We start from the raw sequence: 72,089 nt of genomic DNA, 5'->3' as shown, positions 1-72,089 counted from the left end.
AGTTCTGCTTCTTTTAGATGCATATAAATTTACAAATTAGGCAGTTACTGATATGAATATTGTACCTATATGACTTTCCATATCGGTTTTCACTTTGTCATTTACCATAAATTTGACGTTGAACTTTACCCAATGAACTCTTTGGAAGAGTAGGGGGTGTCCACTTACTGGAGGCACCGGTGCTTCATCCGGTAACTACTTTGTAAAATACAAATTTACTAATTGCGTTATATATGAACTTTCTGCCTTTTGTAAAGTAATTAACAAGGATTATGTTACATAGTTTTCATAATTCTGATTGTTTAGGAGTTAGGCGTTAGAACTTAGAGATAGAGTACTGGAAGAGTGGAAGACTGAAGTGGAAGGGTTTTTGATATTATATATATATATATATATATATATATATATATATATATATATATATATATATATATATATATATATATATATATATATACGGATTATCCGTTAAGAAAATTGAATAATCCGCCCCAAGCCGATAAGCCGTTAATGAAAAGATTTCAATCCGTTTCCCATCCGTTAAACCGTTAACCCGATACCAATAAGCTATTAAGCTTCGGTTTCGTTTCGATTTTCGGTTTCGGTTTCGGTTCGGTTTTGAACACCCCTACGTATTAGGACGAATCTAAAGGGAAGGTTATAGGTTCACGCAAACCTAATAATTTTTATTCGAATTTTCTATGTATATTTAAAAATTATTAAATATTTAATTGTAATTTAATTATTGTTTTAGTATAAACTTGAGATTGTTATAAAAATATGTAAAGTTCATTTCCTGATTTCGCCTATGACTCGATCGTACGAATATTGCAAGACACTGAAGATTCGTACAAGTTACTGCACGACAGTTGTGATAAATGAAAATAAATATGGGAGGGGCTAAAGCCGCTATACATAAATGCTCTTAATTTCCATTATTATTGAAGAGGCTGAAGCTTTTATAGCTTAGCTGCTTCTCTGTTTTACCTTTAATTTATTGTTTTAATCTTCCAAAAAGTATCTTTAATTTTCGATTTCCTTACTAATTTAATATGAATGGATGGTGACTTAGCCATTGTTTATATTTCTATTTAATAATTCTAATGGATAAAATAATGTTTAAGAGATTAGTTCTAATGTTGGGTGAAAATAACAAAAGCCAAATACTTTGTTGCTTTTGATTAAATGAAAGTTTTATATATCAGCTAACACAATGGGAATAGTAGAGGCATGACTCATGAGTGTCCTTCACAAAACAGAGTCACAGCCTGAGAAGGATGTTGCAACTTTTGAGAGAAAGTGACCTGTATTTTTTCTTCATTTGGAATATGTCTAGATTCAATAGATTGGAAGAACTCTAGCAGAGTCCGAAACCTAAATAATGAGTTTTGGGACTCAAAATACCTTTATACAATTAAACAAAAGTTACCTTTCTAACTAAAACACAGTATTATACTGCATTTTAGTATAACGGAAATTTAGCCGTTAAAGAAAAATACAGTATAATAATGCGTTTTAGGAAAGCGTGGTATTATACTGCGTTTTCCTTCTTCAATTTAAAATTCCCCTTTCTTCCCCACCCACGACAGAACAGCCCTTCCCCCATTAAAATACTCCAGCAGCAGCGGTCCCCCTCTCCCCCTGATTTTTTTAAAAAAAACTCGAGTGGACCCCACCCCTCACACAAAAAGTGAAGATTGTAGGTCCCGCATACAACCCAAGCCTTTGATTGTTGTGGTTTCCTTGTTTCAGGCTCAAAATTTTAAATTTCCGACATCTCTAAAAACATAAATCGAGATCCGATTTAGTTTTATGTCGAAACTCGTATAATTATGCATATTTGCTTTCTTGAATGTGTTTCCACGTTGATTTGTGTTTTATTTGCGAATAAATTTGTATGTTATTTTTATCCGGATTAAATTATTAGTGTTTAAAAAATAGTTAAAAGTTGAGAAATAATTTTTATTGTAAATAAAAAAGTTCATAAATTTCTTTTACTGTTTTATATGTAATTTCGTGAATGTTATGTTCATATGTTTGTTGTTTTTATTTAGTTTAGATTATTTATTTGCTTAAAGAATAGTGCCCTTTTAGCTTAGTAAAATATAGAGCATTTTTGAGTAGTAAAATATAGAGCCTTTTAGCGTAATAAAATATATAGAGCCTTTTAGAGTAGAATCTATGTAGTTTAAGGATATACTAACTACAAACTCTATCCAATTACACTTTACAAAAATTAATTATTTAGTTTATATAACAAACATACAAAAGTAACAAATTAATATATGCTGTCAAATTAAATATCGAGCGTGGAACTCATAGATATATATTCTGCGTAATTAAAAATTAATTATTTAATTTATAAAACTAAAAAAATTGTAAAAATATTAAAATTGACACACATAAGAATTCAGGATAGCTTGGTGCTACTGGCCTCAAATATCGAGCCTGGAACCCATAGATATATACTCTGTCCTATTAAATAATTAAATATTAATTATTATAACACAAATAAAATTGTAAAAATATTGAAATTGACACACATAAGAATTCAGGATAGCTTGGTGCTACTGGGCCCCAAATATCGAGCCTGGAACCCATAGATATATACTCTGTCCAGTTAAATAATTAAAGATTAATTATTATAACACAAACAAAATTGTAAAAATATTGAAATTGACATGCATAAGAATTCAGGATAGCTTGGTGCTACTGGGCCTCAAATATCGAGCCTGGAACCCATAGATATATACTCTGTCCAGTTAAATAATTAAATATTTAATTTATAAAACAAAAACAAAATTAATAAAAATATCGAAATTGACACACATAAGAATTCAGGATAGCTTGGTGCTACTGGGCCTCAAATATCGAGCTCGGAACCCATAGATATATACTCTGTCTAGTTAAATAATTAAATATTTAATTTATAAAACAAAAACACAATTAATATTGTTTAATTTACAGTAGACGACATGGACGTGCCGCCTGTGCATCCTGGACCTTTCTCGGATGAGATATTAGTGTTACAGGGCGATCATAGGTCCGGCTACGTATGGGATGGAGATCTAGTGGAGCAGACTCTCCATGCCAGGAGAGTGGACGACGTGTGGGACTTTATCAGGGAGAGAGGTTTTCATTCCCGCGTAGTCCAGCGCCTGCGTGAAACGGGCTTCTATAGGATTTTTGAGATTGGGCGACTGCAGCTCGACTGGTCTCCGATCACGGCGTTAATAGAGCGGTGGCGACCTGAGACGCACACTTTCCACCGGCCCATTGGCGAGGCCACCATCACGCTTCAGGATGTTCAGGTTTTATATGGGCTGCCTGTTGATGGACTGGCCGTTGCACTGCCACGGTATATGAGATCTATGACGCGTGCCCAGTATTTGGACTTGCTGCAGCAGTTCACTGGTTTCAGGCCACAGGGTGAGGAAGTTTTAGGGGGTAGTCGCATTTCTATGACAGCTATTAGACAGCATATGGAGGTATTGCACCACGACATCACCGGCGAGACAGAGGATCTACATATTCACCGGTACACGAGGTTGGCGCTACTCCTTCTTTTTGGGACTGCAGATGCAGCAGCATGACGACAATCCTGCAGTCGCTGAGTATGGCCGGCAGGTGGTAGAGCTGGCTCTTCGGACACTGTAGCGAGCCAGAGAGGATGAGAGGTTAGATCACACTGCAGAGTATGTGGCGCCAGAGCAACACCATCGAGGTAGGCCTGTCGCACGAGGCAGGGGTCGGGCACGAGCCAGGCCTGCCCCACGAGCCAGGGGTGTCCCACGAGGCAGGGGTACCTCACGGGATCGTGGGGGACGGCGAGGAGGTGGTCCCCAGCAAGGGGGCGTTGAGGCACCTGATGAGGATCTTGGAGATGATTAGCAAGGTTACATCCCTCAGCAAGACGAGCCGTCCAGCAGCATGCCGTCGTACAGCCTTCAGCTGGAGCTGCCAGCACCGCAGGTCACCCCGTCAGATCCATTGTTGATCACGGGTACATTCGACGGAGATGTAGAGCAGTTCTTTTCAGGCCCATCTACCGCAGCTGAGGATCGGCCGACCCGAGACGTGGATGGTGGGCGCAGGTTGAGTTTTGGCTCATCCCCGGCGGTTGTTGCGGATCTATCACAGGCGCAGGTATGTTTGTATTACTATTAAATTTTAATTTGTTTTTTTTTCCTTAATGATTTGTCATAAATTAATTCTTAATTTTCTAATTAAGGCTTCGTCCCAGCCCATCACGGAGCATACTTTATGCGATGTTGCGGACACCACGGATGCTTATATTCAGGAGCCCGACGAGACCATGGCAAGAAAATATTTTTGACTTAACACGTACATTACTAATATACATTTTCATATACTAAGCTTACTAATTGTTTTTTTAGGTTGCTGATGGACCGACGGCCCCTTCTACCGATCCTGCCATCTCTACTGACGATCATGGTGCAGCGCATCCTTACATAAAGAGGCGACTTGATGAGGATGATCCTGATAGTGTACCCGGGCGCCAAGGGATGCGCCTCAGGCCAGCGGCTGCATTGAAGCACACAAGCTGTGGGACACATTGATTTTTGTTTTTGTTTGCATTTTATGTAAATATTACATTATGTAAATAATGGCAAGAATTTTATTTTAACACAATTTGAACAACAATTTTATTTTAACACTATAACACAAACACAAACATAGCAAACCTAACATAACATAAATTCAGTACAACTAATGAAAACACATGACACGGGAAACATAAAGATATACTACTACGCTCAACACGTACATGTCATTGTTTAGTCACGACCGCCTAGTATTCTTTGCTCCCAACCACTTAAATTTGTCTTCCAACTATTTTCTTCTTCTTCCACCTCCTTGAGTTTCTCCTTCAACTCCGCAACTTCTCGTTTGGATGTCGCTCTCATTCCTACTACTTCAAACACAAACTATGAAGATGCTGCAACTTTTCTTTGTAGTATTCCTGCTAACAGGGTTCATCAATCCATACCTCAAAATTGCAAACAGGTTCGTCGGGAACCCTATAAAACTTGTTCATACAAGCCCAGTAGCGGCGTCCAGCTTCTTCCCAACAGTCGAAATTCATGCATTTTTTGTCGCACTCGCACCTAGGGACATAAAGGGGTTCAGACATATGTTAAAGCGTAAAGAAAAACCTTGATTTTATGGAAATATTTTCTATTGGTTATTGTTTAGCAGAAAATAAGTAGAATGCACCCGTTATTTATAGGCAAGACAACACACAAAACGCAGTATAATACCGCGCTTTACATATTAAATTTTTCTGAAAGGAAACAGCTTTTGCGCAATCGGTTCAGCTTTTTCAGACCGACAAGACAACACACAAATGCAGTATAATACCGCGCTTTACATATTCAATATTTCTGAAACGAAACAGTTTTTGCGCAGTCGGTTCAGCTTTGTCAGAACGACAAGACAACACACAAAATGCAGTATAATACCGCGCTTTACAAATTCAATTTTTCTGAAACGAAACAGCTTTTGCATAGTCGGTTCAACTTTTTCAGACCGACAAGACAACACACAAAATGCAGTATAATACCGCGCTTTACATATTCAATTTTTCTGAAATAAAAAAACAATGTCTTGATTTTTTCTTTGTTATCTTTTATTTTCATGTTTGTTGATTTAGTTATGATTGTTGTGCTTTTATCTCTTCGAATATTATGTTATGAAATTTCAATCTTCAGATTGGTCTTCTTTACTAACACCAATAAGTTGAATGTTGGACTACCATATCATCATCCCAATTCAAAAGTTCATATTAAAAAATAAGATGTAACAAGATTGTGGAATAATAAGAGTTTCATCATCTTCGATGTTAAACTCAGAATAATAAGCAAACCCCTGCGGAGTCACAGAATACGAAAATCTACCGGTTACTTTAAGGTTCACCGAACGTTTCCTCACACTCATTTTCTTACATAACAACGATACCAATTTGTCGTACTCCATTGTAAGCGGCAATTTAACATTACATAGTGGATGTGAACTATACATCACAGAGTTATTCTCCATTACAACATCACCGCCCCAATATAATGAAACCCTTATTTTTGGCTCTTCAGGCATTATAAAAAAAATGCTTGATAACAAGAAGAAAACTATGAACGAAAGTTTGAAGGAAAGTTTTGAATGGATTTTCATAAAATCTTAACACCTTTAAATAAGGCAAGTCTTAGCCCGGGGTGCAGATTTTTTTATGTAAAACGCAGTATAATACTGCGCTTTATGCATTTGAATTATTGTTATGTCAATTAACCGCAGAATAATTATTGGTGGGCCCAACAAAGAAGCAAATGCAGTATAATACTACGTTTAGCTAATATTACCTTAACGGCTAAATTTTCGTTAAACTAAAATACAGTATAATACTGCGATTTAGTTAGAAATGTAACTTTTTTTTTTAACTGTAAAACGTATTTTGAGTCCCAAAAACCATTACTTTGGTTTCAGACTCACCAATAGCAAGTTCTAATCCATCCATACTATATTAAAAGCACGAAGGTCCTTAGCGAAATGTCGTTCGCCTTTTTTACCCTTTAAAAACAGATTTCATATTGGACAAAATTGTCATTTAATTATCATTACTATAAAATAGGAGTTTAATCAACCAAAATTATGGCAATTAAATATTTTCCTATTTAAATTGTGTAGGAATTCATAATTTAGGAGTTTAAAATCAACTAAAATTATTGCCATTAAATATTTTCCTATTTGAATTGTGTAGGAATTCCTAATATTTAGAAGTTTCAAAAACGATTATATTTTTTTTTATATAAATTCTTCCTTATTTAAACTATATAACACAGCTATATTTTTCTAATATTAAAACTTTGACATCATATAAGCTTTTACTTATTAAAAATGGTGGATTTACAAAACTACAAAACTTTGAATAGCGGAAGTCCGTATGCAATTTTCTATTAGAATACAATTCCTTCAATACATTATTTATTAGGATACATTTAGTTGGGGCCAAGGAAATATTTGTTTAAATTTTTGGTTAATTTTGGATGCTATTTTTTTTGTTACCTTTGTGGTAAATATGTGAATAATATTAAATAACATTAATGTTTCAACAAGCATAAAGATCCAAAAATAAAATAGTCATTGATTCCTTACTATTTCAGAATATATTTTATTAAAAAAATTAAATTTTGTAATGCATTTGATAAAAGTGTGATTACCTTTAACATTTCAAATTTCTGACGAGCTATATATCTTACACTTTTATTTTATACTATCTTACACTTAGATTATATCAAGGTGAAAAATCTCCAGCTAAAAATCTATTTATCTACATTAACATATCTTATGCTTTTTATTTTATAATTCAAGAAAAAAATTTAATATAATATTAATGCATCTTACTTTTTAAAAAAAATATTTTGACAGTGTATACGCGCAACGCGCGTACACTAAAACTAGTATTATCTAAAAGTTTAGTGATATTTGTAGAGTAGGTTTATGGATGAATTTTATATTTACGTAGTTACATTAGATATAAAAAACATGCTCTCATGTGTGGATTTTATCCATTTTTAATATAGTAAACATGTGAATATTTTCTTGCCGATAGATAACGCGACTTGATTCATGACCTATGTATACTCTAATTCGCACCATATGCTTATTGTAATCTCAACAATATACATTAGATTTTCAATTCCATGAGCAAACACAATTTCTCTTTCATCAAGTTATAAATGAGTTTAATCAAAGAGCTCTCTTCCAACAAAACAAAACAAAAAAGACCTTCTCAAGACACAAGAAATCTTAATGGTGAGAAAAAAGTACAAACTAAAAATAGAAGGAAATGAATAAAACAACAAGCAAAATTTTTATAATGGAAATCAATTACCCTCCCCTTTGGGATTCTTTTCCTACATTAACTAGCAATTTAGACTCCTCTAATTCTTTTCCATTTGGTTTCTTTACAAACTTTACCACAACCCCATTACTACTATTGTTCTTGTTCATTAACCTTGTACTACTTTGTATCATGCCCATAGATCTTGACTTACTCAACCTTACTGTAGACATCTTCACAGCCAATCCTCCTTTCCTCCTAGTGTTGGCCAGATCTAACGGTTCAGATTCAATCTCATCAAGAGAACCAATAGATTTCGACCTAATAGCGGGTTGGATTTCTTGCTTTCTATTTCCACCAATCACAACACTTCTTAATTCTACGCTCGTCACATTGGATACTTTCCTGTTTCTTCTACTTCCTACTCTCGAGATCTTGACAATTTCCATACTATCATCCAGGGGCTCGTAATTAACCAGGCGCGTCGACTCTCTCACGCGCCCTACGCGCCGCCCTATGTTATTCCATATCGGCGAGCTCATCCGTTTATGCACCATTTTCAACCACTCCACAACTTCCGCCATCGCTGGCCGTTTTCCCGCCGTCTTTCTAACACAACGCGCCGCCACCACCGCCAGCTGCCGTAAAACACCATCGTCCTCCGGCGAACCGATTCTCGGGTCACAAATCTCTGCATATTCGCCGGATTTGATCAGAGGCACCGCCCAATCCACCACTGACGGCGGACTATAGTTGACATCAATTGCATTCCGACCACTGATAATCTCCAGCACCAAAATCCCAAAGCTAAAAACATCGGACTTTGTACTGAGATCGCCCGGTGCAAGATAAGCAGGATCCAAATATCCTAACGTTCCCGCCGGCGGCGTACTTTTTACTATAACGTCTTCCACATGTCCTCTCAAAGACAAACCAAAATCACCAAGACGAGCACTGAAATTCCCATCGATTAAAATATTCGACGATTTTATATCTCTGTGAATAACCGGCGGGTTCGAACAATGCAAAAAATGAACTCCCTTTGCAATTTGCAGAGCAAAACGGACTCTTCGGGCCCAATTAGGAGGTTTAGAAGAAGAATGAAGTAATTCATATAAAGACCCATGAGGCATAAACTCAACAACGATTAGTTTATTCTGGTTGTTGTCCACTGCGTAACCTAGTAAGTTAACGAGCCTAGGGTGGTGAACTCGGGAAAGAATTTCGATCTCATTTTCAGCTGGGGAATTAGCAGAACTGTTACGCGATTCAGTTTGTTTGGTTTTTTTAACGGCTACGGTATTGAGTTTATTTTGATGAAGATGAGCTTTGTAGACATATCCATGGCTGCCTTTGCCGAGAAGATTGTCTTGAGAGAATGCATTGGTAGCCGAGTGAAGATCAGGGTAAGAAAATTCTCTGATTTTGAATGGTTTTTTATGTGTGCGATTCTTTTTTGTTAAGTTCGGCCAGTTGTAAGAATCGCAGGTGGCAATTGCAGATTCTGCATTGCATGAAAAATAACCCATAAGTTAATTAGAAAAGTGTTGTAATGTCGGATCTGAAAATGAAGAAATATTGGCGAGGAGAGAAAAGGAGAATAGTGTAGTGGAAAAAGAGACAAGGCAGAGGCCATAACTGAGGGAAGAAGGGAAGAGTGAGTGGGTGAAAGTTTGAGGTGGTCGTAAAGACATAAAAAGCGGTGGTAAAAGGACGGATCTTTCTCTTTCTTTTATTTTTACAGCTTTAATGAGAGTGGAAACTTGTGAAATGTGTAACCCCATACAGATTACAAATTTAAATAAACTGAAAATAAAAACAGAGGCAGAATATCGAATTGCTGAATACGTCCTTCAAGCATGTTCTTTGTAACAATTCATCAATTATGTATTCATGCAATAGTATACAATTAGATCAGTTAAAAATAATTTTACATAACTATATTACTAGTAATATTAAGTGATAACTTAAAGTTCCATTGATGTTCTAAAAAATTGTCAAACTGTCACTTAAGTCTTTTGTTATACTGGATACAAACTTCGTTCAATTATCTTTTGACTATGTTAATGTCAAAAATATCTTTTGACAATGTGCCTACAACTTGTTTTACTTTCCGTCTTTGGAAAATGCTCTCCTCATTTCACACTCACACTTTGATCTCCATATTCATGTTTGGACGATTTAAATTATAGATATATATTTCTTACCGTGTGTCACGATTCGGATTTCTCACCCTCAGGGGTCGTGATGCCGCCTACTAGTAAAAGCTAGGCAAGCCGACCAATCGAATTATTTACCTTGTTTCCATTTTAATCTGTTAACAATTAAGAACTAGCATTTAATAAACAACAGAATTTAATAAGCGGAAGACTGAAATGAAATGTTTAAATAATACTACCAATACCAATCCATAACAAATCTACCCAAGACTGGTGTCAAAACTTCACAGACTGCTAGGAGTACTACAAATAAAGGTCTGAAAAAGTAATACAACACTGTCTCTGGGAATACATGAAAGAAACAGGATAAAAAGATAGAAGGAGAAGCCAGGGCCTGCGGACTCCTGCAGGACTACCTCGGGTCGCCTGATGAACAAGAAGCAGCAATCTCACTGCGGTCCGAAAGCTATAGCACCAGGATCTGCACAAAAGAATGCAAAGTGTAACATCAGCACAACCGACCCCATGTGTTGGTAAGTGCCTAGCCTAACCACGGCGAAGTAGTGACGAGGCTAGGACCAGACTACCAAATAAACCTGTGCAGTTAAAACATATACAACGAAAAATAAAAGCAGATATTCACAGTTAAAGGTGGGGAGGGGAAGGCATGCTACGGGGAGTATCAGATAACAACAAAATACCAAACAGGAACGTAAAGATACCATAATTTAGTTGCCAACAATAATGAGGAAAACAAACACAGTATTCACTTTCATTTCTTTCTCGTTGCAGGCGTGCAACCCGCTCCATTTCATATATTATCGTTGCAGGCGTGCAACCCGCTCCCATTTCATATATTACCGTTGCAGGCGTGCAACCCGCTCCCATTTCATATATTACCGTTGCAGGCGTGCAACCCGCTCCCATTTTATATTTCAACACCTTTCATATTTCAACACCAATCATAAAAGAATCCCGACAAGGGAACAATAAGACAACAACAACATCCGGCAAGGGAACAATAATATAACAACAACATCCTAGCAAGGGAACAATAATATAACAACAACATCCCGGTAAGGGAACAATAATAATACAACAACATCCCGGCAAGGGAACAGTAATATAACAACAACATCCCGGCAAGGGAACAATAATATAACAACAACATCCTGGCAAGAGAACAGTAATAGAACAACAACATATTAAGCATGAATAAACCACGACGGAGTCACAACAATTTCAATACAAGACTCACGGGCATGCTTGACACCGACGTATAGATACTCGTCATCATGCCTATATATCGTACTCCACAATTAACACATAGCAAACAAGATACAACTCCTACTCCCTCAAGCTAAGGTTAGACCAAACGCTTACCTCGATGCCATGAACACAATTCAAGCCTCAACTATCGCTTTACCTCTTGATTCCACCACCAATTCGCTTGTATCTAGCCACAAGTTACTTAACTATATCAATAAATGCTAAATGAATCAATTCTAATGCATGAAAATAGGTTTTCTAAAGTTTTTCCCAAAAAGTCAAAAATCGACCCCGGGCTCACATGGTCAAAAACCGGAGGTTCGAACCAAAACCCGATTACTCATTCACCCACGAACCCAAATATATAATTTATTTTGAAATCGAACCTCAAATCGAGGTCCAAATCCCCAAAATTTGAAAAACCTAGTTTCTACCCAAAACACCCAATTTCCCCCATGAAAACCTTTAGTTTTGAGTTGAAATCATGAGAAAAGATGCTAAAGATTAATAAAAACAAGTTAGAAATGACTTACAATCGATTTGGAAGAGTACTTGTCTTTGAAGAATCGCCCAAGAGTGTTTTGGTTTTGAAAGGGTTTGAAAAATGGTTGAAATGCGTCTAAGTTATGATTTTGCAGGTTGCAGATGTCGCAATTGCAACAAGGGTTTGCAATTGCGAACCCTTCAGAAGGTTGTTAACTTCGCAAATGTGAAGATATTGTCGCATTTGCGACACAGTGCAAATTCTGGTCACCTTCGCATTTGCGAGGGAACCTTCGCAAATGCGATATCACATTTGCGATAAAGGAGTCGCATTTGCGAGGGAACCTTCGCAAATGCGATATCACATTTGCGATAAAGGAGTCGCATTTGCGACAAAGGCAGCCCAGACCATATTTCGCATTTGCGATGCATTGTTCGTATTTGCGAGCAATTGCGAAGCCTGCAGGCCTACAACATACCAGCAATTCCTAAGTCCAAATTTCACTTCGTGGCCTATCCAAAACTCACCCGAGCCCTCGGGGATCCAAACCAAACATGCACACTAACCTAAAAATATCATACGGACTTGCTCGTGCAATCAAATCATCAAAATAACATCAAAAACTATGAATGTAGCATCAAAATCAAAGAAAATCTCAAGAACTTTCAAATTTTACAACTAAGGTTCCGAATCACGTCATATGACCTCCGTTTCTTACCAAATTTTACAGGCTCGACTTAAATCATATATAAGACCTGTACAGGGCTCCGCAACCAAAATACGGGCCCTATACCATCAAATTCCAAACACATTTTATTTCCAAAAACTCACATATATTCCAGAAAATAATTTTCTTTAAAAATTCATTTCTCGGGCTTGGGACCTCGAAATTCGATTCCGGGCATACGCCCAAGTCCCATATTTTCCTAAGGACCCTCCGGGACTGTCAAATCACGGGTCAGGGTCTGTTTACCCAAAATATTGACCGAAGTCAACTTAAATTTATTTGAAAAGCAAAATTTATTATTTTTTCACAGATTTTCACATAATGGCTTTCCGGATACACGCCCGGACTGCGCACGCAAATCGAGGTAAGACAAATAGGAGGTTTTTAGGCCTCGGAACACAAAATTTATTTCTAAAATAAGTGATGACCTTTCCGGTCATCATACCGTGATTAATAGCTTTGGAGCTAGCTCTTCCATTGTGGGTTCAGCCTAGTGGCGGAGCCATATTATTTCAAGTGACACTCGTTCTCCGGAAAATTACACAGTTTAGATAGATAAAAATTATATTTTTATGTATATATAATATGTATTGCATTCCCTTGATTTATTCGTGTAATTACTTCTTTAAATTTTGACACCCCCGAATAGAAATTAAGGCTTCACTACAGGTTCGGTCGAACCTAGTACCTTTGGTTCAAATTCTGTATTTATCTTTAGAAATCTATTAAATATATACGAATTGTTATTTTAAAGTACAGTAACTTAAAAAAATTAAAATCACGAACGTATAAACTTTAAATTCTACCTCTATCTTCGATTGGAAGGAATTATTTTCACAAATATCACCTGCCACATATAAAAAGTATATATCTAGAAAGAAAAATAGGAGGTATGTAAACTACTTTCAGGGAGGCAATGCTGTAGCCAGGATTTATATATATAAGGAAACGGGGGAAAATAATTCTGCAGGATAAAAGAGAGAGTAAGGAATAAAATATTATTATTCAATCTGTATTGCTGTAATAATCAATAAATAACGTTAAATTTTCTGAAATAGAAACAGAAACGGAAAGTTAGTAGAACTAGTTTAACGAAATAAATTCTGGAAAACAGTATAGGAATAAATCAAGCCCACTGAATACACTGTGTGTCCTTAAGAAAATTATTCCCCTCAAGTACCCGAGGTGCTGGAATATATCCTCCCAAGTAGGGGTGTCAATAGTTCGGTTCGGCCGGTTATTTTATAAAATTTGTACCATACCAATTTGTCGGTTGTTCTATTATGTATAACCAAAATTAGACTTTTCGAAACAGTCCCATTCATGTCGGTTTCTCTTCGGTATCGGTACGGTTTGGTTAATTTTCGGTATTTTTTTAATATAATATAAAATTCACCAGTAGAAGTAGAATGCAATAACATACGTTCTTTTATAGGACTTAGCAAAAATCTCTAGATATTTTTACTGTTTAAAGGGTGATGAATTAAAAAAAGAAAATAGCTAGAGTATAGATCCATCAACTATTCTACAACAACGTAAAAGAAATCAAACAAAGGCAAAGAAAATATAAATCACACGAGTTGAAAGATATACCAAGCTGTGACTCGAGAATAAAGTCCATAGAAGATTAAATATTCAAAAAGATAAATCTAAATTATATGAAAGGAAACATATTCAATACATTGTAGTTTGCTACTCATAATCGCTAGAATACTTTGTGTCTTGCTAATAAAGATACTTGAAATAACTTAGCTAAGTAGAAGTAGCATAATAGGTTTTAGGAATTAGTATTTTGAGTTTAATTACTTGCTGGCTTGTAATAGTTTTCATAATTCCAAGGCCCAAAAAAGTTTAATGCATTATTATTTTTAAACTTACTAAATAAATATATTTTTCACATGCCAAATTTATTCGGTACGGTTCGGTATTTTTTTGATTTATTTTTATAAAATAAAAGCATACTCTAATTAACGGTGCGGTTATAGATTTGTATAAAAACCTACGGTTTCTTAAAAAGAAACCTAAAAATTGGTTCGGTGCGGTACGGTTCGGTCGGTTTAGTCAGTTTTCGAATATCCACTGACACCCCTACTCCCAGGATAGAATGATTAACTCACCAGTTATTGGTATCAAATACATCGGTGAACTTCGAACCACTCAATGATCGTAAAACACACTGGAAAATATTGTGCAGAAGAAGAAGAAGAAGAAGAAGAAGAAGAAGAAGAAGAAGAAGAAGAAGAAGAAGAAGAAGAAGAAGATCATTAGTAAGTAAAGATATTGGGATTCAAAGCATATTTATAGACCATTTGGCACTGTTTCTGAAAAGGTTTACAAACTTTCAGAAACAGCCATAGCTGTTGGAATAGGCGTGAAGAAACATTGCGGGAAAAATAGAAAATAGATTTTTTAAAATAATCAAGGAAATAAAACGATCGGACCGGGTCGCTTCGCGGGTCATGGGTTGCTCCGGATTGAATTTTCGTTAATTAATTAAATAAATAATTGAAAGAAATTTTGTCCAAAAAGATTAATCAATCAATTTTTGACCAAATCCAAATCCAACTCCAAATTCGAAGCCGAAGTCGAGCCAAGCGAGCGACGACGACGACGGCGCGGGGCTTGTCTTCTTCTTAACTCTTTATGAGCTAGAAGAAGAGCAATTGTATATATATATATACCCATCAAAAGTCTTTTCTTCCTCCAATATGGGACAATGTCTCTTTGCCAAGGAGGGAAACTCGAATATTTTATTTTTACTCCATTTTCCATTCACCCTCTTTAAGCTACATCAAGCTTAAAAGCCCAACAATCCCCCACATGAATGGGAATGTGTAATGTATCCATATTTATCAAAGGAACATATAATGTGATATTCAACCAAACTGAGGAATTACAACTGATTCATGGAACAAAAAAAATGAAAAATAAGAAAAGGGAGGTTCCAGACTGCTATTACAAAATAGCTAATGAAAAGAAAAGACCAAGTTCTAGCTTGCCTAACAACTACACACACTCCTGCTATTTATATCTCCTCCATTTCCTTCAGCACCCTAATATTTTGATGGATTTTCTCAACCCGGATCCCACATCACATATTGGTATTTCCTCATTAACAACTGGCCCAAATACCAGCTCAATAATATAATTGGTAAAGGACCTATTCATAACAGAATGGCTATAAAATAAAAGGAATGCACGGACGCGTGTGTGTTTTACATGCAAGAATTAATTGCATCTAGATAAGTAGGTTTCCCTTTGAACTTTCCGTAGTGAACTTATATCGGATATACTCGGTCAATCGATAGATTTGATATCTTTGAACCGTCAAGATTTGTTGTATACCTAGACAACATAAGTCATACAGTCAATCCTTAATCATCTATGGTTCTCACGGTTGTGTTCGTTTCAGCCATGAACACCGCCTGGTTTCATGAGTGCTTAGAGAATGGGCCTTTACTTTCATTCCCTTTGAAGCAGCTTACACTTCACACTCACTTAGGTGATTTCTAAACGTGTAATCCTATAGACACACTATCTGGTCATATCCTGCCAGACTTAGCAAATCATTAAAAAACTTTAAGCTTTATTAACTCATCAAAAAAGCCTTAATGCTTTAACTCGATTTATGAACATAGTCTTCATCACGAGAATGTGTTGAGTTATTTGAAAATGTTGAACTGTCATTCATAACTTTGTTTGATCTCTTTGAACCTAGCTCGTGGGATCTCCAGTCTGCTAGGTAGAGTTACCACCATGATGACTTGTCCTAGACCTTAATCCCATTCCCTTTGATGAAATTTCAACTGCCTCTAGATAGGCCTTTTGTAAGTGGATCCGACATGTTATCTCTTGACTTTACGTAGTCAATCGTGATAGCACCACTAGAGAGTAGTTGTCTAATGGTATTGTGTCTCCGTCGTATATGACAATATTTTTCATTATACATAACGCTCCCTGCCCTGCCTATTGTCGCTTGACTATCACAATGTATATAAATAGGTGCCAAAGGATTAGGCCAAAATGGAATATCTTCCAAGAAATTCTGGAGCCATTCGGCTTCTTCACCGGCCTTATCTAAAGTTATGAATTCAGATTCCATTGTAGAACGGGCGATACACGTTTGTTTGAGTGATTTCCAAGACACTGCTCCACATTGTAAAAACATATCCACTCGTGGATTTAACTTCAGATGATCCGGTGATTCAATTTGCATCACTATATCCCTCAATCACGGAGGGATATTTGTTGTAATGCAAAGCATAATTTTGGGTATGTTTTGGATACCCCAAAACTCGTTTCATTGCCATCCAATGTATTTGATTGGGATTATTTGTAAACCGACTCAGTTTGCTAATAGCACATGCTATATCTGGCCGCGTATAATTCATGATATACATCAAACTTTCCAATATTCTTGCATAGTCCTGTTGTGAGTCACTTTCACCTTCATTCTTTTGAAGTGCATAACTCACGTCAATTGAAGTCCTGGCAATCTTGAAATCCAAATACTTGAACTTGTCAAGTACTTTTCCAATGTAGTGAGACTGTGATAATACTAGACCTTGTGGAGTCTTATGAATTGTGATTCCTAAGATTACGTCAGCAGCTCCCAAGTCTTTCATGTTGAATTTGCTAGCCAACATGCACTTAGTAGCATTTCTATCTGCCATACTTTTGCTCATTATCAACATGCCATCAACATATAAACAAAAAATGACTTCATGACCTGGAGTATTTTTAATGTAAACACATTTGTTAAACTCGTTGATTTTAAACCCACTTGCCAACATTGTTTGGTCAAATTTGGCATGCCATTGTTTAGGTACTTGTTTAAGTCCATAAAGCGACTTAACAAGTTTGCACACTTTCTTTTCTTTCCCAGGAACCACAAAACCCTCAGGTTGTTCCATGTAAATCCCTTCCTCCAATTCTCAATTTAAGAAAGTTGTTTTAACATCCATTTGATGGATTTCAAGACCTTACATGGTCGCTAGTGCTAATAACACCCTAATAGATGTTATCCTCGTTACTGGCGAGTAAGTGTCAAAGTAATCAAGGCCTTCCTTTTGTCTATAACCTTTGACAACAAGTCTTGTCTTATATTTATCAATAGTGCCATCAGCTTTCATTTTCCGTTTAAAGATCCATTTCGAACCTAAAGGCTTATTTCTTGGAGTAAGATCAACCAATTCCCATGTATGATTATCCAAAATTGATCGAATTTTACTATTGGGTGCCTCTTTCCAAAATGCTAAATTGGAAGATAACATAGCTGCTTTAAAAGTTCGAAGCTCATTTTCAAGCAAGAATGTCACAAAATCTGGTCCAAAGGAAGTAGATGTTCTTTGACTTTTGCTACGCCTTGGATCTTCTATACTTGGAGTATTTTCCTTTGGTTCTTCCCGGGTTGTTTAGGTCTTTCACTTTACGACTCACATTCAGTTTTATACGAATAGATTCTTTTAAAGAATTCAGCATTGTCTGATTCCATTATCGTATTAACATGAATTTCGGGATTATCAGATTTATGAACCAAAAACCGACATGCTTTAATGTTTGTAGCATATCCAATGAAAATACAATCTACAATTTTTTGTCCGAGTTTAACCCTTTTAGGTAAAGAAACTTGTACCTTTACTAGACACCCCTACACTTTGAAATATTTCAAGTTGGATTTTCTTCCTTTCCATATTTCATATGGAATAGATTGCATTTTGATGTAGGGTACTCTGTTGACTATTCGGTTAGCTGTAAGGATAGCTTCCCCCCACAAACTATACGGTAATCCGGAACTTATCAATAAAGAATTCATCATTTCCTTTAATGTCCGATTTTTCCTTTTCGCAATTCCATTGGATTGAGGTGTGTAAGATGCATTAGTTTGATGGATAATTTCATATTCCGAACATATTTCTGCAAACGGAGATTCATATTCTCCACCCCTATCACTTCTAATCATTTTGATCTTTTTATTCAATTGATTCTCCACTTCATTCTTGTATTGCTTATATGCTTCAATTGCTTCATCCTTACTATTAAGCAAATAAACATAACAATATCAAGTGCAATCGTCAATAAAAGTAATAAAATATTTTTTCCACCTCGAGACGGTGTCGACTTCATATCACAAATGTCAGTATGAATTAAGTCTAAAGGACTTGAATTCCTTTCAACAAACTTATAAGGATGCTTTACAAACTTAGATTCAACACATATTTGACCTTTTGATTTATTACACTCGGATTTAGGCAATACTTCTAAATTAATTAACTTTCGCAAGGTTTTATAATTGACATGTCCTAAACGAATATGCCATAAATTATTTGACTCTAATAAATAAGAAGAAGCTGAAATTTTATTCATACAGTCAACAACCATTACATTGAGTTTGAAAAGGCCTTCTGTGAGGTAGCCTTTTCCAACATATATTTCATTCTTGCTTACAACAACTTTATCAAAAACAAATACACATTTGAATCCATTCTTCAAAAATAAAGAATTTGAAACTAAATTCTTCCAAATAGTAGGAACATGAAGAATGTTGTTGAGCGTTAACACCTTGCCGAAAGTCATCTTCAGGAATATCTTCCCATAACCTTCAATCTTGGCTGTTGCATTATTTCCCATGGAAAGCTCTTCTTCGGGACCAGCAGTAGAGTAAGTCGCAAATGCTTCTTTGACAGCACAAACATGTCGAGTGGCTCCAGAGTTAATCCACCACTCCTTCGGATTTCCAACTAGGTTGCATTCCGAAAGCATTGCACACAGATCATCAATGTCATCATTCTTCTCCACTATGTTGGCATGTCCCTTCTTCTTATCCTATTTCGAGAGACGACAATACGGGGCTTTGTGACCAACTTTTCCACAATTGTAGCAGTTGCCCTTGAATTTCTTTTTGTTCTGCTCCTTAGTCTGTCCAGGAGACCTCTTCATCTTCTTACTTTTTGGAGCAGTCTCCTCAACGATATTAGCTCCCATGATCATTCAATTTCCATGAGACTTCTTCTCGGTTGTTTTATTGTCTTCCTCAATCTTGAAACGAATCACAAGATCTTCCAACTTCATTTCTTTATGTTTGTGCTTAAGATAATTCATGAAATCTCTCCATGAAGGAGGCAATTTTTCAATCATTGCAGCCACTTGAAATGCTTCATTCACGACCATACCTTTAGTAATAAGGTCGTGAAAAATAAGTTGAAGCTCCTGAACTTGGGTTCCAACAGTTTTGCTGTCTATCTTTTATAGTCTAGAAACTTGGCAACCACGAACTTTTTCAAGCATGCATCTTCAGTCTTGTACTTCTTTTCAAGTGCGTCCCATAATTCTTTCGAAGTATTCATCGTACTGTAAACATTGTACAAGTCATCCTCTAAAGCGCTTAAGATATAGCCTTTGCAAAGAAAATCTGCCTGTTTCCACGCCTCAACAATCATGAATTTCTTGTTGTCCGACATGTCCGAAATAGGCACTAGAGGTTCTTCACTGGTGAATTTCTGCATACCAAGTGTGGTAAGCCAGAAGAACACCCTTTGCTGCCATCCTTTGAAGTTGGCTCCAGAAAATTTCTCTGGTTTCTAGGCCGGTGGAACAACAGTCCGGCTTGACGAGGTTATCGCCGTTGTCGCAATGGTCGAAGAAGAATTTCCATTATCAATTGTCATTTCTCACTGTCAACAACAGAAGAGTTTAATTAAACGCAAAATCAGAACAGTAAACAACACTGTAATTAACAATAAACAGTATGTATGATAAATAAAAACCGAAGTTTTTATATACAGTTTCACAAAAACGATGAAGTTTTTATGTTCTTCAAATCGTTTTCTGAATTTCAATACTCTGATGAAGTTTTTATATCTTCAAATTAGAATAGTAAAATTCAGAAGGAGTAGAAAACCATAGAGGTTTTAATCTCCACAAACAGAATACAGAATATAATAATTAATTTCCTTAAGATTGTTATTCAAATAACAAATAAAAACGTTAAACTTTCTGAAGTAGAAACAGAAATAGAAAGTTAGTAGAACTAGTTTAACGAAATAAATTTTGGAAAACAGTATAGGAATAAATCGAGCCCACTAAATACACAGTGTGTCCTTAAGAAAATTATTTCCATCAAGTACCCGAGGTGTTGGAATATATCCTCCCAGGATAGAATGATTTAACTCACCAGTGTATTGGTACCAAAAACTCCGGTGAACTTTGAACCACTCAATGGTTGTAAAACACACTGAAAAATATTGTGCAGAAGAAGAAGAAGATAATCAGAAAATTTAGTAAGTAATTGTGGGATTCAAGGCATATTTATAGACCATTTGGCACTGTTTCTGAAAAGGTTTGTAACCTTTAAGAAACAGCCATAGCTTTTGGAACAGGTGAGAAGAAATATTGCAGGAAAAACAAAAAACGGATTTTTTAAAATAATCCGGGAAAGAAAACACGATGACGGTGCGAGGCTTGCCTTCTTCTTAACTCTTTAAGAGCTAGAAGAAGAGCAATTGTATATATATCCATCAAAAGTCTTTTCTTCCTCCGATATGCTACAATGTCCCTTTGTCAAGGAGGGAAACTCAAATATTTCATTTTCCTCCATTTCCCATTCACTCTCTTTAAGTCACATCAAGCTTAAAAGACCAACAAGTATTTTAGAACAGTTTTCCTATAAAATTTTCAAAACCTTAAGGATTAGAGTTTAAATTACGGAAACTAAGGGGACAATTAGCTTGCATTCTCTTTTGGTCTCCGCCGAAAGATTTTATGAGATTAATTTATTTAAGAAAGAAGAGAAAGAGTAGCTCTTGATTGCACCACGCATAAGTTACTTTTCCTTTTAGTAACGTTGACGTTATTAAAGATGAAACGAAAGTTAATGTCGATTGTGTGATAGAAGAACATGTAAATAATTGCATTAATTAATAGGGTAAGAAAAATTTAATTGAGAAATAGAGGATCCAAGATGTGCCCGTTTCTCTGTACAATAAAAGCAACCGCATAAGCAACTTATAAAAGCAGTTCGGTGAGTAAAACATCCCGTATTTATACAGGGTTTAGAGAAAGGTCCCACTTCAAAGGGTGTGACATAAACAGTCTATCTGCATATTAACGGCTGCTTCTACCGTTCGAATCCATGATCTATACGTTACAAAGAGATAAGTTAATTAAAATTTCTTCATATTTTTAAGAAAGATAGGATCGAATTTTATAAATGAAGAATCTCTTGGAAAAAAAAAGATGTTTTCTTCCTTGTGGGACCTATTCGATACGAATTAAAGTTGAATCCATAAAATTTGAGTACCTAATTGCTAAAAGCACAAGAGAAAAATCAAAAGGTAGATAGTTGTAGAGTACTTGAAATAGTAGCATTGTATTCAAAAGTTTAGTTTAGAGATGCGAAGCAGTGGCGTGCAAATGACTTAGAAAAAGGAGAAGAAGGGAATATCTCGGGGACGTGAATTGAAAACAGTAGGGTCAAAATGTTCCCATTCCCTTATGCTTTTCATATTCATTTACTCATTTCATCTACTTTAATTATTTGGTGCTTCTCTGCTTTTTAGTCTCCTCTTTGAAATATGTAATGTACTGTCAGTAGTGTTTCATTTTTATTACTATTAAAGTAGTATTACTTTAACCATTTGCGACATAGTTTTATGCAACCCAGATGGCCAAAGAGAAGAAAATATGGTACACTATTACTCTTTCTTTTGTATTTTCAATATTCCTCTTGAAGAGAGTATCAATTGGCTAACTCCAGCTTTAGACTTACTAAGATCTAGGTTTAATGCATTAAAGGATATGACCTATTGGTCAATGAAATGTGCTGCCAATCATAATGTTTCGGATTTAAATTCCAGCAAAGACTAAAACACTAGGTGATATTTTTTTATTTGTTCAAGCTTTCGTGGATAGAGTTATCAAGTAACTGAGCAGGCGGGAGATAGCAGATTTTCCCATGGAACTAGTTGAAGTGCGCATAAGCTGGCTCGGACACTGATTATTAAAAAATTAAAAGGAATCTAGGCTTAATATGTCATTAGATATAATGAACTTCTTTAACAGGCATTTAGGCAGTACGTTCCCTTGCACGTAAGTTTTACTTCTTTAATAAGATTTGAATTCAGTATTAAAACTTGTGGCCATTGCTTCTAAAATCAAGAAAGTTCACTGAAATTAACTCGTCAAGGAAAACATGAGATAAATTCAGACTAATCCAAACTTAGGATTAATTTCTGGTACCAAGTCCAGCTAATTTTCCGGCACCCATAAATAAAGAGTCATAAATTCTGTCCAACTAGAACGACGAGTTATTGCACTTGTAGGATATAAATAATACTCCCTTCGGTTCACAATAAGTGTCCAATTTGCTTTTAGCACGCCCATTAAGAAAAGGGAAACTTACACAAATGTCCCAAATAATTCTCAACTTACCAACCTCTAGCCATTAGTCATAGACTTACCAAAACTAGCCAACAAAAATTAAAAAACCAAATAATAGGGTTCTTTCTCTCAAAGAATCACATGCAAAAATCACCTTCCATATTTTTAAGCGTGATTAGCAACATTAGATACAAGACGGAAAGGAAATTTCATGGACGGGGTAGCAAATAAGGTGATGAAATACAAAAATCTATATAATATTCCAAAAATCTAAACAAAAAAGGAACTTTTTCAATGGGTACAGTTGAAATTCATTGAAAATATATAGATAAGTCAATATACAAAATTTGAGGAAGATTGGAGGTGATTTGGACTGGTTGTATCAAAATTCGTAATTAAATCGAGTTCAAAAAAGTCTTCTGCGACACATGTATCAAACATGTATCACGCATGTATCACACACACAGGTATACATGGATATACATGTGATACACAGCTGATACATATGTGATATACAAATGATACACAGTGTGATACACATATCATTTTTTTTCATGTTCAGCTTTTACTTCAAATTTTCAATTCAAACCACCTCAAAACTTCACCAAATCATCCCAAAACTGATATTCAAGCTCCTTAAGTTGTGCCCAATCTATTCTAATAACAGCCACTCAAAACAAAGCAAGAATTTGATATTTTTTGCTACAAATAGCTAATTGGCTAATTTGGCTAATATTAGTAATATTTTATCAATTGGCCAATTTTTGTAATGAGCTACTTATAAATGAACATAGCTGGTAATTTCCCTTAAGAAAATACTAAATTCTATACAAAAATATATACTATGACTAAACTACCCCTAATTAAACATTTAATGTGAGGAGTAAGAAAACTTTTTAGGGCTATGTAAAACAAATTGAATTCTTTCTTGATTACATAACTGGACACTTATTTAGAACTAAAATGAAAAAGCAAATTGAACACTTATTGTGAATCGGAGGGAGTAATCTATGAATTCTTTCAAAAGTAGCTAGAGGTCAGTGATTTTAGACTATAGATATAGGTAAATTCACTATGATCAATTCCAATAGGTGAGAAGTTCACATTAATTGTTACACATTTCGTCTTTTTCTTTTTCTTTTTTCCTAAATTTATCCATCCCTTTGGCGTTTAGTTTAAACAAAGATAAAAGCACGCCTAACTAGATTACAAATTTACAATTGTCAAATCCAAATTTTGTGATTAGGTAGCTTCTCATTTCAACTACCTAACTTAGTTTGGCCCTTCAAAGTTCAAAATCATAACTTAACTGCACAATAATTTGTAGATCCACTTAACAATTTGATTGAGCAAACTCATGAAGTAGTATGTCGTCTATAAAAACTTGTCCTGATTGTCCTTTTCGACAAACTATACATAACAAAGTAATTAATTCGATGATCTTAAATTAGATACCGATAATTAATTTTTTTTTGTCTTGTTTTATTACTTAAATTAAATACATGATTTAAATCAGATTGTCCAAATTATTCACTGCTCTACTCGATAATGTAAAACGAGTGTATCCATGAATATTATATGCATATCCTTAGTTTTCCCAAGAAAAGAAGAGAATAATGAAATAAAGGTCAACCAGTATCAACTTATGCATTTATAAGTTGATGATATATAAAGGATTTAAGCCATAAATTAGTTTAATGGTTGGATCCGCTTCAGCCGAAGTAACTATTAGTAACATTTTTTTTTTTGTGTGGAATATAGTGATTAATATGTTTTAGCTTGGAGCTTAGCAATCAGACTAGGTGCGAAAGGCACTAATTGAACTTATATAACACATTCCCTTAATTAATTAATCCCCCTTGGTCTAGCCCTTAATTTTAATCATTAGTCAATTTCATAGGCATCATTTTTGAAAGCGAGAGAAAGAGAATTCTCTTCTGCAACTAAAAAAAATTTGGGTGAGAAATAGTTTTCGTTTCCCTACTAAAAAGGATATTTAAGGAAAAAGAAAGTGTGGGAAGATTGCAAGCATAGACAAGGACGTTTTAGAGCATTTAATTTAGTGAGACATGCCATGAACTCTATTTTTCTACTTTGTTTTTCTGCGGAAAAAGTGAATAATTAGTTACTCAATTTAGAAAGCTATTTCTAACTATAGATGGCCATTTATGTCTCCTTTAAACAGAAAAAGGGTCGGAAGACTATTTTCTATATCTTTGAAACCAACCAAAATTAATGTCCACATGCACATGTTTATTTGTCCAGTTATTTCTTTACGAGAGAAATATATAACTTGGATTTTCTGTTTTGATATCGCTTAAAATCAGGCGAAAGGTTAAAAGTATCTTAAATATCGCATTTTCTACCATAGAATATATCTCCGTCTGATTATGTATTGACATTTTTGTAGTGACATTTGATTCCTCTATTCGATATTTGCTGTTGATATTTTACTTCGCCTTTATTTCCATGTATTTTCTTGAATAATAATTCAATTTAATTTTAGAAGAAAATAATTAGGGAACTACTATATTGATCTAGAGATTTAGATGTGCAAGACTTGTAACGACCTGACCGGTCGTTTTGAGCATTTGCACTTTGCTCGGTGGTTTGAGAGCATGAGTAGCTCCGTTTGGTGTATTATGGCTTATGTGAATCGTCGGTTTTGGTTTTCAAGTTATTCGGAATTGATTTGGAAGAAAGATTCTCAGCTAGGATGCTTTAAATTGGAAGAGTTGACCAAGTTTGACTTTTTAGTATTTGACCTCGGATTGGAGTTTGATGGTTCCGTTAGCTCCGTTGGGTGATTTTGGACTTCGGAGCGCGTCCAGATTGTGATTTGGAGGTCCGCAGTAGAATTAGGCTTGAAATGACAAAAGTTGAAATTTTGGAAAGTTTGATCGGGAGTGGACTTTTTGATATCGGGGTCGGATTCCGATTGCGGAAGTTGGAGCAGGTCCGTAATGTCAAATATGACTTGTGTGCAAAATTTAAGGTCAATCGGACGTGATTTGATAGGTTTCGGCATCAGTTGTGGAAGTTTGAAGTTTCAAAGTTCATTGATTTTGAATTGAGGTGTGATTCGTCGTTTCGATGTTGTTATGTGTGTTTTGAGGCCTCGAGTAGGTCCGTGTTATGTTATGGGACTTGTTGGTTGGCACACGCAAGTATACGTGGTCGTACAAGTAATAAAATGATAAGTCAAGTGTCGAACCCACAGAGACTTGTATCAACTACCCACTAAAATCACCAAGATTGTTATTCAGTCAAGCCAAAATCAAGTTCAAGAATGTGATTATACTAAACTATAATTCTAATTAATGACTAAATTATCAAGCAATAAAATAATTGTTATGTATTCAATAGAGACAAATATTCCAGGGTTGTGATCGATTCACCAATCCGAATGTCTTCTAGTTAACTCTCCCTCTCATACAATTTACTCATGGTTGCTAATGAATCGATAATTGCTTTCATAGCCTTCTCCCGAAGTACTACTCGCCTATTCAAAATGGATTAACGCCTATATTCCTATGAAATCAATATATTAAGAACGCATTAAATTACGATATTTAATTAAGCACGGTAACTAGGTATATTCCTATCCTAACCACAAATCCGCCCCCCCCTAAGAGTTAAGATCGTGCTCTCTTCAATTTTTCTCTAATCTAAACACGGCTTTCCCAAGCATAGCATAGATAGTAAATAGAACCTAACTGCTGGCCAGACAATTAAGCAATTAATCACAGAATTGAAGAAACAACCATATAGTAGTGAATTATAATCAAGGTTAAGTCAACCTTAAACAACAATATTCATGGCTAAATCACAACCCCAGAACAATGGGTTTTTAGCCACTCATGATCATAGCAAACAATTTCACAAGTGTTGAATAATTAAAAATACTAGAAAAAGACGAAGAAAACTGAGATCTCCCCGCTTTCGAATGTTTCTCGTGTGTATTTTCCCTCAAAAGTGGCGTCACTCCCTCATCAATAAGTTTAGTCTTGCTTTTATACGTGTTGGGTAGGTCTAGGGTCGAAAGAACCGTGTCCTAGGCGAATTTGGACAAGTTTCACGCCAACGACGCCCTCCTTGGCGTTGTGGCTTTTTTGGCTACTAGTTTTGGCGCCACAGGTAGCTCAATGCGCTGCCTGTGGCGCTGCAATGTCCAATTTTCATGTTTTTGTCCGTTTTGGCTCTAATTTCACACAATTCGCCCCCAATTGCTCCCGGATCATTCCTACACATAAAAACACCTCAAATTAATATAAATCAACATATTTCACATCCTAAACCCACAAAACAAAAGTAAAATATGAGGCGATGCACATATAAATATATATACTTTAGGCTAAACATCAACACCCCACACTTAGACTCTTGCTCGTCCTCGAGCAATGGGACTATCAAATAAACCCCAACTACGTACAAGTCTCAACTGTAGAGGAGCAATTCAACTTTTAACCATTCACTCTGCCCTTGACTATGATCAATACCAGCACACAAGCATGAACACACAAAATTTCACATTCTTCCCGCTTAAGCATGCCCAAGTATAACATTTCAATTCAATCAATTCCAACAACCTATTTGTCACCACCCAACCTCAAAAGCTGAATTGTAATCACTAAGCACCCTCAATTCACGCACTCGCCCAACAAGAAAGTTTACAACATTACCAATCATTTATGAGATCATGTGCCCTCACCAACAAACAAAAGAGTGAATATAGATTAGTCCACACATTTAAATATGCTTTTGAATATAGATTAAGGACATCACACACTTGAACAAAAGTCGCTCACTCTCACAAAGAATTCATGTGCATCCCGTGGTCGTACCATAAGCTTGCCCGTAGTGTATATCTCTACTAATTTAAGCTAGCCAAATCTCGGATCAATTAGGACTTTGTGATTGTAATGTAGGCTAAGGGACGGGTATGATACATTTAGAAATCGTGACTAACCCACCTAAGCACTTTAATACGCTACATTCACAATTCAAGCACATATTCTTCTCAAGCAATTCACTTGCCACAAACCATATGCAACATAGCCCTTTCTTTCATTAAGAACTTCTATACTCTCACTAGCACAAATTATTAAGAATTGGAGGTGTGTTTTTCTACATACTTTCACTATCAATTTTTCTTTTCTTGCAATTTTTCTTTCTTTCATTTTTTTTTCTTTTTCTTCACACACTCCATACATTAAAGTTCATCGGCTAGTGATTTTTGATTTTAACTTTAGTGCACCAACGGGCCCCTCCCTAGTTCCACTCAAAAGTTACTCCCTAATATCTCACCTTACTTCTTTTAGCGACTAAGTGCCTTAGGAGGTAAAGGTTCAACAATCTCAATTAATACAAAATAGGGGTATGGCTTGTAATGTGGTTGCCAAAAAAAAGGTCTATAGGCTCAAAGGGGCTAGCAACGGAAAATTTTATTTTTATGTTACAAGCACATCCATGGCCAAGCAAGAAACGCCTACGTCATCTCCTAAATTAGCACAACCTACAATTTCTCTTCGATTAACACACGGGGCAAGTTCTAGACTACACAGGATAGCACATAAGATCACAAATCCTCTCAGACACATTGCACATGACTCACTCACAACGGTTTTGTTCAACTCTCAAGTCAAGCAAGCACACATAATTGAGAAAAATTAAGCAATGAAGCACTACGTGGCATACAAGTGTAACGACCCGGCCGGTCGTTTCATGAGTTACCGCCCTGTTTCCCCCATTTCAGCTTCTTATTGTCTTGTTCAGCTGTACTATGTGTTATCGGGTTGGTTGGCTCGGGTTCGGAGAGGTTTTGGTAAGGTTTGCGAGACTTAGTCTCTTTTAAGAAAGCTTAAGTTGGAAAAATCAACCGGACATTGACCTAAGTGAAATAGGACCCGGATGTGAATTCCGATGATTCGGATAGTTTTGGGAGGTGATTTGGGACTTAGGAACGTGATCGGAATGTGTTTTGGAGGTCCAGAGTAGATTTAGGCTTGAATTGGAGAATTTGGGATTTTGGCGTTTTCCGGTTGATAGGTGAGATTTTGATATAGGGGTCGGAATGGAATTTTGGAAGTTGCAGTAGGTCCGTTGTGTCATTTGGGATGTGTGTGCAAAATTTCAGGTCATTCAGACGAGGTTTGATAGACTTTTTGATCGAAAGCGGAATTTCGGAGTTCTTGGAATTTTTAGGCTTGAATCCGATGCAAATTTGGTGTTTTGATATTATTTTGAGTGTTCCGAAGGTTGAAACAAGTTTGAATGATGTTATGGGATATGTTGGCATGTTTGGTTGAGGTCCCGAGGGCCTCGGGTGAGTTTCGGGTGGTTAAACGGACCAAAATGCATAGTGGGAAGTTGCAGATTTTTGGCTTCAACTGTTGCAGGTTTTCCTTCTTCGCGATCGCGTAGGGAGTCTTGCGACCGCGTAGAGCTTTGATGGGGGTAGTTCAGGATGTGCCTCGCGATCGCATAACGCAATCGCGTGAGTTGGGCAAGTTATGAATCGCGAACGCGTGACTTTATTCGCGATCGCGTAGGTGTAAGGTCCTGTGCATCGCGTTTGCGTGGGCTTATCCGCATCGCGTAGAGTGAAATTATGGGCCAGCAGAGTTTGTGCTTCGCGATCGCGATGGAATTCCCGCGATCGCGATTAAGAAAAATTAATAGCTGGGCAGAATGTATTAAAAGACCCATTCCGCGACTTTTAGCCTAAGTTCCACCATTTTTGTGCGTTTTTAGAGCTTTTTGGAGAGGATTGAAGAGGGAATCAAGGAGGAACACTTGGAGGTAAAATTTATGGACTTAATACTCAATCCTAATGTGATTTCTAGCTATTTAATCATGGAAATTGTGGAAAATAAGCCTGAAAGTTAGAAGTTAGGGCTTGGGAAATGGAGACCTAAATCTAGGGATTTGAAGGGCCATTTGTGGTCGGATTTTGAAGTATTTGATATGCATGAACTCGTGGGAAGATGAGGGTTCCATTGATGTTACTTTTGTCGGATTCCGAGACGTGGGCCCGGGGGGGAGGGGGTGTCAATTTTGGTTAATTTCGGGATTTACATGGTAATTTGAGTATTTTTGCATGGGCTTTGTTCCCTTAGCATATTTTGACATCGTGATTCAAATTTTTGATAGATTCGACACGAGCTGAGGCTGAGACGAGAGGCAAAAGCATCACGGGCTAGAGATTGGGCCGGATAGAGGTAAGTAATAATTGTAAATATTGTTATGAGGGTATGAAACCCCGAAATTCACATCGTTGTGCTATTTTGAGGTGACGCACACGCTAGGTGACGAGCGTGGGGTCGTGCACTGCTAGGGATTATGACTTACTCCGTCCCATATGACTATTTAATTGCGTATTTGATTGAAAACAGTTTGCTATTATCATATTTTGGGCTGAATGCCATAATTGGGCTTCGTGCCAGTATTTTTACTGCTATTCTTCACTATTTTGACTTAGTATTTGTAATCAGTCATGTTATATTCTACTATTTTCACAACTCATCCATCTTTACTCTTTTTTGATACTTTAAATGATATTTTTGGGCTGAGCCTCATGTTTTTACTGTTGCCCGTGTGGCTTGTGAGATTCTGACTGATTAAGGCCAACGACCTGTGTTGTGAGGATACTCTGAGATCGGGTTGCACGCCGCAACATGTGGTACTGATTGTGATATATGAGAGGCCGAGGGCCAAATTTATTATGCCACGAGGTGGCTTGTGATTTGTATGAGGCCGAGAGCCTGTTGATTATGCACTAGATGGCTTATTATTGCGCTTGGGCCGTAAGGGGCCCTTCCCGGAGTCTGTACACCTCCATTGAGCGCGGGTACCCAGTTTGTGATATGATATAGCCCGAGGGGCTGATGTTATTCCATGATGTTGCCAGAGGGGCTGATACGAGTGATTGTAAAATAGCCCGAGGGGCTGGTTCTATTGGTATTTTTGCCCGAGGGGCTGTTTGTGTTTCTATACTTTATACTTGTTTTATTTCACTCGTTTGAACTGCTAAAAGATGTTTTAATAATGGTTTTACTGAACTAAGGAGTTTTATGAGCTTTTACTGTTTTTACTGTATGGTGTTGGTTTTACCATGCCTCGTTGTAGCATTTTGCTGTGTATTTATGTGTTTTCTTATCGCTCAACTGCTTTTACTTTTATTACTTACTGAGTTGGCGTACTCACATTACTCCCTGAACCTCTTTGTGCAGATTCAGGAGTCTCAGNTCCAGCGTAGGTTGTTTGGAGTTGACTAGGTAGCTGCTCGGCGCTCGCAGCCCAGTGCTTCTCCTTCCTACTTTTATTTTTGCTGTCCTAATTTCGTAATAGACTATGTTGTCTTTTCATACTCCTAGACTGATTTTAGATGCTCATGACTGGTGACACCCCGATTTCGGGCTGTGTTTTGTTTCCGCAGTTGTTATATTTCACTTTGTTTTGGGATTATCATTATTTATGACATGATTATGAATCATTATATATGTTAATTAAACTTGGGGTTTGTGTCGGCTAGCCTTGTCTTCACGAGAGGCGCCATCACGACCGGGTCTGGGTTTAGGGTCGTGACAAGTTGGTATCAGAGCCTAGGTTACATAGGTCTCACGAGTCATGAGCAGGTTTAGTAGAGTCTCGCGGATCGGTACGGAGACGTCTGTATTTATCCTCGGTTTAGGAAAACTCCATATTCTTGAAATTCTTGTCGTGTGAATCTTTTGATCCGAGTACTGAACTTCTGTTATTCTATTCTCTCGCAGATAGTGAGGACACAAGCAACCGGACAGGATGGACGACCACCAGTACCACCAGCTGGGGCCACTAGAGGCCGAGGACGAGGTCGAGGCTGTGGTAGGGGCAGAGGTGCATCCCGTACAGCAGCTGGGGCAGCACCTGCAGATCCACCAGCCGCCCCAGTTCAGGATCAGGTCCCAGTTGTGGACGCTCCAGCAGCACCAGCTCAGGCACCAGTTGTGCCCATTGTGATTCCAGGTCTTCAGGAAACCTTGGCCCAAATCTTGAGAGTGTGTACGAGTCTTGCTCAGGCGGTAGCGGTTTCTACTACCGCAGCCACTTCTTAGGCCGGGGAGGCTCTCAGACTCCCGTCGCCCGCACACCCGATCAGGTTGCTCAGGGATTGCAGACACCGGAGGTACCACTAGCCTAGCCGGTGGCAGTTGCTCAGGGCTACGTAGATCCAGTTATGCCAGAGGACGAGCAACGCAGATTGGAGAGGTTTGGCAGACTCCAACCTCCTACTTTCGGTGGTGCAGAGGGAGAGGATGCCCAGGGTTTCTTAGATAGATTTCAGAGGATTCTTCGCACCGCGGGTATTCTGGAGACCAGCAGGGTCACATTCACGACTTTTCAGTTTAAGGGAGCTGCCTTCACTTGGTGGGAGGCTTACGAGAGACGTAGGCCTGTTGGTTCGGCACCCCTTACTTGGCAGTAGTTCTCCGCTCTATTTTTGGAGAAGTATGTTCCACAGTCCTGCAGGGAGGAGCTGCGTAGGCAGTTCAAGCAGTTGCGACAGGGGGATATGACTGTTACTCAGTACGAGATGAGGTTCTCAGAGTTAGCTCGTCATGTTATATGGCTGGTTGCTATGGAGAGAGAGAGAGGATCAGGAGGTTTGTTGATGGCCTCACATATCAGCTTCGGGTTCTCATGACTAGGGAGAGAGTGTCAGGTGCTACGTTTGAGGAGGTTGTTGATATCGCTCGTGAGATTGAGGCAGTTCGACCAAGAGCGCGAGGAGAGGGAGGCCAAGAGGCCTCGGGGACATGGTAGTTTTGGGGGTGCCCCTTCGAGGGGTCAGCTTCAGCACGGCAGAGGCCGCTCGTTCAGGCATGCTCAATCAGCTCGCCCAGGTTATCGTGGGGCATCATCGGGCCATGGTTCTCATGGTTCTCAGCAGGGTCATTCCTCATTCAGTGCCCTTCCAGCCCAGGGTTCGTCCCGTGCTCCATCAGTTCAGGACTCTTCTGCGCCAGGTGCGTCTACTAGTCATTCTAATGTTAGGGGTCCTTTTTAGTCCCCGTCTCCTGCACCAGGGAGTTGTTATAGTGTGGAGAGTTGGGACATATGTGGAGGCAGTGTCCTCGTCGCCTTGGGGGTTCATCTCAGTAGAGGGGTCAGCTATCGGCTTCGACACCGGTTACTTCACCATCCACCTAGCCCGCTATGGGTGGAGGACAGTCGTCTAGGGGTCGCCCAAGAGGGGGAGGTCGATTCGGTGGTGGACAAGTCCGTTTCTATGCACTTTCATCTAGGCCTGATGCGGTTGCTTCAGATGCGGTGATTACAGGTATTATCTCAATCTGCCGCAGAGATGCCTCTGTGTTATTTAACCCTGGTTCTACTTTCTCTTATGTGTCATCTTACTTTTCCCATTATTTAGATACGCCCTGCGAGTCTCTCGTTTCTTCGGTTCATGTCTCTACTATGGTGGGCGATACTGTTTTGGTAGACCGGGTGTACCGGTCGTGTGTTGTGTCTATTGGGGGTCTAGAGACCCGAGTGGATCTTCTGTTGTTATGTATGGTAGACTTTGATATGATGTTGGGCATGGACTGGTTATCTCCGTGTCGGGCTATTCTGGACTGTCATGCCAAGACAGTGACGTTGGCTATGCCTGGTGTGCCACGGATTGAGTGGCGAGGTGTGTTTGATTATGTTCCCAGCAGGGTAATCTCATTCTTGAAGGCCCAACGTATGGTTGGGAAAGGCTGTCTTTCATACTTAGCATTTGTGAGGGATAGTGTAAAGACTTCCAGCATTGATTCTGTTCCAGTTGTGAGAGATTTTCCAGATGTGTTTCCTGCAGACCTGCCGAGCATGCCACCGGACAGGGATATCAATTTTGGTATTGATCTGGTACCGGGCACGCAGCCCATTTCTATTCCACCGTATCGTATGGCACCAACGGAGTTGAAGGAGTTAAAGGAGAAGCTTCAGGAACTCCTTGATAAGGGGTTTATCCGGCCTAGTGTGTCACCTTGGGGTGCACCTGTTCTATTTGTGAAGAAGAAGGATGGCACGATGAGGATGTGCATTGATTACAGACAGTTGAACAAAGTAACAATAAAGAATAAGTACCCTCTGCCTCGTATAGATGATTTGTTCGACCAGCATCAGGGAGCGAGGGTCTTCTCCAAGATTGATCTTCGCTCAGGGTATCACCAGCTAAAGATCAGGGACTCGGATATTCTCAAGACAGCTTTCAGGACCCGATATGGTCACTATGAGTTCCTTGTGATGTCTTTTGGGCTGAACAATGCCCCAGCAGCGTTCATGCATTTGATAAACAGCGTGTTCCGCCTTATCTCGACTCGTTCATTATTGTCTTCATTGATGATATTCTGGTATACTCACGTAGTCAGGAGGAGCACGCGGAGCATTTGAGAGTGGTGTTGCAGAGATTGAGAGAGGAGAAGCTTTATGCAAAGTTTTCCAAATGTGAGTTTTGGCTCAGTTCAGTGGCTTTCTTGGGGCATGTGGTGTCCAGCGAGGGTATTCAGGTTTATCCAAAGAAGATAGAGGCGGTTGAGAGTTGGCCCAGATCGTCCTCAGCCACAATGATTCGCAGCTTCCTTGGTTTGGCAGGTTATTACCGCCGGTTTGTTTAGGGATTTTCATCTATCGCATCGTCCTTGACCAAGTTGACTCAGAAGGGTGCTCCATTTTAGTGGTCTGATGAGTGTGAGGAGAGCTTCCAAATCTCAAGACTGCCTTGACCACAACTCCAGTATTAGTGTTTCCATCAGCTTCAGGTTCATACACAGTGTATTGTGATACTTCGAGAGTGGGTATTGGGTGTGTATTGATGCAGAAGGGTAGAGTTATTTCTTATGCTTCTCGTCAGTTGAAGCCCCATGAGAAGAACTACCCTATTCACGATTTGGAGTTGGCTGCCATTGTTCATGCGTTGAAGATTTGGAGGCATTATTTGTATGGTGTGTCTTGCGAGGTATTCACCGATCATCGTAGCCTCCAGCACTTGTTCAAGCAGTAGGATCTTAATTTGAGGCAGCGGAGATGGTTGGAGTTGTTAAAGGATTATCAAATTACTATCTTGTATCATCTGGGGAAGGCCAATGTGGTGGCCGATGCTTTGAGCCGGAAGGCGGTGAGTATAGGGAGTTTGGCATATATTCCTGTTGGGGAGAGACCTCTTGCAGTTGATATTCAGGCCTTGGCCAATCGGTTCGTGAAACTGGATATTTCGGAGCCCAGTCAGGTATTAGCTAGTGTGATTTCTCGGTCTTCTTTATACGATCGCATCCGAGAGCGCCAGTATGATGATCCTCATTTGCTTGTCCTTAAGGACAAGGTTCAGCACGATGATGCCAGAGATGTGACCATTGGTGATGATGGAGTATTGAGGATGCCGGGTCGGATATGCGTGCCCAATGTGGATGGTCTTCGGGAGTTGATTCTAGAGGAGGCTCATAGCTCGCGGTATTCTATTCATCTAGGTGCCGCGAAGATGTATCAGGATCTGAGACAACATTATTGGTGGAGGAGAATGAATAAGGACATTGTGGGGTTTGTAGCTCGGTGTCTCAATTGTCAGCAGGTGAAGTATGAGCATCAGAGACCGGGTGGCTTGCTTCAGCGGATGGATATTTCAGAGTGGAAGTGGGAGCGGATCATCATGGACTTTGTAGTTGAGCTCCCACGGACTTTGAAGAAGTTCGATGCTATTTGGGTGATTGTGTATTGGCTGACCAAGTCCGCGCACTTCATTCCTATCTGTACCACCTATTCTTCAGAGCGGTTGGCAGAGATATATATCCGGGAGATTGTTCGTTTGCATGGTGTCCCTGTTTCTATCATTTCAGATAGGGGCACTCAGTTTACTTCACAGTTTTGGAGGTCTGTGCAGCGAGAGTTGGGTACTCAGGTTGAGTTGAGCACAGCTTTTCACCCTCAGATGGACGGGCAGTCCGAGCGCACTATTCAGATATTGGAGGACATGTTACGCGCTTGTGTCATTGATTTTGGAGGGTCATGGGATCAGTTTCTACCGCTCGCAGAGTTTGCTTATAATAACAATTACCAGTCGAGTATTCAGATGGCTCCATATGAGGCTTTGTATGGGAGGCGGTGTAGTTCTCTAATTGGTTGGTTTGAGCCGGGCGAGGCTAGGCTATTGGGTACAGACTTAGTACATGATGCTTTTGACAAGGTGAAGGTGATTCAGGAGAGGCTTCGTACAGCGCAATCGAGACAAAAGAATTATGCTCACAGGAAGGTTCGGGATGTGTCCTACATGGTTGGTGAGAAGGTTCTGTTGAAGGTTTCACCCATGAAGGGTGTTATGAGGTTTGGGAAGAAAGGTAAATTGAGTCCTCGATTCATCGGGCCTTTTAAGGTACTTCGGAGGATTGGGGAGGTGGCTGACGAGCTTGCTATGCCACCCAGCTTGTCGAGTGTGCATACGGTATTTCATGTTTCTATGCTCCGGAAGATATTCGGGATCCATCTCATGTTTTGGACTTCATCATCGTTCAGTTAGATGATGATTTGACTTATGATGTGAGTCGGTAGCTATTTTGGAGCAGCAGGTTCGAAAGTTGAGGTCAAAGGATATAGCTTCAGTGAAAGTGCAGTGGAGAGGTCGGCTCGTGGAGGAGGCTACTTGGGAGACCTAGCGGGAGATACGGAGCAGACATCCTCACCTATTCGAGGCTTCAGGTATGTCTCTTGACTCGTTTGAGGACGAACGTTTGTTTAAGAAGGGGAGGATGTAACGACCCGGCCGGTCGTTTCATGAGTTACCGCCCCGTTTCCCCCATTTCTACTTCTTATTGTCTTGTTCAGCTGTATTATGTGTTATCGGGTTGGTTGGCTCGGGTTCGGAGAGGTTTTGGTAAGGTTTGAGACACTTAGTCTCTTTAAGAAAGCTTAAGTTGGAAAAGTCAACTGGATGTTGACTTATGTGAAATAGGACTCGGATGTGAATTCCGATGATTCGGATAGCTTCGGGAGATGATTTGGGACTTAGGAGCGTGATCGGAATGTGTTTTGGAGGTCCAGAGTAGATTTAGGCTTGAATTGGCGAAATTGGGATTTTGGCGTTTTCCGGTTGATTGGTGAGATTTTGATATAGGGGTTGGAATGGAATTCCGGAAGTTGCAGTAGGTCCGTTGTCTAATTTGGGATGTGTGTGCAAAATTTCAGGTCATTCGGACGTGGTTTGATAGACTTTTTGATCGAAAGCGGAATTTGGGAGTTCTTGGAATTTTTAGACTTGAATCCGATGCAAATTTGGTGTTTTGATGTTATTTTGAGTGTTTCGAAGGTTGGAACAAGTTTGAATGATGTTATGGGATATGTTGGCATGTTTGGTTGAGGTCCCGAGGGCCTCGGCTGAGTTTCGGGTGGTTAAACGGACCAAAATGCATAGTGAGAAGTTGCAGATTTTTGGCTTCGGTTGTTGCAGGTTTTCCTTCTTTGCGATCGCGTAGGGAGTCTCGCGATTGCGTAGAGCTTTGATGGGGGCAGTTCAGGTTGTGCCTCACGATCGCGTAACTCGAGTCGCGATTGCGTGAGTTGGGCAAGTTATGAATCACGAACCCGTGGCTTTATTCGCGATCGCGTAGGTAAGGTCATGTGCATCGCGTTCGCGTGGGCTTATCTGCGATCGTGTAGAGTGAAATTATGGGCCAGCGGAGTTTGTGCTTCGCGATCGCGATGGTATTCCCGTGATCGCGATTAAGAAAAATTAATAGCTGGGCAGAATGTTTTAAAAGACCCATTTCGCGACTTTTAGCCTAAGTTCCACCATTTTTGTTCGTTTTTAGAGCTTTTTGGAGAGGATTGAAGAGGGAATCAAGGAGGAACACTTGGAGGTAAGATTTATGGACTTAATACTCAATCCTAATGTGATTCTACCTATTTAATCATGGAAATTGTGGAAAATAAGCCTGAAAGTTAGAAGTTAGGGCTTGGGAATTGGAGACCTAAATCTAGGGATTTGAGGGGCCATTTGTGGTCGGGTTTTGAAGTATTTGATATGCATGAACTCGTGGGAAGATGAGGGTTCCAATGATGTTAATTTTGTCAGATTCCGAGACGTGGGCCCGGGGGTCGGTTTTGGTTAATTTCGGGATTTACGTGGTAATATGAGTATTTTTTGCGTGGGCTTTGTTCCCTTAGCATATTTTGACGTCGTGATTCTGATTTTTGATAGATTCGACGCGAGTTGAGGCCGAGTCAAGAGGCAAAGGCATCGCGGGCTAGAGATTGGGCCGGATAGAGGTAAGTAATGATTGTAAATGTTGTTACGAGGGTATGAAACCCCGAAATTCACATCGTTGTGCTATTTTGAGGTGACGCACACGCTAGGTGACGAGCGTGGGTCGTGTACTGTTGGGGATTGTGACTTAGTCCGTCCCATATGATTGTTAATTTGCGTATTTGATTGAAAACAGTTTGCTATTATCATGTTTTGGGCTGAATGCCATAATTGGGCTTCGTGCCAATATTTTTACTGCTATTCCTCACTATTTTGACTTAGTATTTGTAATCAGTCATGCTATATTCTACTGTTTTCACAACTCAGCCATCTTTACTCGTTTTTGATACTTTAAATGATATTTTTGGGCTGAGCCTCATGTTTTTACTGTTGCCCGTGTGGCTTGTGAGATTCTAACTGATTAAGGCCGAGGGCCTGTGTTGTGAGGATACTCTGGGATCGGGCTGCACGCCGCAGCATATGGTACTGATTGTGATATATGAGAGGCCGAGGGCCAAATTTATTATGCCACGAGGTGGCTTGTGATTTATATGAGGCCGAGAGCCTATTGATTATGCCACGAGATGGCTTATTATTGCGCTTGGGCCGTAAGGGGCCCCTACCGGAGTCTGTACACCCCCAGTGAGCGCGAGTACCCAGTTTGTGATATGATATAGCCCGAGGGGCTGATGTTGTTCCATGATGTTGCCCGAGGGGCTGATACGAGTAATTATGAAATAGCCCGAGGGGCTGGTTCTATTCGTATTTTTGCCCGAGGGGCTGTTTGTGTTTCTATACTTTATACTTCTTTTAATTCACTCGTTTGAACTGCTAAAAGATGTTTTAAAAATGGTTTTACTGAACTAAGGAGTTTTATGAGCTTTTACTGTTTTTACTGTATGGTGTTGGTTTTACCCTGCCTCGTTGTAGCAATTTGCTGTGTATTTATATGTTTTCTTATCGCTCAACTGCTTTTACTTGTATTACTTACTGAGTTGGCATACTCACATTACTCCCTGCACCTCTGTGTGCAGATTCAGGAGTCTCAGGTCACGCTAGCGAGGGTTGATTTGCTTCCAGTAGGCTGTTTGGAGTTGACTAGGTAGCTGCTCGGCGCTCGCAGCCCAGTGCTTCTCCTTCCTACTTTTATTTTCGCTGTCCTAATTTCGTAATAGACTATGTTGTCTTTTCATACTCCTAGACTGATTTTAGATGCTCATGACTGGTGACACCCCGATGTCGGGCTGTGTTTTGTTTCCGCAGTTGTTATATTTCACTTTGTTTTGGGATTATCGTTATTTATGTCTTGATTATGAATCATTATATCTGTTAATTAAACTTAGGGTTTGTGTCGGCTGGCCTTGTCTTCACGAGAGGCGCCATCACGACCGGGTCTGGGTTTAGGGTCGTGACAACAAGTCAAACAACAGAGAAAAGGAGTCACAAAATAGGCTATTTACTTTACTTAGACTTCAAAATTCAAACCAAATATACGGAAAGATAGAATGTATGTCATAGCCTAATGTGCCAACATCAACCATGTCAATGAGTATCTCGGAGTAACTCAGTTTCTTCCTAAACTACTTCTAAAAAAATAAATAAGTAAAGTACCCGGTTCGAGCTACTGATCGGATCCAAGCCTGTACCACTATCGAGTGGCAAGGATGGTCGATGCAGTTTTACCCAATAAGGGTCGGGATCGATTTCCACATGGAGTTAATTGATTTGGAGTTAGGTATCTAACTAATCTAGATGTGCGTGTTGTTCCAAATTGCACCTCCAAACATGGTCATGATTGATTATACTATACTTCTAATGCTATACTATAATATGCTAGAATAAGCTAAGTACACTATTTTTGTTGGTTGCTGTCACACCCCTTTTTTTCCACCTCACACCCTCTTAAATAAATAAAAGTGATTTTGAAGCTCAAAAGAGTTTTTAAAATTATGAAAAGTGACAAAGAATTGTGTTCTAAAGGATTAACTCAGAGTCGCCACCTGGCAATTGGTTTCGGTGTGCCAGGTCACCATTTTTATTTAAAAAATGATTTTTCCTTTTAAAACCCTTTGGACTCAAAACTAAGTCGACACCAGAGATTTTAGGTAAGGGGGTTCATTTGACTCAGGGAGAAGGTATTAGGCATTTCCCGAGTCCCATGAAAGTCACAGTTGCATACTCGATCTAGTTGACTTTTAAAATGTTCAAATTGAGGTAAAAATAAATACAGAAAGAAAAAATAAAAACACAAGAGGCTCAAGGTCGCCCCTACCTAATAAAAGAAAAATAAAAAATGAAAAATGAAAAAAAAAATAAAAACACTACAAGTTCTACTTTCGGTCTCCAATTAGAGAATACTACGGGGCATTCCCCGGAATAAAATATATACAAATACTTCAGGGCATTTTCCGGATAAATTTTACTAAAGGAACGACCTCTCGCCTCAAAATCCAAACAAAAATCTTAAGGCTTGCCTACCCAAGTGTTGTCAGACTAAACATGCTCCTAACGAATAATATCATCAATAAAGAAAAATAAAAAGAACTAAATAAAAGAACAATTCAATTCATGATCATATTCTTTTGACTTTTTATTTTACGTATTTAGTCGAGCTCAATTCCCAAGGCATATAAACAATTTAATCACTAGTGAGCTCGGCTTTTCCCTATTCCCACGATCCGGCAATCAAACAAATATCCACCACACAATAGAGAATGAAATTCCGGATCACACAAAGAGAATACACACACAAAGATATATATATATATATATATATATATATGTGTGTGTGTGTATATATAGTTGATCAAAAATATGATAAGAGCCACCTAAAATTCCATTAAACACATTTATGCACCTCAGTTCTCAATTCCCGACCTTCCAGCTATCAGAAACACACATGTTTACATGCTCAAAATCATGAATTCCGAGTTATGAACCTCAGAAAAAAAGAAAATGCTCACATAGAAAAGCACTTTGTACCAAACTTAATTAACATGGGGACTTGAGAAAATGAATTAGTCCTTATAACAGGTCATTAGATCAACAAAACACAAAGCTATCCTTCAACAGATGCAAACTCTCCAGCCATTGGGAAAAGAAGCCAAAATTTAAACCAAGTTCACCAACGTTCCAATTTAGTGAGTCGAATTTCTTGGCAACATTAACATTACCCAAGGATACCAAGCAATCTTACAACAATGACTATCCGGGAACCAAATTTCCCTTTTCTTTTCTAGGTAAAAGGGTAACTCAATTCAATCAGCAGAAAAACGAAAGAAGAATTCGGTCTTTTATTTGATGCTGAGACGCATATGTAAGCACAGAAATGTTTGGAAGACAGTAACTGCTATATTCTTGACAAAATTCATCGTTACCAGCTTAGCTCAACCAGAGAGATGGATTAAATATCCGTGTGGACACATTTATTGGAGAGATAACAAGACTGTAAGAGAGAGTTGAACTATAACTAACACCAACGACCAAACATGTACATCACGACAGGGAAGAAACAAGCCTCGCAATAGGGTACGAACTGAACTAATTTATAATACGATCCGACTAAAACTTAGCAAGGAGTTGTAACATTTCTAAATGCCGAGTCAAACTGACCGTGCCGACAACGATCAGTGAACACCAAAGAACAAGTTCAGAACTCAGTTGGCACTTAGATTCAACCAAAGAGTTTAAATGATCAAATAGGTATCAAGTATATGGTTGCTTGAAATTGTCTTTCATTTGTAGTCAAAGAACTGATATGAATCGATGCAAGACCACTGCAGGGAACATCAAAGGACGATTTCAGAATCCATATTTTTTAGTTCTAATTCAATAAAACGAGCAGAAACATTCATAAAAACTGCAGCAATCACAAGACGGCTTCACACTCTTGTTAACAATCACAACAAATTCGAGCTTCATATGCTAATCTCAGAAATCAGTGCTTAATCTTAAACAGACAAAAATCAAACAACCTCTAACCCCATTAAACCCCTGGCTCTCATCATACTTGGATCGAACCTTTAAACATAAGTGAAGAAAAGAGAAGAAGATGAACCTGAGAATCGAAAATTTCTTCTAAATAGCAGAAGGTAAGAGGTTCGACAACAAAGCTTTGAACCCGAAATCCAAGTGAGAAAACAGAAACAACTTCAAACAAGGAACCACGACCGAAATTCACCAGCGGACAGCAATTTGAAACTCGAACTTGAACACCTCAAGCAATCCCCATGCTTGCAAATCAAAAATTCGAAGTTCAAAATCAAAAATGGAAAAACAGTAAAGAAATATATATATATATATATATATATTCTTTTTTTTTTGCTTTTTCTGGAATTTTTCCAAACAAAAGAAAAAAACATGAAGAAATTTTAAACCCTCGCACTCCTTTCTTTTTTTTTTTTTTAATTCTTCTTCGATTTTTCTCCTTTTTTTTTCGATGCTTTTTTTAATTTTTTTTTTAATTTTTAGAATCGAAAATTTCTTCTAAATAATAGAAGGTAAGAGGTTCGACAACAAAGCTTTGAACCTGAAATCCAAGTGAGAAAACAGAAACAACTTCAAACAAGGAACCACGACCGAAATTCACCAGCGGACAGCAATTTGAAACTCGAACTTGAACACCTCAAGCAATCTCCATGCTTGCAAACCGAAAATTCGAAGTTCAAAATCAGAAATGGAAAAAACAGTTAAAGAACTATATATATATATATATATATATATATATATATATTATATATATATATATATATATATACTATATATATATATACATATATATATATATACTGCGCGCGATCGTATACTGAGGTGCTCCCCGCCGGTTGTTTGGAACGACGCGAGCCGGGCCGGGTCTCGATTCAGAAAGATGAAGGCCCAAAAGTCTAAATAGGGGGTTACAAATTCCCCATCTCATTGGGGGCGGAAAACGACATCGACATCTCAATGTGATACAGCCCTTTCGATTTGAGTTGGGAAAGAAACGGCGAAGTCCATCCGAACCGCTCCAATGAAGAATAAGAGGAAGCAAATCCCAATGGCGCGGCGAAGCGCATTGCGGAACGGGCACGAAAAAAAAGAAGTGTGGAGGAGATGCAGCCGAGCTCATTCCCTTCGCTTCCTGGGCCCAAAGACAGTGCAGTCTTTCCTGGCCAAATCAAGGATTTGGGGCTTCTTGCTACGCTACAACACTATAAAAATCATTTTGATTAGTAATATATATGAATAGAAAGAAGATCCATCCATCTATCCTATTCGATTTAGATATTGATATCTAAAAAAGAATCAATTTCATTCAACGTTTGATTCAAAGAACTGCACTGATGGTATACTTAGTGATATACCAAACGATATTATATATATATATATATATATATATATATATATATATATATATATATATATATATATATATTATAATATATATATAAACTTGAAGAAATTTTAAACCCTCGTTCTCCTTTTTTTTGTAATTTTTTTTCGATTTTTCTGTCCGATTTCTCTCCTTTATAGTTCGAAATCGAACAAATGGAGTGTCTAGATTGACATTCATTCAATCTACGGCCCCCATTGATTCGATTTGAACTTGGAGAGCAAGAAAACGCGACAATAATGATGAGATTCGTTGGGATTTTTGCTACATGGAAGACGGAATAAAAGGAAGGGGGACCAGGGATGACGTGGAAAGCCAGAAAAATGCCTTTTCCGGCGGGTTTTGGGCAGGCAGTTGGTGTGAGGGGAGGGAGTGCGCCATTTGGTGTTCTTCATTTAGGGTTAGGGTTTGGTTAAGATGAACTTTTATATGGAGTTATGGTTTAATTAGGGCCATTGGATTTTTGGAGATGGATGGCTGGGATTTAATCGCGAAAATGGGGCAGGTCAACGGGATTTGGGCTTGGGGCGTGGGTCAGGGGTATTGGTTTGTTAAATTTTGGGCCTAGGTTTAAATTGGGCTCTAAAATTATACTAAATTGGGCTAAGAAAAAGCTGAAAATTCAATTTACTTCTAAAGTAATATAAAATACCTATATATAAAAATATAAAATAACTCTTAATTGATTTTACTATTATATTAAAATAAAACTAAAAATCAGAGTTGAAACTATTTGTTGTATTTTTTAAAGATTATATTAAAAATAAAAATAAGTTAAAAGTAATACATCTTTCTAAAATTACCTAATACCTGAATTAAATAGAAAAGATGAAATTATTTTTGTATTTTTTCAATTTTTTGTGCCTTTGAAAATAGAATTAAAATTAATAATAAAGTGAAATCTTATAGAAATAAGCTTAAGTAATATTCTAAAGATACTAGGACTATTAAGGGTAATTCTAATGTGCGGGTCAAAAATTACATGTCTACAGTTGCTTTCAAGGATTTAAAGGGACTAGGATAGTGACTTCGGCCTAGGTGGATATCTAACGGGTATCGAGAATTCAGGGCAGACTTGTTATGATTGGGGTCGTGATATAACCATCACACATGAGTGCTCACTCTATACCTCTCGGTAGTTTGAGTGACTTTTCCCGATTTGACTTTCTCAAGTCCAAATGGGTGTTCATGCATAACAAATGATATTGGCTCAAGTCGGGTATTACTATCTCTAGGTTTAACCATTTAATTGGGGCTATCAATCTCTTGAATGCACCCCAATTCCTTGTTAGCCTTATTTTTCTAGACTTAGTCCCTCTTTCTCAAGAAGAGTCTAAGTCATCAACGCGTGAATCAGTATTTGCAACCACCAATTCTACAATTAAATCATGAATTAAGCTAAATATCACTAACCCATAAACAATTAAGCCCTAAAATCCACGATCATTAATTATCCACACTAGGGTTGGGTCATAGCCCTAGCTATGAGGTTTAGCTACTCATAATAATAGTAGAAATCAAAGATGGAGATGAAATATAAGCCATAATATTCAAATACAATATGAAAATCTAAAGATTGAAGACAAATCTACTCTAAGATTACTCAAAAAGGTAAAAACTAGCCGTTTACGTGCTCAGCAAAATATTGCATACCCTAAAAATGTGAAAAAGATCTATTTATACTAGGCTAAAATTCCTGGATAAAAATTCCCCTACGGCAGTTTCGCGGAGGCGTAATTCTGACCGCATCCGCGCTTGAGCTCTCGCGGCCGCGAAATAGCGAGCCTAGTCCGCGTTTTCTCAATTCTAGGCTTGGGTTGGACATGGTTTCGCGGACAACGTAATTTCATCCGCGTCCGCGTGTGCTTCCAGCGTGATCATGTAATTTGGACGTGGACCGCGTTCTGCTATTAAGCATGACTTGTAGGGTCTCTGAACTTCAATCACAGCTCTCAGCGAAAATACCACCGCGGCCGCATCAGATATTCCGCGGCCGCGATTTTCCATTGCAGTCAGTGGTAGAACATGTGCTCAAATTAGCCTCTCCAAACTTTACTTTCGCGGGTCTCGTATTTGTGGACGCCTCAGCGGTGGTCCTCACGCGGCCGCGTATTTTGTCCGCTCTCTGCACTCCAGTTCCCAGCTTTGGATTTGTGCAAGTTTAACTGCTTCATGAGTAGATTATGGCTTCTTTACCTTTACGCATTTTCGACCCAAAACCTAAGCAAAAGAGAGCACATAATAGGTTAAAATCCATAGTTATCAACTTTCCCAAACTTAAGCTTTTGCTTGTCCTCAAGCAAACAAAGTAGTTCCCACCTCCACAAGAAAAAGAAAGAAAACTTCAGTTTTCCTAAGGTGACTTCATCAAGCATCAATTGGGACTAACAATTACCCTCAACACAAATGCATTATCAACAACACATAACCTTTTGAGTACCATAGTTCTAGTGCGACACAAGAGCATCAAGAGTTGACTTAATTCACCAAGGAAGCTCTCTCTACTACGTAGGTCATTGTGGAACACAAACTCTTACTCCTCTACTCTGCATAAGCAAATCTCACTTTAGATTGTAGCACTCGAAACAAGGATTGTGGACAAATACGCTCTTCTCTCTCAAGGGAAGGTCACAAGTCCGACTCTAAGTACCATAAGCTTGCCCCTTATGTAAATCACCACTAATGTAAGCTCACTCAACTTGAAATCATATAGGGCTTATGCGGGAATGTAATGAAGGCTTTTGGTTCAAGGTAGGATATATCGGTCTATGAAGGTTTCATCTTTCCTTAAGCACTTCATTTTCTCATTACGGTTCACACTTTCTTGACTCTTTGAGTCATTTTCTTCTTTGTTAGGGGACTAGAGAGACACACTGTCACTCTTTCTTGTTCATGACAATCATTTTTCTCCTTTTCTAATTATTCCAAGCCTTTTATCATTGCTTTCATTGAATCCCTTTATTTTTCTATACTATTCACTTTCTTTTTGACTTTTTGGCTTTTCTTTCTTTTGTTTTTGCCTTCCCTTTTTTTCATTTTGTACCTTTTATCACTTTCACATTCCTCGTCTCTCCCCCTAAACTTATGCTTTTGCTAATTGTGCTACGGAAAGATCGGGTGCCAAGAGAGGGTCATTATAGAACGGATAAAGGCTTGTATCATGGTTATTGAAAGAACAAGGTCTTCGGCTTAACGGGGTTGACTAGGGATATCTGTAAGGCCCCGTGAAAATTTTTACTCAAAACCCGAGAGCTCGTAGTGCCAAATTTCTATGCATTAAAAAGTCAAGGAATAATGTTTTCTAGAAAAGTGCGATTCTGCGGTCCAGTATGCGGTCGCATAATAGCTATGCGGACCGCATAGTTGCCGCAGGGTCAAGCAGTGTGATGGTTAATTTTGAGGTCAACTATGCAGCCAATTATGCGATCGCATAATCGATATGCGGGCCGCATAGTCGTCGCATAATCCCCTTGGAATTTTTGCGAGGAGCAGTTCTGCGGTGCATTATACGACCGCAGAACAGGTATGCGGACCGCATTCTTATCACATACCCAGGCAGTTTGTTCAGGTTTTTGGGAACATTTTTGCGGTCCATTCTGCGGGCCGCATGTCAACTTTGCGATCGTGTATGTGACCGCGGATCTGTGTCGGGGCTCCAAATTTCTAAATTTTAAACCCGACCCCCTGTCGTTATATCTTGTGCAATAGCTCATTTTGAGCCTATTTCCTGGTGCTTTTAGAGTGAGAAAGAGGGTCTAAGAGAGGGGAAGTGCTCTTCATCAAAAATTGCTCCACAAATCCTTGTTAAAACAGTGAAGATAATCAAGTGAGACACCTAAACCTTCATCCCAAGAGGTAAGACTTCATCACCTCAGCTCTTAATTTTAAACATAGCTATAAGGGGTCATTAGTAAGGTAATTCATGGGGATAAGGGTGACTACATTGCATGCATGTGTTCTTAGAAGATATGTGGAAATTATAAATAGAGAGGCATGGGGAAAGGGGCTAGTGTAATCTTGCATAAAAGGACCAGAAGAGCTTAATGAACACTCAATGCTTGATAAAATGCTCAAGCGAGCTAAGATTATGATCTTTCCCTGATTATGGGTTCAATTGTGCTACATTGCTTAAATAGATTGAAGTTGCGAACATTCCAGAACATTATAGGATTTAGGGATAGCTCAATTGAGGTATGTATGGCTAAAACCCCGTCTTTTTAGAAATCGAGCTCCGTTGGTGTTTGTGTAAATGCGGTAAGATTAAAGTTGGATTATTGTATTGATTGTTATTTCACATGAATTGGTGTTGCAACTGTATATACGTGAAAGATGTGTTTCAATATGATCAATGTGCTATTCTTGATAACTTGAAAAGGTGCAAAGAATATGAATCATGTATTAAAATGCTTAGACCTTAAATCAAGATTGAAGCTGTGTTTGTTGTGCCATCTACGTGAAGTCTTATCTATGCTTACAATTTAAATTGCTCTTGTGTGCATCTACTGTCCTAAATGGCAAAGCTAATATTGAAATTGGGAATGATGTGAAATGTGTCCTAGTGCCAAAAATGATGTGATAGTTGTGGCCCCAAGTGCCTATGAAATGATATATGTGAAACGAGATGATTAATGAGAAAGGAACAACGCCTTGGTAAGGCGACCTAGCCGATCGGGCCGAGATTGGACGCCATGCCGCACACATGGCGGTATTATGCTGATATTGAATTCCAGAAAAAGGGAAAATGAGATTGTGATTGAAGTATATGTCTGAAATGAGGCAACCTAGCCGATCGGGTCGAGATCGGACTCCGCTCAAGATAGCAGTGGTATTGTGAACAGTGATGAACAGTATGAAATGCCCCAAACTAAAATCTATGGAAAAACGATGTGAAAATTGTATGATTATTTTATTTGATAATGTGATGATCGTCTAAAGTTTTGAGTTATACTTGTGATTTCCTTATTCTTGTATGAAAGTTCTTTCTAACTAGATGGTGTTTAGTTATACATACTAGTACTATTCCATGGTACTAATGTCCCTTTTACCGAGGGCGCTATATTTTTAAATGAATGTAGGTGGTTCTATAGCGGACAGTGCCGATCGCGCATAGTGGAGCGTCCTCCTTTCGAAGTCTTTGTGAGCCCCTTTTTCCTTCAAGGGTTATGTTGTACATCTTTTGTTGTAGACTTCCACTTTTGAGGTATAGCCGGGGCCTTGTTGTCGGCGTTGTCACAATTTATCTTTTGTATCCATAGAGGCTCTATAGACGTTGTGTGGGTTATGTATGGGTGTTGGATGGGTTAATGAACTGTGTTATAAGTCTATACTCTAGTTCATCTAAATTATGACTGTATGAAATCTTTGAAACTTAGCCATGATTTAAGATTTGTGATATAAAAATGAACTAACAATGTTGAATATTCAATTTTGCTATTGTCTAAATAAACGAAAGCCTGATTCCCTAGTAATATCGAGTTGGGTAGAAAGTGTTTGATAAGGCTTGCTCAGTTGGGTTCACTCGATTGAGAGCCGGTCGCGCCTCCCGAGGCTGGGGCGTGACAATATCATATTTGGTGGGCTATGGATGCTTTCAAGTTTCAAGTTGGATCAAGGAGAGCCTATATTCATTTCTCAAGTCGAGCTACACTTAGAATTTCGCCTAGACAAACATTCGGGGTAAGTTCTAGATTTATCGGCACGGGACTTGGACTTGCAAATCAATACCTCACCTTACAAGCTGTTGGATTGCTAAAGAGAACAGAGTCGAGGGCCCACAACAACGCTAGCTAAGATTGAGCAACACAAATGGCTCCAAGAAGCCACTCGATGATTGTTCAGTCAACACAAGAGTCTAAAGGTCACAACTAAAACCATTCTTTGCAAATGAACTTGTTTCTAACCATAAAGTCAAAGGTAAATGTGCTAGGCCCAAGTGAAGCTTGCCTGAGACACTTTTATTCATTACTACTATTTACACAAAATCATAAAGAAAACGGACTTAAACCCTTAAGAAGGTTGTCACGCCATCCATCATCGGGAAGAGCCACCCGGTTCACACAACCTCCACCTTTGGAAAGAATCATGGTATTAAGAAAACTAAAGGCTTATTGATCACGAAGCTAAGAACTCAAAAGTAAGAAGCTACTAAAGGAAGTAAAAAGCTAAACTATTAAGGAAAAAGAACATAAGAAGTTATAAAGTGAACTATGGATAGTAAAATGAATATGTACAATAATGGAAAGAAATGAATATATAGAAAATAGGATTGAATATATACACGCAATGGTAAAGTTATATACATACCAAAAGTGAAAAATAACAAAAGTAAAAAATAAATGGTAAAGTTATATACATACCAAAGGTGAAAAATAACGAAAAGTAAAAATAAAGAAACAAATAGTATCATAATTATTACATGCCAGTCATCAAATCAAAATAGGACCACCCCCCAACAAAAGCTAGCATTGTCCCCAATGCTAAATGCAAAAATAAGATCAAGAAGGGATAAAGAGTAAAGAAAACTCCCTATGTGGTCTGCATCGGGTCCTGCACATCATTGGGGTCCTCAGACTACATAGGATCAGCAGGTCCCACCGGGTCCTCTAACTGGATCTCCAAATCTGACTGGGGGACCACGGGGTTACGGAGCATCTAAATCATCTCTGTAGCAGCCTGTGTAGTGACAGCTGGCTCCTCAGACTGGACAGCTGCTGGTGCCTCATGCTCTGCTGCCTGTGCTGCTGTGACATGCTCCTCCAAGAGCAAATCCAATGGAATATCACCAGCTGACGTGAACCTCTGTACATCCTGCCTAAGTTGCTGCACTAATTCCTTTGAAGCCCGAGTCTTCTTCATCTTCTTGACCTGCTTGCCCAGGTCCTTTATGGATTTTCCCTGAGTATACAAAGTGGCCATGATAAGTTTTTGGTTGTCCAAGAGCTTCTTCTGGTTGTCCAGAAGCTCCTTCAACGATTCCTCCACTGATGAAGGCACCTGAGGCTGTGTTGGAGCTGACTGAGCTGCTACTGCACCGGATAAGACAGACAGCTTTAAGTAGCTGCCTGCATCCAGTTGTTGATACTGGATAGAGTCTGAGAAAGCCACAGTGTAGTCTGGGAGTAGGAAGAAGAGGATGACAAAAACATGGATGGCCCGGATGAAGGGGGAGGTACGACAGCTGAGGATCCCGCTGCTGTGGATGGCTTTGACCCGGCGGCCACGACCCTTGGCTCTTTGGACTGGCCAGTGGGGGTATCAATTTTACCCTTTGCTTTAGGGTTGTCCGGTCCTTTGGTGCTAAGCCATGAGAAGGGTTGCTTTGGCTTTGTCTTAGTGTCATTACTCTTCTTCTCAACTCCCTGGTCCTCAAAGTACATGGTGAGGAAATTGGGGTAAGGGTATGATCTTTCGTCCNAGACCCAAAGACCTAGGGCTTTTCAACAGCAATCGAGTTTTAAAAAATGATAACACAAATAAGCAAACAAGAACGAGGAACTTAGTTAAACAAGTACACATTAACAAACAGCTTCAGGATTCAAATGAGACCCAAAGAAATTAGGGTTTTAACATGCTAACTCAGATAGAAGAATAATATGAGCAAAACCATAACAAAATCAGAAATACATTAAAATCAGAGACCTTTGAAAAGAAAATTTAGAGGAAAAATCCTAATCGGAGAAGATGAAGGGTCGTTTTTGAAGGAAAGTTAAAGAACCTTCGAGAAACACTCAAGAAAGTCATAGCGAGTACAGATCTAAAGAAGGTCTGAAAGAAATAGAAAGATCTTAGAGATTAGGGTTTCAGAAAACCCAAAAGAAACGAGAAAGGCCTTGAAAGTTACCGATCTAACCAGGAGAGTCAAGGATCTGACTCGAATGGCCATGGCTGGCCGGAGAAAGGTCAGGGATGACTGGAGAAAGGTCATCGAGCAAGGACTGGACCAAATCCTTTCAAGGTCTGGTCATGAAACCATAGAATCAAACACATATGAGACGTGGAAGGCTGGTACAGGCCTCAAATGACCACGAAAGGCCATAGATTAGGTAGGTATTAGGGTGGATTAGGGTGGTGGCGGCTAGGGTTTAGGTGGTGTTGCAGAGAGGGCTTGAGAGGAAGGGGGTTCAAGGGCGGCGGTAGGTGAGAAATGATAGGATTTTGGGATCGTTTGGAATTAATTAAGGTAAGAGGGAACGGGAGTCGTTGATCTAAATGATCAACGGCTGGGATTGAAATGGTTAGGTGGGAGGCCGGGTTGGGTTGTTTAAACGGGTAAGGAGTTGGATTTAAAAGGAATTAGGCCAAGGGAAATTGGGTTCAAATTAGGGTCAAATTTGGGCTATAATTGAAATGTAACTAGGCTATCATTTAAATAGCCAATTTTTTCCTATTAAAATTATAAAAAATAGTAAACTGATTTCTGGAAATAAATTAAAAGTACTAAAATGATTTGTGACATATAATTAACCATTTAAAAATACTGGACTTAATCTTTATGAACATAAACGCAATTAAATCCTAAAAGAGGCTAATGTTGCAATTATACAATTTAGCCTTAAAAATACTAAATAATTTTGTAAAAAAATATGCAAAAAACTCCCTTACCTATATCTTAGCATAAATGTAAAAGTTCAACAAGTGAATCATCAAAAATGATAATTTTAGAAATAATTATTGGGTTTTTATGGATAAAAATAGGGAAATAAATTGAATTAAAAACCTTTAAAAATTAAGGAAAAATAATGAGACGCTTGGACATACATTATATATGCATACATATGCTATTTTGAGGGTACTTTGCATATTAAATTATATATAGGGAAAAATTGGGTATCAACAAACATAGTTTCAAGTATGTTAGAACATTGCAGTTAAAATGCAGAAATGCATCCCAGAACCAGGCACCGCGGACCGCGGAAAAGTGACCGCGGCCGCGAAGTGCCCACCGCGGACCGCGGAGAAGTGACCGCGGCCGCGAAGAGAGTAGGATCAGACTACTACTCTCTGAACATTGATCACCGGGGACCGCGAAAAAGCAGACACGGACGCAAAAGATCAACCGCGGACCGCGAAAAAGTAGACGCGGCCGCAAAATCTGTTATCATACTTTTCTGTGGTTTAAGAACGCGGGCTGCGAAACCTTGGCCGCGGCCGCGATGAACCAAACGCGGGCCGCAAAAAAGCAACCGCGGACCGCGAACTTACACATACAATTACCACAAATTAGGGACCGCAGACCGCGAAAAAGTGGACCGCGGTCCGCGAAATTGAAAACAAACACGGGTACTGAGGAACATTTCTAACCTAGGGTTTTGACTAAGTGCAAAAATATGTGCATTTACAAGCATAGTTAATAACCCTATCCCCATTAAGCATGTAAAAATTTCCCACATGAATTTTAGGCATCAATTTGAGAGTATGGCAAGTATTAAAACCCTAACTAAAAAGAAAGAGTTAAAACTAAGAGAGAAGAAAAGCAAAACTATAAAAGCAATGCGATGATTTGAGCATACCAGCTGTGGAATTGAGAGAAAATCGAACTCTTGATTAGTGAAATGAGATTTGGGATTACTCAGAGGAAGATGAACAGTACTATTGGCCGGTGGGGAATCAAGGTTCGAAAAGGGTAAAAGGCCTAAAGACCTTCTATTTATATTTAATAGGTTTGGACCCCACTCACTTACCTGAACGCGGCCGCAAAATCCTACGGTGGACCGCGTTCTTATACCTGATGAAGAGTCGTTGCAAAGACTGGACCGCTGAGTGCGAAAAAAACAGAGCGGCCGCGAAAGGGTAACGCGGACCGCGAAATTTCAACCGCGGACGCGAATACAACTTTAGAGAGTTGCTATTTAGGACTTTTCAAGTCCGCATTCGCTGACTATTTACGCCCCCGCAAAAGGCACCCGCTGACCGCCAACGCGGTCAGCATAATTCTCATACTTAGACAAAATTTTCCAGCAACAGTCCTGCACTGCACAAACAATTCCTACACAAACTTCACAACCAGTTAGTCCAAAACAAAGCCTAAACTAAGAAGAAAATCAAAAAGAAAGAAAAACACATGGCTTGCCTCCCAAGAAGCGCCTGATTTAAAGTCGCGGCACGACGCATGTTACCATTAATCACTTGAAATGGATCATTGCCACCATGTGCTATCATCAAACTTGCCAAGATAGTGATGCACTCGGTGCCCATTAACTCGAAAGATTTAACCATTTTTGTTTTTCAAATCAAGAGCACCAAACGGAGTTACATGCACCACCTCAAAAGGGCCACTCTATTTTGACTTGAGCTTTCCCGGAAACAGTCGTAACCGAGAGTTGAATAGAAGAACCAAGTCTCCCTCCTTGAATTCCTTGTTCCAGGTATATTTGTCATGTAAGTACTTCATCTTGTCCTTATACAAGGACGGGCTGGAATAGGAATGAAACCTAAACTCATCAAGTTCATTTAGTTGCTCCACCCGGAGATCTGCAGCTACATCCCATTCAAGGTTTAACTTCTTCAGTGCCCACATGGCCTTATGCTCTAATTCGACCGGAAGGTGGCATGCTTTCCCAAATACCAACCGGTACGGAGACATACCAATCAGAGTCTTGTAAGTAGTTCTGTAGGCCCACAAAGCACCATCAAGTTTCCTTGACCAATCAGTCCGGTTTGCATTGACAGTCTTAGAAAGAATACTCTTGATCTCCCTGTTGGAGACCTCAACTTGTCCACTAGCCTGGGGATGATAAGGGGTTGACACCTTATGATTGACACCATACTTGGAAAGTAAAGTATCGAAGGCCNTCTTAGTGTCATTACTCTTCTTCTCAACTCCCTGGTCCTCAAAGTACATGGTGAGGAAATTGGGGTAAGGGTATGATCTTTCGTCCTTCCCAACTTCCTTTGTGATGTTGTAATGCATGAGGTTCCCCATATTGATGGGATACCCCGCCATGATAGAAGCTATCAAGATGCACCGGGTGAGAGGAAGGACATTGTCATGCTGACACGGATCCAGCCGGCTGCAAACAAAGGTGGACCACCCTTTGGCTTCAAAATTGAGGGTGTTTCTGGCTATTGGGAACTCTGATGTGAGCCATGCCGGTGTCGTCCCGGGAGCTAATATTTTGTCACCCATGGCTGGGCTGCCTCACTAAGTTCTAACTTTTCCAAATATTGCACAGCTTCCACATTCTCGAAACGGCATACTCATTTGATGTCCGACCATCAAATCGGATCCTCAAACTCTGGACCTTTTGTCACCATGGTGCCCTTTTTGATGTGGGCCACGTTTGCGTAGAATTCTTTGACAAGAAATTCATTAGTATCCAGAACCTTGCTAGTGAACCATTTCCAACATACGCTCTCATCAAATTGCCTTTTGACATTTGGATTGTGGGGAAGGAGGTCTCGCTCAATGAATTGCCTCTCTAAGGTGAGTGACCTTTGGGGCCACCATTCTCGGAATTTCTGGTAGGCTAACTCACTGACAAATCTGTGTTGCCACACCTCCAGGTTTCTTGATCTTTCCAAACCTCCAACAGTAGAATCACCCCCTCGCCCATCGTCCGGGACCTCGGCATCCTCAACATCAATAGGGGCAGGGGCAACTGGTGAGGCCGGAGTTGCAGCAGGTGGGGAAGATGATCCCGACACCTCACTATCTCCCTCTGAGTCATCAGACGACTCAGTAGAGTAGGTGGGTACATCCACCAATCGGAATTTCTCCGGGAAATCTAGGACATGAGTAGGAACAGAGTCCCCTTCCGAAGCTTCTCGGGAAGGGACATACTCACTCGTATCGGGGTGATCCGCTGCTCTATCCGTAGCTTTGATGGCTGCTATCATCTTCCCTATAGACTTCTGGACCGCTAGTGGTACCTTGGTTTTTCCTTTTCCTCCCTTTCCCCTGCCTCGGGAAGATTCTGCCCTCCCTTTAGCTTTATCGCTTCCACCTCGTAATCGAACCATTGTCTGCAGCTGACAAGCAAAGAAAAACAGTTAGAACATAGTTTCAAGCATGTTATAACATTGCAATTAAAATGCAGAAATGCATCCTAGAACCAGGCACCGCGGACCGCAAAAAAGTGACCGCGGCCGCGAAGTGCTCATTGCGGACAGTGAAGAAGTGATCGCGGCCGCGAAGAGAGTAGGATAACACTACTACTCTGTAAACATTGATCACCTTGGACCGCGAAAAAGCAGACGCGGCCGCGAAAGATCAACCGCGGACCGCGAAAAAGTAGACGCGGCCGCAAAATCTGTTATCAAACTTTTCTGTGGTTTAAGAACACGGGCCACGAAACCTTGGCCGCGGCCGCGATGAACCAAACGCGGGCCGCAAAAAAGCAACCGCGCATCGCGAACTTACACATACAGTTATCAAAAATTAGGGATCGCAGACCGTGAAAAAGTGGACCGCGGTCCGCAAAACTGAAAACAAACACGGGTACTGAGGAACATTTCTAACCTAGGGTTTTCACTAAGTGCAAAAATATGTGCATTTACAAGCATAGTTAATAACCCTATCCCCATTAAGCATGTAAAAATTTCCCACATGAATTTTAGGCATCAATTTGAGAGTATGGCAAGTATTAAAACCCCAACTAAAAAGAAAGAATTAAAACTAAGAGAGAAGAAAAACAAAAATATAAAAGTAATGCGAAGATTTGAGCATACCAGTTGTGGAATTGAGAGAAAATCGAACTCTTGATTAGTGAAGTGAGATTTAGGATTACTCAGAGGAAGATGAACAGTACTATTGGCCAGTGGGGAATCAAGGTTCGAAAAGGGTAAAAGGCCTAAAGACCTCCTATTTATATTTAATAGTTGCAGACCCCACTCACTTACCTAAACGCGGCCGCGAAATCCTACCGCGGACCACGTTCTTATACCTGATGAAGAGCTGTTGCAAAGACTGGACAGCTGAGAGTAAAAAAAATAGTGTGACCGCGAAAGAGTAGCGCGGACCGCGAAATTTCAACCGGGGACGTGAATACAACTTCAGAGAGTTGCTATTCTGGACTTTTCAAGTCTGTGTCCGTTGACCATTTACGCCCCCGTGAAAAGCACCCGCTGACCGCAAAATTTTGAGCGCGGTCAGCGTAATTCTCACACTTAGGCAAAATTTTCCAGCAAGAGTCCTGCACTGCACAAACAATTCCTACACAAACTTCACAACCAGTTAGTCCAAAACAAAGCCTAAACTAAGAAGAAAATCAAAAAGAAAGAAAAACACATGGGTTGCCTACCAAGAAGCGCGTGATTTAACGTCACGGCACGATGCATGTTACCATCATTCACTTGAAATGGATCATTGCCACCACGTGGCTATCATCAAACTTGCCAAGATAGTGCTTCACTCGGTGCCCATTAACTCAGAAGATTTCACCATTTTTGTTTTTCAAATCAAAAGCACCAAACGGAGTTACATGCACCGCTTCAAAAGGCCACTCCATTTTGACTTGAGCTTTCCCGAAAACAGTCGTAACCGAGAGTTGAATAGAAAGACCAAATCACCCTCCTTGAATTCCTTGTTCCGGGCATATTTGTCATGTAAGTACTTCATCTTGTCCTTATACAAGGACGAGCTAGAATAGGCATGAAACCTAAACTCATGAAGTTCATTTAGTTGCTCTACCGGATATTTGCAACTACATCGCATTCAAGGTTTAACTTTTTCAGCGCCCACATGGCCTTATGCTCTAATTCAACCGGAAGGTGGCATACTTTCCCAAATACCAACCGGTACAGAGACATACCAATTGAAGTCTTGTACGCAGTTCTGTAAGCCCACAAAGCATCATCAAGTTTCCTTGACCAATCAGTCCGGTTTGCATTAATTAACAGTCTTAGAAAGAATACTCTTGATCTCCCTGTTGGAGACCTCAACTTGTCCACTAGCCTGGGGATGATAAGGGGTTGACACCTTATGATTGACACCATACTTGGAAAGTAAAGTATCGAAGGCCTTGTTGTAAAGTGAGACCCCCCCATCACTGATGATCTCCCTAGGAGTGCCAAACCTTGTGAAAATATTTTTCTTCAAGAAAGCCACCACACTCCATGCCTCACTGTTGGGCAAAGCCACAGCTTCAACCCACTTGGAAACATAATCAACAGCAACCAGAATGTAAGTGTTACTACATGAACTCACAAATGGTCCCGTGAAGTCAATGCCCGACATATCAAAAATATCAATCTCAAGAATAGTAGTGAGAGGCATTTCATCTTTCTTGGAAATTCCACCCGCTCTCTGACACTCATCATATCACTTCACAAGCTCACTAGCATCTTTATACAAGGTAGGCCAATAAAATCCACAGCTGAGCACCTTTGAAGCAGTTCTCGCCCCACCATGATGACCACCGTAGGGTGAGGAATGGCAAGCATAAAAAATACTCCTTTGCTCCTCTTCCGGAACACATCTCCAGATCACACCATCATTACAAATCTTGAAAAGATAAGGCTCATCCCAGTAATAATCCAAGCTATCCCATTTAAGCTTCTTCCTTTGGTTAGTAGAGAGCTCACACGGGACAATGCCGGTCACAAGAAAGTTAGCCACATCGGCGAACCAAGGCATACTATTCAAAGACACGGAGAGGAGTTGTTCATCCAGAAACGAATCATTAATTTCGAGGCCATCATGGGGCCTCCCCTCCTCTTCCAAGCGGGACAAGTGGTCCTCCACTTGGTTTTCACACCCTTTTCGATCAATAATTTCAAGGTCAAACTCTTGAAGAAGTAGAACCCAACTCATCAACCTAGCCTTAGAGTCCTTTTTGTCTTTAAGTAACGGAGTGCCGCGTAATCAGTGTGCACAATCACTTTGGACCCATGAGATATGGCTTGAACTTTTCCATAGCAAAGACAATGGCTAGTAACTCTTCTCGGTCACAGTATAATTGACTTGGGCATCATTCATCATTTTTCTTGCATAATAGACTGGATGAAATATCTTGTCGATCCTTTGCCCCAAAACCGCTCCTACCACCATGTCACTAGCATCGCACATGAGCTCAAATGGTAAGCTCCAATTGGGTGCGGTGATGATAGGAGTGGTAGTCAATCTATACTTGAGAAGCTCAAAATCGTTCATGCAATCACCATTAAACACAAACCTTGCATCCTTTCCCAACAACTTGCACAAGGGATTCACCACTTTTGAGAAGTCTTTGATGAACCCCCGGTAAACCACGCATGCCCAAGAAAGCTCCTAACTCCATTGACGGAAGTAGGAGGAGGGAGTTTTGAAATCACTTCAATCTTCGCTTTGTCCACTTCAATACCGTTGAGATCTTATGGCCGAGGACAATGCCTCCTCAACCATAAAGTGGCACTTCTCCCAATTAAGTACTAAGTTGGTCTCTTCACATCGGGCCAACACTTTGTCAAGATTACCCAAACATTCTTCAAAGGAGTCACCCACAACACTAAAATCATCCATGAACAATTCAAGTAAGTCCTCCACCATGTCCGTAAATATATCCATCATACACCGCTGAAAGGTGGCCGGTGCATTACACAACCCAAATGGCATCTGTGAGAATGCAAAGGTTCCATACGGACATGTGAAGGTGGTTTTCTCTTGGTCCTACGGTGCAATCAAAATCTAGTTGTAACCTGAGTACCCATCCAAAAAGCAATAGTAGGCACGCCCGGCAAGTCTATCCAACATTTGGTCAAGAAAGGGCAATGGAAAATGATCTTTGCGGGTCACTTTGTTCAGCTTTCGGTAATCCATGCATACCCTCCATCCTGTGACAGTCCTGGTAGGGATCAACTCATTTTGATCATTTGTGACCACCGGCATACCCCCTCTTCTTCGGTACACATTGTACCAATGAAGTCCATGAACTATCCGAAATGGGGTACACAACCCCTGCATCGAGCCACTTGATAATCTCCTTCTTGAAAACCTCCTGCATGGCCTCATTCAACCTCCTTTGATGTTCCACGGAGGGTTTGGCATCATCCTCAGGTATAATTTTGTGCATGCAAAAGGCGGGGCTTATCCCCCGAATATCAGCTAAAGTCCATCCAATTGCCTTCTTCCTTCTTTGGAGCGCCGCAAGGGTGGCATCTACTTGCACGTTAGTTAAGCACGAAGAAAGAATAACCGGTAAAGTTGAACAAGGGCACAAGAATTCATACCTGAGGTGGGAAGGAAAAGGCTTTAATTCCAATAGGGGAGGCTCCTCGATTGAGGGCTTTGTTGGTGGAGTCTTTCGGTTCTCAAGATCCAAGGAAAGTTTTCAGGGCTCATATGTGTAAGAACCCATTCCTTGCAAAGCATTGACATATTCCACCAAGCCTTCATCCTCCGCCACATCATGGTTCAGCAACACAGCTTCCAAAGGGTCCTCCACATTTATCACATAACTAGTGTCTTCAACAATCACCTTGGTCACAAGATCCACAAATGAACATACTTCATTGCTATTGGGCTGCCTCGTTAATTTGCAGACATGGAACACAACTTTTTTATCACCCACCCGGAAGGTGAGCTCCCCTGCTTCCACATCAACTAAAACCTTCCCTGTAGCTAGGGAAGTTCTCCCCAATATGATCGGCCCCTCATAGTCAACCTCGCAGTCAAGAATCATAAAATCCGCAGGAAGTATGAACTTGTCGACCCTCACTAACACATCATCAATTATCCCCAATGGCCTTTTAATTCTAATATACTCCATTTGCAACCTCATGGATGTGGGCCTTGGCTGCCCAATCCCCAATGTCTTAAACACAGAATATGGCATCAAGTTAATACTTGACCCAAGTCGCACAAAGCTTTGGCGAAATCGGCACTACCAATAGTGCACGGGATTGTAAAAGCACCAGGGCCTCTAGCTTTGGGGCCATGGAATGTACAATGGCACTCACTTGGTGCGTCATCTTGATCGTTTCACAATTCATGGATCTCTTCTTTGTTACCAAGTCCTTCATAAACTTGGCATATCCTAGTATTTGTTCTAGAGCCTCCACCAAAGGTACATTTATCGAAAAACTCTTCATCATATCAATAAATTTCTTGAACTGGTTCTCACTGTTCTGTTTTGGGAGCCTCTGAGGGTATGGTGGAGGAGGCCTTGGCAAAGGAGCCTTGGCCTTGGGCATTACCGTTTCTGGTATGTCTATCACGTGTTCCCCTAGACGGGTTCACATCATTTTGTGTTTCCTACACGTTGTCATCAATGTCAATTCTCACTTCTTAATTCACAATATCATCACTCACTTGCACATCATTGCTTTGCTCATCATTCTCTTGCACCAACACATCATCACTCACAACCTTTCTTGCATTAGAGGTATTATCAACACCACCTCTACTACTCCTTTTAGTCACCGCCATAGCATGGCCCGTATTGTTCCCTCCCTTCGGGTTTACTACCGTGTCACTAGATAGTGCCCCCTTAGGGCGAGTGTTCAAAGCTTGCAAAATCTGGCCAAGTTGGACCTCCAAGTTGCGTATAGAAGTATTTTGGGATGCCAACTGGGCATCGGAGTCGGTGTTTTTCTTCATCATTTGCTCAAACATTGACTCAATCCTTCCCATCTCATTGTTTGACGAGCTAGGACCTTGAGACGAAAATGGAGGCGGGTTGTTTAGTTGTTGATACATCGGAGGCCTTTGAAAGCCCGACCCCCGATTCCCCTGATTATCGTTATTCCAACCCCCTTGGTTGTTGTTGCCTCCCTAATTGCTATTGTTAATGCCACCCCAGTTGCCCTGGTTACCCTGGTTCCCCCAATTCTGATTGTTGTTCCCCCAGTTGCTTTGGTTGTTGTTGTTCCCATTGTTCCAATTTCCTTGTTGGTTTTGATTCCCCCAATTTCTTTGGGATCTCCACTGTTGTTGTTGATTCGGAGCATTGCCCCGTTGTCCTTGGTAGTTGTTCACATACTAAACCTCTTCACTTTGATCATGATACACATCATCTTGGTTGTAACTACTACCACCTTGCTCAAATTGATCCGGATTTCCTTGACTTTGTTGACCTCTTTGCCGCCTCTTGTTGACCATCATATTTACCCCTTCCATGGCATTCACTTGTCTTGGCACTTGAACTTGTTGCAATTGAGCTTTGACTAACTGGTTCATTGTTGTAGTTAACTCTGCAATTGCTTGGCTATGGTCATGGAGCTCTTTGTGTAGGTGAATAACATTGGGATCACCTTGTGGCACATTAGCTCAACTTTGCCACGCTGAGGAAGTATCCGCCATCAAATCAAGTATATCACACGCCTCGGCATAAGGTGTGTTCATAAAGTTTCCCCCTGCTAGCTGGTTAACTACACACTGGTTGGTAGTGTTGATACCATGGTAGAATGTTTGCTGGATCATGGCTTCGGTCATGTCATTGTTCGGACATTCTTTAACCATCGGTCGATACCTTTCCCAAATTTCATGAAGCGGTTCATTTGGCTCTTGTTTAAAGGCAAGGATCTCATCTCTCAGCGTCGCCATATGCCCCGGCGAGAAGAACTTTGCTATGAATTTTTCGGCCAACTCATCCCAAGTAGTGATGGAATGGTTGGGCAACCTCTCAAGCCAATCCAAAGCCTTCCCCCTTAGAGAGAATAGGAATAGCCTTAATCTCAACGCATCCTCAGAAGCATTTGTTTGCTTGCTCCCCCAGCATGTATCAACAAAACTCTTGAGATGCTTATAGGCATTTTGGTGTGGAGCTCTGGTGAAGAAAACCCATCTGTTCCAAGAGTGTAAGCATAACGTTGGTTATTTCGAAGTTGCTCGCCCTAATCCGGAGCAGGACTATTGCACTTGCGTATCCTTCATTAGGCAACGTCCGGTGTGCTGCCCTTGCTGGAGGTGGGGGAGGGTTTGGAATATTGTCATGATGTAGTCGGCCTCTCCTTTGTGCTTGTGGTTCGGGTTGAATCTCAACCACATTATCATCATATACCTCCTCCCCCAAAGGAAAATTTCGGGGAGCATCATTGTTAAGATCCATATTGTACCTAAGAGCAATTCACAAACAAATTAGAAAATCGGAAGGAAAGAAAAACAAGACACGCAAATAATTAGATAGATAGCTAAAATCGTCTAACTCCCCGGCAACGGCACCAAAAAGTGATCGGATCCAAGCCTGTACCACTATCGAGTGGAAAGGATGGTCGATGCAGTTTTACCCAACAAATGTCGGGATCGATTTCCATAGGGAGTTAATCGATTTGGATTTAGGTATCTAACTAATCTAGATGTGCGTGTTGTTCAAAATCGCACCTCCAAACATGGTCATGACTGATTATACTATACTTCTAATGCTATACTATAATATGCTAGAATAAGCTAAGTACACTATTTTTGTTGGTTGCTTTCAAGGATTAAAAGGGACTAAGGCAGTGACTTCCGCCTAGGTGGATATCTAACGGGTATCGAGAATTCAGGGCAAACTTGTTATGATTGGGGCCGTGATATAACCATCACACATGAGTGCTCATTCTATACCTCTTGGTAGTTTGAGTGACTTAGCCCGATTTGACTTTCTCAAGTCCAAATGGGTGTTCATGCATAACAAATGATATTAGCTCAAGTCGGGTATTACTATCTCTAGGTTTAACCATTTAATTGGGGCTATCAATCTCTTGAATGCACCCCAATTCCTTGTTAGACTTAGTCCCTCTTTCTCAAGAAGAGTCTAAGTCATCAACGCGTGAATCAGTATTTGCAACCACCAATTCTACAATTAAATCATGAATTAAGCTAAATATCACTAACCCATAAACAATTAAGCCCTAAAATTCATGACTCATTAAATACCCACGCTAGGGTTGGGTCATAGCCCTAGATATGGGGTTTAGCTACTCATAATAACAGTAGAAATCAAAGATGGAGATGAAATATAAGCCATAATATTCAAATACAAGATGAAAATCTAAAGATTTAAGACAAATCTACTCTAAGATTACTCAAAATGGTAAAAACCAGCCGTTCACGTGCTCAGCAAAATATTACATAGCCTAAAAATGTGAAAAAAGATCTATTTATACTAGGCTGAAATTCCTGGACAAAAATGCCCCTGCGGAAGTTTCGCGGAGGCATAATTCCTACTGCGTCCGCGCTTGAGCTCTCGCGGCCGCGCAATAGCGAGCGCGGTCTGTGTTTCTTCATTTCTGGGCTTCGGTTGGACTTGGTTTCACGGACAACATAATTGCATTCGCGTCCGCGTGTGCTTCCAGCCCGGCCGTGTAAGTTGAACGCAGACCGTGTTCTTCTATTTAGCATGACTTGTAGGGTCTCTGAACTTCAATCACCGCTCTTAGCGAAAATACCACCGTGGCCTCGTCAGATATTCCACGGCCGCACTTTTCCATCGCAGTCAGCGGTAGAACTGTTGCTCAAGTTAGCCTCTCCGAACTTTACTTTCACGGGTCGCCTATTTGTGGACGCTTCAGCGGTGGTCCTCACGCGGCCGCATATTTTGTTCGCTCTTCGCGTTCCAGTTCCTAGCTTTGGATTTGTGCAAGTTTAACTCCTTCATGAGTTGATTATGGCTTCTTTGCCTCATTTTGACCAAAACCTGCAAGCAAGCACACTAAGTCAGTTTTCGGGAATACATTTACGCATTTTCGACCCAAAACCTAAGCAAAAGAGAGCACATAATAGGTTAAAATCCATAGTTATCAGCTACACCCTTGGAATAGAACCGGCGCCCAAAGAAAAACCAAGGGATACTTCCTAACTATTCTAGATAAAAAATCTTTTTGGTAATTTTTAATCGGACTTTATCCCTCAAGAAAATAGTCGAAAAGATCCATCGTCGGGAAAAGTATGAGCTTTTGCTAATTTCTTTTTCAATTTTTGTTTTTTTTAGACCTAGATTATGTCTATTACGAGTTCTAAAAGAAATACTAACAATATAAAAAAACAATTTTATACAATTACACTTCGAAAAGTAGTTTCCCCACCCACACTTATATTATGCATAGTCCTCGATGCATGATTACAGAGAAAAATATTAAACAAGGGTGAGAAATACTCCCTGAGACCCTCTTGGGCCTAGCTAGCACATGATCCTCAATATGAAAGGTCGAGACGACCCCACACTTAAGATCAAACCTGCTCCCCAGCTTCAACTTCGGGTACTTTGACTTCCCCACTCTACAAAACGAAAACAACTCAAAACTTGACACTAAAAAAATAAAAAATATAAAAATACAGGTTGGGTTGCCTCCCAACAAGCGCCTTATTTATAGTCGTGGCACGACTCTGCTACTCTACTCAGGCTGGGCGCTTTCTCTTCTTCTTTCTCCCATGAAGTCTTGCCTTTTTGCACGGTCTCGGAAGGTATCTTATTTCATCTCTGGCTCTTTTCTCATTCATTTTTACACACTCAACTTGAAACACCACCTCCTCTAACTCAGTTATCCCACTTGGATCACTACAATTCACATAAGGGCTATGCTCTATCCCCTTCTATTCTACCACAGTAATCATGCACAAGTCCTCATAATGCCTAGTGAGCTTAAGTGCCTTGTACACATTAAAAGTGATTTCCTCATCGTCAACTCTCATCTTCAACTTTCCTTCCCTCACATCAATAATCGCTCCACCAGTAGCTAAGGCTGGTCGCCCCAAAATTATGGGTACTTCCTTATCTGCCTCATAATCAAGAACAATAAAATCAGCAGGAAGAATAAACTTCCCCACTCGAACTACACATCTTCAATAATCTCTTCTAGCATAACTAGTGACCTATCTGCTAACTGTAAAGTGATTGTAGTAGGTCTAAGCAGCCCCAATCCGAGTTGCTTGAACAAAGAGGACGGCATCAAATTTATACTAGCCCCTAAATCACACAGGGCTCTACCAACTTCTTGTTTTGCAAGAGACAGTGGAATTGTGAAACTCCCGGGATTCTTCAACTTAGGAGGAAGTTTACTCTGAACTCTAGCACTACACTCTTCAGTAAGTGCAACTGTTTCAAACTCTGTATGTCCTCGCTTGTTTGCCATAATATCTCTGAGATACCTTGCATACTTGGGCACTTCCTGCAAAATTTCCACCAAAGGCAAATTCACACGCACTTGGCTCAAAATATCTAAGAATTTCTTATACTTAGCATCATCTTTTTGCTTCTGCAGCCGTTGTGGAAATGGAAGCGGTGGCCTTGTCACAATTATGGGCTCTGATCCCTGATCGGCTCCAACCCTATACCACTATAGAACGGCAAGAGTGGTGAATGCAGATTTTACCCGAGGGGTCGGGATAGATTTCCACAGAGAGCTAAGATAGGTTTGGAATTGGGTTCCTATGTGCGATGTTCTTGATTTCACTTCCAATCATTCTTTGTTTGGTTACTATTCCACTTTAATACTAATGAAGTAGGAGAATAAGCTAAGTATAATATTTTTGTGAGGCCTTTCTTAATTGGTAAAAAGGCACTAGGGAAGTGACTTATACCTAGGTGAGTATCTAACGGGGTCTAAAACTTAGAGCAAATTTGTTATAATTGGGATCATGATATAGCCATTGCACATAACTACTCACTCTATACCTCTCGGTAGTTTGAGTGACTTTGCCCTAATTGACTTTCTCAAGCCCAATTGGGTGTTCAAACAATGCAAGCAAAATTGGCTCAAGTCGGGTATTACTATCTCTAGGTTTAACCCTTGAATTGGGGCTATCAATCTCTTGAATGCACCCCAATTCCTTGTTAGCTTGAATTTCCTAGACTTTGTCTCTCTTTCTCAAGAAGAGCCTAAGTCAAAAAGGCACAAATCAGTGTTTGCAACCACCAATTCAACATTTTAAGCATAAATCAAGCCAAATATCATTCACCCATAAACATGTAAGCCCTAAAATTGAAGACCCATAAAATACCCACACTAGGGTTGAGCCACAACCCTAGCTAATGGGTTTAGCTACTCATAATCAAAGAAGAAATCAAAGATTTAGATGAAATATAACCCATAAAAGGTAATTACAAGAGAAGAATGTAAGATTAATGGTTAACCAAGCTCTAAAATTACTCGAAAGAGCAAAAAGCTGTTGTTCACGTGTTCCTCTAACAACAGATAACCTAAAAATCTGAAAAAGAACTATTTATACACAGCTAAATTTTTCGGACAAAATTACCCCTACGGAGATTCCGCTAACAGCGGAAAAGAGGTCGCCTCAGCGCTATGACTACCGTGGCCGCGCAAAAGCAAGCGCGGACCGCGATTCTTCTCTTCTGAGCTGGTTCTGAACTTGAGTCCACTGGGAGCGAAAAAACACCCGCCTCAGCGCTCTTTCAACCGCAGCCGCGAAATATGATCGCGGACCGCGCCTTTCAATTTAAGCTCCCAACTAATGTTCTCAGATTCTTCATTTAGCTGAGGGAGGCAATTGGACCGCAGCCGCGTCAGATGATACCGCTGCCGTGCAATTTCACCGCGGGCAGCGGTGACTGTTATGCCCAAAATATGACTCTATGAACCTTGCCACCGCTGGGAGCATAGTTAAGACCGCCTCAGCGGTGGACCCTCTGTTTCCGCGTCTATTTTTTCGCTGTCAGCGCCCTTTTGACTCAGCTTTGAACTTGTGCAGGTTTCACTCCTTTATGAGCTGGTTTTGACTTTCTTGTCTCTTTTTTGACCAAACACTGCAGACAAGCACAATAAGTTAGCTTTCGGGAATACTTTTACACACTTTTAATCCAAAACCTAAGCAAAAATGAGCATAAAATAGGCTAGAATCCCTAGTTATCAACTCCCCCAAACTTAAGCTTTTGCTTGTCCTCAAGCAAACAAAGTAATTCCCACCTCCTCAAGATAAAAGAAAGGAAAATTTCAGCTGTCCTAAAGTAACCTCATCTAGCATCAATTGGGACTAACAATTACCCTCAACTCAAATGCATTATTAATAATACACAACCTTTTTAGCACCATTGCATTAGGGCGACACAAAAGCAACATGAGTTGACTCAACTCATCAAGGAAACAACTCTTTCTATCACATTGGTCACTGTGGAACCCAAACTGATACTCCTCGACTCTCCATAAGCAAACCTCACTTTTAGTTGTAGCACTCAGAACGAGGATTGTGGAACATACACTGATCTCTCTCAAAGGACGGTCACAAGTCCGGCTCTAAGTACCATAAGCTTGCCCCTTATGTGAGTCACCACTAATGTAAGCTCACTCAACTCAAGATCATATAGGTCTTTTGCGGGAATGTAATGAAGGCTTTTGGTTCAAAGTAGGGTATATTGGTCTATGGAGGTTTCGTCTTTCCTTAAGCACTTCATTTAATTCATTTTGGCTCACATTTTCTTGACTCTTTGAGTCATTTACTTCTTCCCTAGGGGACTAGAGAGACACACTGTCACTCTTTCTTGTTCATGTCAATCTTTTTTTTTCTCCTTTCTAGTGTTCCCAAGCCTTCCATCTTTGCTTTTATTGAATCCTTTCATTTCTTCTACATTCGTCATTATCTTTTTGGCTTTTTGGCTTTTTTCTTTCTTTTTCTTTTTCCTTCCCTTTTCTTCCTTTTTGTACCTTTTATCACTTTTGCATTCCTCGTCTCATCCCCCAAACTTATACTTTTGCCAATTTGTGCTAAGGAATGATTGGGTGCCAACAGAGGATCATTTTAGAACGGATAAAGGCTTGTAACATGGTTTTTGAAAGAATAAGGGTTATGGCTCAACAAAGTTGACTAGGGATGTCATTTTTGGTGGGCTATGGACATTTTCAAGTCTCAATTAGGATCAAGGAGAGCCTATAATCACTTCTCAAGCTGAGCTACACTTAGGATTTCGCCTAAACAAACATTCAGGGCAAGTTTTAGACTTATTGGCACGGGACTTGGACCTGCAAATCAATACCTCACCACACAAGCTACAAGATTGCCAAAGAGACAGAGTCGAGGGCCTAAAACAACCTTAGCTAAGATTTGAGCAACTCAAATGGTTCCGAAAAATCACTTGATGATTGTTTAACCAACACAAAAGTCTCAAGGTCACAAGTATCACCATCCTTTACACATCAATTTGTTTTTAACCATAAGGTCAAAGATAAATGAGTTAGGCCCAATTGAAGCTTTTCCTGAGGCACTATTGCTTACTAGCTACTATTTACACTAAAAACAAAAAGAAAACAGACTCAAACCCTTAAGAAGGTTGTCATGCCATCCATCATCGGGAAAAGCCACCTGATTCACACAAACTCCACCTTTGGAAGGAACCACGACATTAAGAAAACCAAAGGCTTATTGATCACCAAAAACTTGTAAAATAAGAAGCTACGAACTGAAAAAGAAGCTAAGCTATTAGGAAAAATTGCAAAAGAAGTTATGAAGTAAAATACGGAAAGTAAATGAATATGTACAATAGGGGATTGACACGAATATACATAAGAGGGAATGAATATATACATAGAAAAGTAACTTTATATACATACCGAAATTGAAAAATAACGAGAAGTAAAAAAATAAATGGTAAAGTTATATACATACAAAAAGTGCAAAATAAGCAAAAAGAAAAATTAAAGAGTAAAGTTATATACATACCAAAAGTGAAAAATAAGCATAAAGAAAAATGGTATCATCATTACAACCCAACTATCAAATCATCAAAATAGGACCACCCCCTCAAATGAGAACTAGCATTGCCCTCAATTCTAAATAGCAAAAATAAGATCAAAAAGGGGTTAGAGTGTAAAGAAAACTCCCTGTGGGTCCTCTGTCTGCATGGGGTCCTGTGGCTGGGTCCCCGGATCACCTGGCTCGGGGTCTTGTGCCTGGCTTGAGGCAACTTCCTCAGGGTCCTCCAGCTCAATCTCCACATCATCAACCTGGGGAATCATTCTCCTCCTCCTAGGCTCTCCCTCAGTCTCCTACTCTTGAACCTGCTCTGCCTGAGCTGCTGGCACTGGATCCTCCAATAAAAGTCCAATGGTAAGTCACCAGCTGACTTCATCTTCTCCAGCTCTCCCCTCAACAGCTTCACCGACTCCTTTGAGGCCCGAGTCTTTTTCAGCTTCTTTGTCTGCTTGCTCAGCTCTTTAATTAATTTTCCTTGAACTTCAAGAGCATCCATGATAGGCTTTTGGTTGTCCAGGAACTTCTTCTGGTTGTCCAAAAGCTCCTTGAGAGACTCATCCACTGAAGCTGGCAACTGGAGCTGTGCGGGAACTGACTGGGCTACCACTGAACTGGATAGCACAAATAACTTAAAAGTTGCTGCCTACATCCAGTTGTGGATGCTGGAGAGTGTTTGGTTCAACCTATGAGAAGTCAACGGGTATGCTGATGAGGAGGGTGCTGAGGTAGGAGTGGAAGTAGATGGTCTCGAGGGAGGCTAAGAAGTAGTGACTACCACTTGTTGGCTCTTCAGACTGGCCAGTAGAAGTAGTAGCTTTGCCCTTAGATTTGGGGTTGTCTGGACCTTGAAGGGTGTACCATGAGAAGGGCTTCTTGGGTTTTACCTTGGTATCAAAATCCCTTTTCTCGACCTTCTGATCTTCTAAGTACATGGTTAGGAAGTTTGGAAAGGGGTAGGATCTCTCACCCTTGTTGACCACTTTGGCGATAACCCTCGACATGATATCCCGACATTGATCGGGAACCCCACCATGATAGCCACCACTATAATTGCCTAGGAAACCGGCATGTCACTGTCATGAGTAGTGGGGTCTATTCGGCTGCACACAAATGTCTCCCAACCTTTTGCTTCGAAATTCAGGATGTTCCTGTAGATAGGAACCCCCGCTGCCAACCAAGATGGAGTAGTATCTGGAAGAGCCAGTAATGATGCCAACCACGGGCGGTCCGCCTCATCCATTGCCACCTTCTCTGAGTACAACGATTCATCTTCATCATTGAAACCAATGTAGTCGTTCAGAGTCTTTCCATCAAACTTGATCTTCAGGTTCCGCACCTTAGTTACAAATGTGCCCTTTTTGATGTGGGCGACATTGGCGTAGAATTCCTTGACTAGGTGATCATTAGCATCCAGCACCCTACTTGTGAAGTATTTCCACCCCACTCTTTCATCAAAATGCTGCTTTACATTGGGGTTGTGGGGCAGAAGATCCCTCTCTATAAACTGATGCTCATGTATGAGTGACCTGCTAGGCCACCACTCCCTGAATTTGTGGTAGGCCTGCTCACTTACAAACCTCTGCTGCCACACCACCGGGTTTCTTGTCCTGTCTAAACCTCCAGCCTGGGTATCACCCCCTCTCCCGTCATCCGGTGCCTCAGCATCTACATCTATGGGATCCTGTCCAGGTGACGAAGTTGTAGGCGAGGCTAAAGCTGAGGATTCACTACTCTCCGCTGAGCCATCAGACGACTCAGAAGAAGCAGGAGAAGTAGGAGAGGCTGGGGGTGAAGGCTCGTCAATCAGTCTAAATCTCTGGTACATGTGTTGGCACAGAGTCACTCTCTGAGGCCTCCCAGGAGGGAAATACTCACTCCCCTCGAAGTAGGATGCAGCTCTGATACTTTTCCGCATTTTTCCAATTGATTGCCGGACTGCTAGGGGTAACTTAATTTGTCCTCCTCCCCTACCTCGGGAGGACTCTACTTTCCCCTTTTATTTCTCACCGCCACCTCTAGATTTAACCATTGTCTGCAACATAATCAGTGGAAGATTGTTAGTACTGGTGCTAAGAGAGGCAACAAAGAACACGAGAGAACAATTGATAGTATTGCAAAAACTTTTAGACCCGCTGACAGCGGAAAAAGGAGCGCGGCCGCAAATTGAGCACGACTAACCGCGGAAAACCGGCCGCGGCCGTGGAGGTATGGGCATCAGACTACCCATCCTCTGATTTATTTCTCATGCTGAGTGCGGAAAATTGGACGCGGCCTTGGAAGTAGCACCGCTATCCGCAGAAAAACAACCACGGCCGCTGACCCATGTTGCTTAATTCTCTGAATATGAGTACCACTGTCGATGGAATTTACCACCGCTGACCGCGGTATTGAAAAACATCCCAAACTCAGATTGCACATGAACGTTGATCGCGAAAATACCATCGCGGCCGCGGAATTCAAAAACGAACTGAGCAATTCCTAGGGTTTCTATTTTTCTTTCCATTAGCGGATATCATCTATGCTCTTAACCCCAACTAGCTATTAATTGATCAACCTTAACTATTTAAGCCTAATTTAGTTATTACGAATGAAAGAAAAAGAGGAAGAGATAAAAACTAACAAATAAAAGAAAAACAAGTACAAATAAAAGAACAATTAGGAAGTGAGATTACCAGATGTGTAGTGAGTAATGAGAATAAACTTTAATCTTGTGTTTGTGCAGATTAGGGCTCAGATGAACAGTGAAAATTTTTGCTTGAGAGTGGAGAGAGCGAAAAGGATAAAAGGTCTCATGACCTCCTATTTATAGAAAATACCCTGGGACCCACAACACATATCTGGTGAGGCCGCGAAAAATCACCGCGGTCCGCGCTTTTGACGAACCGAAGGGCTGCTTTATTGAGACTGCCGCTGAGAGCAGAAAATGGCACGCGGCCGCGGAAAGGCACCACTGTCTGTGAAAAATGCACCGCGGACGCAGATAAACTTCAAAGAAATCTCATTTGGACTTTTCAATCCTGCGTCCGCCACCAAATTACTTCTCCGTTATATGGC

The 72,089-nt window shown here is 40.0% G+C and overlaps 1 protein-coding gene and 1 long non-coding RNA gene across 3 annotated transcripts; both read right to left on the bottom strand.

Moving 5' to 3' along the window:
- Window positions 1-7,801: 7,801 nt before the first annotated feature.
- LOC109238875 (serine/threonine-protein kinase-like protein At3g51990) lies at window positions 7,802-9,719 on the bottom strand. Its single transcript, XM_019405361.1, has one exon. The coding sequence runs from the start codon at window positions 9,382-9,384 to the stop codon at window positions 7,903-7,905; it is 1,482 nt and encodes a 493-aa protein (XP_019260906.1). The 5' UTR covers window positions 9,385-9,719; the 3' UTR covers window positions 7,802-7,902.
- Window positions 9,720-26,774: 17,055 nt separating this feature from the next.
- Window positions 26,775-42,798, bottom strand: LOC109238870. Of its 2 annotated transcripts, none has more exons than XR_002069820.1 (3): window positions 42,656-42,798; window positions 42,185-42,359; window positions 26,775-27,114 (listed from the first exon to the last, which is right to left on the bottom strand). It is a non-coding gene; the product is annotated as an uncharacterized LOC109238870 (long non-coding RNA). The 2 variants fall into 2 exon arrangements; XR_002069819.1 differs by lacking the exon at window positions 26,775-27,114 and adding an exon at window positions 40,951-41,903.
- Window positions 42,799-72,089: the final 29,291 nt, after the last annotated feature.

This window comes from Nicotiana attenuata, unplaced genomic scaffold (genome assembly GCF_001879085.1).
Source record: "Nicotiana attenuata strain UT unplaced genomic scaffold, NIATTr2, whole genome shotgun sequence".
NCBI classification, from domain to species: domain Eukaryota; kingdom Viridiplantae; phylum Streptophyta; class Magnoliopsida; order Solanales; family Solanaceae; genus Nicotiana; species Nicotiana attenuata.
Note: the sequence above shows the minus strand (reverse complement) of the source record. Positions and strands in the feature narration are given on the sequence as shown.

Bases quoted from the DNA above. Each gene is read 5' to 3' on its own strand.
- LOC109238875 (XM_019405361.1), bottom strand. From the start codon at position 9,384: ATGGGTTATTTTTCATGCAATGCAGAATCTGCAATTGCCACCTGCGAT.